The sequence below is a fragment of the Conger conger genome, chromosome 16 (assembly GCF_963514075.1).
Source record: "Conger conger chromosome 16, fConCon1.1, whole genome shotgun sequence".
NCBI lineage: Eukaryota > Metazoa > Chordata > Actinopteri > Anguilliformes > Congridae > Conger > Conger conger.
Window position 1 is genome coordinate 18,439,384 of NC_083775.1, and position 72,089 is coordinate 18,511,472.

Genomic DNA, 72,089 nt, shown 5'->3' on the forward strand with positions numbered 1-72,089 from the left:
TCCTGAGATTCCTTTAAAGTGTGGAGCAGCCTGGTACTGATTCTGCATTGGACAATCACAGCAGGTTTGCAAAGGTAATAAAAGTAAACATTCCCTTTTACAGGAAGGAAAGACGTTGACACATGAATGTGTTTAACGTAGGCCTATTTATACTTTTCTGATAGTTACTTTATAAAGGACAGTGGTTAGCTCTCATTATATAATCCCCCACATACTTTGTAACATGGCACATATTTACAACAAAAAAGCAAGAATATTGATGAATATTTTAATATATTTATGGATAATTGTAAGTATCACACTATACAATATAATTAATCACTTTATAAGTACACAATTTAAACATTGCTATTGTTATGAATTTGAGAAATGTGCATTGCCTTGTGACAATGACCGGGTGAGCTGTTGGGCAATCACCTGAAAAGAGCTGTGCTGACCAGTGGCCGGGGAGAGGTTGGGTGGGTTGTTTCGGCTTTAAGTTAATCTCAAATGTTGGATGATTTTCAGTGCTCTTGTACATTGTATTCTTGTGTAACATACTAGTTGCATAGATTATTGCTCAGGTGGCAGTGTCTCCTTTTCTGTGAAAAGAGGTTACAATGGCATACTGCTGGGCTGGCTGGCCTTACTTCATTCATCTTATATTACAAATATTTTTTTAATAGCTTTTAGTTACATATTTCAAATATAGTGGAAACATTACACATTCAATTCCAAATCAAAGCATTAAAATGTTTTATCAAGTCTTTGTTATTCCTTTACAGGAAGCAAATAAAAGGAATATTAATCTGTTCAAAACAATGGCAATGAAGAAAGATTTAACTTCACTTTAAATTACTGAACTAATATTTAGTTGCATAACCATTGTTGCATAACCATAACTGCTGCCCAGGATGAACAAACTAAATTCCACAGTTCCTGTGAATTTTTGGGTTTTTCTTTAGAAACTGCATTTTCAATGTCACCCCACAAGTTTTCAATGGGGTTCAGGTCGGGGGGATTGAGCTGGCCACTCCATTACCTCAATCCTTTTTGTCTGGAACCAAGATGTTGCTCGCTGACTTGTGCATTGTCTTGTTGAAACACCCATTTCAGGGGCATTTCCTCTTCGGCATATGGCAACATAATCTCTTCAAGTATTTTGATGTATTCAAACTGATCCATGACCCCTGGTATATGATAAATAGGCCCAACACTGTAGTATGAAAAACATCCCCATACCATGATTTTTGTGCCACCATGCTTCAGTGTCTTCACAGTGTACTGTGTCTTGAATTCAGTACCCGGGGATCGTCTGATGTACTGTCGACGGCCACCTGAAAACAACAATTTTGCTCTCATCAGTCCAAAGAATGTTATGCCATTTCTCTTTGAGCCAATCGATGTGTTCCTTGACAAATTTTAATCAATTCAGCACATGCCATTTTTTCAGCAATGGTGCTTTACAGGGGCTTTTTGCTGATAGCTTAGCTTCGATCAAATGTCTTCTGACAGTAACAGCACTTACAGGTAATTGTTGATCATCTTTGATCTTCCTGACCCCTGCCATGTCCACAACCCTGAATCCAGCCGAAACGTGCTCATCTGCCGTGTCTACAGAGACACTGCAGGTACCATGCAGGTCACTGCACGCTAGTAACCCTCCAGAGTCACAGACCGAATGTTTCATTTACATTTACATTTTGTGTTATTAAAACCTTGCCTAGACACTTATACAAGTTTTAGGTGTAAGCAGGTAAAAGGCAACTGCTATTTTTCTCCAGTTCATTTGTCAATGGGGGATTTTTTAATTTAAAGTGTTTGAATAATAATAATAATAATAATAATAATCCTTATTGGCCACAATTGTGGAAATTTGGCTTCACAGGTTGGTTAAAACACATCATAATACATAAATAAAATAAATAAATCACAATACATACAATAGTAAATAGCACAACATGCACAGTACAGACGAAAAATAACAGACGTGGTTCTGGTGTAAAAGATGTTTATGAATTTAAACATTACAAAGTTATTGAATTTGGTATGAAAGTTTTGATAAATATTCTTGGTTACCGCAGCGGCTCAATGGCGTCTTCCCCGAGGGCAGTTTTGTAAATTCTTTTATAAGGGGATGAACAGTATCAGGCACAATTTGTCTGGCTTTTTGTTTCACCTTCTTCTTGTATATACATCCCAATTGTTTCTGCTCTTTCCCAATAATTTTACTGGCCATGCCCATCCACATGCCCCAATCCACTTTCAACAAGACTTCTGTAAACAGTGTCTAAAATGTTGTTGCTTGTATCGTAAGAATACAATTTCCTGATTAGATACAAGCACTGCATTGCTTCTTTTAAAATGTATTCTGTATTGGCTGTAAAACTTAAAAGTGCAATCAAAAAAGGTTCCTAAATATTTAAACTCCTTTACTGCTTCAACAGGCTTATCGCTAATCAAAACAGGTTGGAAATAGTGACAGGCATTATGCAGACTTATAACCAGACAATAACCAACTCCTTCATCTTACTTTTGTTAATAAAAAGGGCACTGTCTTCACACCACTTGATAAGCTCACCAATATGGTGGAAATATGTAGACTGATTATCTGTGTTCTCTGTCTGCATAAGACCATATACAGGAGCACCCCAAGGCTGTGTGCTCTCACCTGTGTTGTGTTCTCTGTACACTAATGAAATGCAAGTTATGAATTCAACCTGCCAGCTGTATAAATATGCTGATGACATGGTGCTAGACTATATAACTCCTGTGGCAGATAAAAAGGCCTGAAAGACACGGTCATCATTTCATAATCCGGGGTGCAGATCTGTTCATGAACGTGCATCTGCGTGGCCCATTTATTTTCCAGAAATACACACAGTCCTCCGCCGATCGATTTATTTGACAGGTGCTCGTCTCTGTCTGCCCTAATGATTGTATATCCGTCAAAAGAGACTATTGCTTCCGGCTTTAGCCATGTCTCCGTTGGGCAGATTAGATTACACAATTTGAAGTCTGTTCGTGGGTCAGTCTCGCTTTGAACTCGTCAATTTTACTGTTGAGAGATCGCACATTTGATAGTGATGGTAGGGAGAGGAAATCTGGAGCCGCGTCTTCTCAATCTCTCGCGCACACCTCCGCTTGAACCTCTTTTCTTTATTTTAGTTCTCGGCGCTTTCCTCCGCCAATATCTCTGTACAGTCCATGGGAATGTGATCTTCAAAACTCCCGACTTGAGTTTGGAGCGTCAACATCTGATCACTAGTGTAGGTAAAACGCCACACGCCGAAAGCCGTAGCAGCAGAGCGATGTAAATCGCAATCGAAAGTTCCATATTAAGAAACTGGTTACTCTGTTATTCTCATGAGGTTAAACACATCAACGCAATAGACAAAATAAAAATAAAGCCTAAAAACATACAAACTACCAACGTGAAGCACTGGGACAGCACAGTCGCACCGCGGCCCGGAAATGAAACAAAAAACATTAATAATGTCATCATTATCAATAATGTAGAGCTAAATAGGATGCTTGTGATCTATCCCTGCTGCCAGTAGGGGTAGCTGTATGAGTGAAACACGGTTTAGGAGTTTCTGTTGCTCTCTGTGACTCTTTGGCTTCGGCTCCAGTGTGTGGTGTAGCTTCACTAAATTTGATCAGATGACGTGGAGCACTCGTTCTGGAAAAAGTTGCTATTGATGCAAAGCTCCCCCCGGAGCAATACATTTACTCTCTCACATACCTAATCCTACAGCACATACATACAGTGGTGTGAAAAAGTGTTTGCCCCCTTCCTGGTTTCTTATTTTTTTGCATCTTTGTCACACTTAAATGTTTCAGATCATCAAACAAATTTAAATATTAGTCAAAGACAACACAAGTAAACACAAAATGCAGTTTTTAAATGAAGGTTTTTATTATTAAGGGAGAAAATACTCTATGGTCTGACGAGACAAAGGTTGAACTTTTTGGAAGGTGTGTGTCCCATTACATCTGGTGTAAAAGTAACACCGCATTTCAGAAAAAGAACATCATACCAACAGTAAAATATGGTGGTGGTAGTGTGATGGTCTGGGGCTGGTTTGCTGCTTCAGGACCTGGAAGACTTGGTGTGATAAATGGAAGCATGAATTCTGCTGTCTACCAAAAAATCCTGAAGGAGAATGTCCGGCCATCTGTTCGTGACCTCAAGCTGAAACGAACTTGGGTTCTGCAGCAGGACAATGATCAAAAACACACCAGCAAGTCCACCTCTGAATGGCTGAAGAAAAACAAAATGAAGACTTTGGAGTGGCCTAGGCAAAATCCTGACCTGAATCCTATTGAGATGCTGTGGCATGACCTTAAAGGCGGTTCATGCTCGAAAACCCTCCAATGTGGCTGAATTACAACAATTCTGCAAAGATGAGTGGGCCAAAATTCCTCCACAGCGCTGTAAGAGACTCATTGCAAGTTATCGCAAACACTTGATTGCAGTTGTTGCTGCTAAGGGAGGCCCAACCAGTTATTAGGTTTAGGGGGCAATCACTTTTTCACACAGGGCCATGTAGATTTGGATTTTTTTTCTCCCTTAATAATAAAAACCTTCATTAAAAAAAACACTGGAAGAACCAGCCTGTGCTGTCAGACTGCCTGACAGGTGTGTTATTTTGTTTCCTATCCGCATTCTGACAACCTCCCATTGGAACCAAAAGGCAACCCATGACATTGTTAAAGCATTTAAACAGACGTCATGGAAAACTATCAATATTCACAGAATATAATTTCAAGCAGTTCATTTCTTTTTCAGCTGGAAGGACCTGGACTACAAGTCAACAGGTACTGTAATTATATGATTAAAACTGTGAATTAACAGGAAGAATATGGTGTATCAGCTAAAATAAAGTAATGTAATTGCATTAACTACAAGAGATAAACAAAGCAGCAACAAGATGGTTTGTTTCAGTGAATTGGTCTACACATTCACATACATATGCTATACATATTTGTTCATGATTATAATTTGTTCATGAAAAGTTCCTGAAGAACCATTGAGGGAAAATGCTACTACAATAAAAATGTTAGTTTGTAAACGATAAAGATTTGGCAATGATAGTCGGCTCTTGCACTGTAAAAGCAGTATATAGGTTTTCAGCACGGCTTCATCTTCTGTTTTTCTGGCTGTTTTTTTAGAGTGGTTTTATTGGCCATTGCGCTGGTTATTATTGGCCATTGAGCTGCTATTATCATACAGACCTGGCAACCCTGCAACATGGACATCACAGAGCAAGAACAATCTGGACTGATGTAGTACTTTGTCTTTCACTCAAACCCATGTAATGACATGAAATGCTTATCTGACTAGGACTATGTCCTGTGTACATGGGAATAGACTAGACCTCACTGCCGCAATCCCACAGAATGTTTACACTTTGACTTAAAGGGTAAGCATTACAGAGCTAAAACTATGAGGAAATTGTTTCAGGCGGGCAGCTATTTATGTCTATCACACTGATAAATTATTGGCCGAATACATATACTGAAACTCTCAGTCTAAATTATTATGTGGCGTCTAAAACCAAGAAGAAAGTAAATCTCAATCAACTCTCACTTGTAGCATAATGTAGAATGGGTACAAATGTTTTTTTGATGTTATAATATGGTAGTGTGAATGTCTACTTTCCAAGTACTTACCTGTTTGACTTACCATAGCAGAGAGAAAACATAACAAAGACATTGAAGATTGAACTTCAAGGGATAGTTCAGTTTCATTTTTCAGTATTTTTTCTCAATTCATAGAAAACCACTGATGCTTCGAATGCCCATTGTGAAGCTGACATGCTGTCAGAAGCTTTGCTAAACATATAGAATATAATAAATCACTCAAACTGTCTGTGTGAATGAGACACATGGAATAATGTGAAAATACCTACTGAGGAAAGTGAATTATCTATGTAAGAACTGAATCAAAAAGAGGGAGAAAATTATGTGTCACACTTTTTGTGTGTGAAAATTGACAAATGATGGGTAAATGTACAAAATAAAAACCAAAATCAAAATACCATTAAAATCATTTTATTTGCAAGATGAAACTGGAGAATGACAAGGGGACCAACATGGCAGCTGCTGACGTGACCTCTCATCATGGTGAGTTTCTTCTGTGTAGAACATTTCATTGATTTAAATAATTTTTTGAATGATTATTTAAATGATTATACATTTTTTCAAAACTTGGAAGAGGCCATACTTTCCGAAAATGATGATATTAATTATTCAAACCGCTGATGTGTTTGTAAACTTTAATTATTTATCTCTGGCAGGAAAGGAACACCGTCTCTCAGAGAGGATTGTGCTGCTGGGGGGGAGACTGAGTGGGAAGAGTTCAGCAGGAAACACCATCCTGGGCAGAGAGGAGTTTGAGTCTGAAATAAGAACTGCACAGTGTGTGAAGAGACAGGGTGAAGTAGCTGGGAGACAAGTCACTGTGGTCGACACACCAGGCTGGTCGACTTATTCTGTGAAGGACACTGCAGAGCTGGATGAACAAGAGATTGTGCACAGTGTGTCTCTGTGCCACCCTGGACCCTATGCTCTCTTCCTGGTCATTGATGTGAGCTTAGCATTCAGTGATACCGAGAGGAGATCAGCGGTGGAACACCTGGAGCTTCTCAGTGAGAGAGTCTGGAGACACACTATAGTGCTGTTCACCAGTGGAGACTGGCTGGGAGACACAACCATTGAGCAGCACATTGAGACTGAAGGGAGGGTCATCCAAGAGCTCATAGAGAAATGTGGGAACAGGTATCATGTTCTCAACAATAAGAACAGGACTGATGGGACTCAGGTCACAGAGCTGCTGGAGAAGATAGAGGAGATGGTGGCCAGGAACATGTTATTCGGACAGAAAGGCGATGAGCAAAATGCCTTTGAGGAGGAGTGGAGGAGAAGAGTGGCAGAGCTGATAGAGCAGATATTGAAGGTTGTGGTTGAGCCAGAGACAGAAGGATCCACACTGCCATTATGGAAGATGAGAGACGGCTTTCATTTTCTTCCACCTTCTTGTGCGTTTTATTCTTCTTTTGACTGAGATTCTCAGCACTTACATTTCAGCTTCAAGTCCATGAATGACAGAGCTCTATGCACATTTAAAAACATATTACAACCTTATAAACAGTTCATAATGCAGTAGACAGGTTAATACGTAGCTTTTGGCCATTAGAGCTGACCTATTGTACCTTTAAACATGAATGAGAAACATTCATCACAGGCAGTGATTCACATAATGACCATCAATCATGTGAATCTGAGTGTAACAGAGCTTGTTGGTGGTGTTTTGTTACAGTGAACAGAGGGACTCCAGCCCCCTCCAATAACGAGGTGTCACAGTGGCTGAAAAGGAGCAAACTAGAGAGTTCAGCATCATCTGGATACGGAACAATGAGTTCTGGAGTGAGTGAAGTGGAGAAGGCTAACAGGGTGACACTGGAACAGGACAGTGTAGGTGACTCTCCAGACTAAACACTGCTCTACTCTGCCCCCATCTAGTAGCTGTTGTAAATGTTTAATCTGTTATTTTCCAAAATTCTAATACTGTAGGTTTTTATTCCAGCACAAACAAAGCTCACCTCATACAACAGCAAGAGATGTCGTTCATGTCAGGGTTTTCCTACTCATTTTCTTGGCAGTGCCGTTTTTCGGGCTCACGCATGCAGATTGCTGGCTTGGTTAATTGGTATCCAGGTACAGTCTAATTACTAACCAATTATTTGTTATTGGTCGGCTTGCTCAACCCTATTTCAGACTCATTGAGTGGCATAGGAGAGGGGAAGGGAGGGGGACACAAGTGATGGGGAGAGACACCAAACATAACAAGACATACGTTCAAGACAGTACAAAGACAACTACAACACTAAAGACTTGGCTGTAACAAGAGAAGAGGTTAGCATCAAGATGAACCAAATATTCACTAAAGTGGTATGTGTGTATACGCGCATGTAAGTGGGTGTGAGCAGGTTTGTCACTTCCTGTGGAACGTTGGTGGACGTGAGGGGCGCGACAGGGCCCCGCCATCCAGTGGCCCCCAAGCATCGGGCCCCCCGCGCACACCCCGGCCGGGTCCCGGGGCCCCCGCCCCCAGGCGGCCACAGGCAGGCAGGCAGGCAGACGGAAACGCAACCCCCCGGGGCGTGGGGCCCAGGGGCGGGCCGGGGCAGCCGGGCCCCCAGGGCCCAGCCCACCCCAACCACAACAACCCGTGCCGGCCCCCGGGGGGCCCCCCCCACACGCGCCGCGGCAGCGCCCACCCGAGCCCCGGCGCCCACCGCGGCGCCCGGACGGCGAACCCCCAGGCCCCGCAGAGACGGGCGGGGCGGGGAGTGGGGGGGCGAGGGGGGGGGGGCCCGGGGAGCGCGGGGACGCCCACAGCCGGCACCCACCAGCCCCCCCCACCGGCCCCCACCGCTCCTCCCCCAGTGTGGGCGCTAGGTGTGAGCGTGTAGTGTGTATGTGTGATTGTGTGAGTTGTGGGCTGTGTGGATGTCTATGGAGCATTAAAAAAAACAAATTGGGAGGACAGTCATGGTGCAGGGGCCTAAACGCTGGCCAACTATCCCTGTCCACCTCCCAAGGCCCTAGTGTGATATGTGGTGTGGGTGGAGTGTGTCTCTGACTGACGTGCAATTAAAATTGGGGGGAGTGACCAGGGCAGGGGGCTCCCACCGTGGTTGGGCGACAGAGAGCTAGTCTGCCCCATCCCTCCCCCCGGAGCCCTAGTGACATATGGTGACTAGTGTGTGTTGTTACATTTTTTATTTTATTTATTTATTTATTTTTATTTTTTTTTTTTGGGGGGGGGGGGGCGGCGCAACAAGGCAGGGTCCGGCAAACAGGACGAAGCCGCCCCGAACCTATCCCCCCTCCGGGCACGCGGCCCCCCGGGGACAAGCGCCCCAGGCTCCAGCCGGAGAGCCCACAAGGAGCCCACGTCCGGAGGCCAGGGAGGGGTACCCCGCCGAGCCCCCCACCCTATGTGATGTAATTAATTATTGGGGCCCAGGTGTCTTCAAATTGCGTTAAATTCAGATTTTCTTTGGACTTCCAGTTCAAGAGAATAGTTTTCTTTGCGATAGTAAGGATTGTGAGGAGCCGGTGGGATTGTTTTGTGTCCATGTTAAGGTTAGTGAGGTTACCAAGTAGGCAAAGGGAGGAGGAGGCTGGGATGGGGTGTTCTAGGTGCAGAGATAGGTCTTCACAGACCCTTCGCCAAAATGCGTTAACAGGTGTGCAGTGCCAAGTGGCATGTAAATAGTTATCTGGCAGTTTGTTTCTGCAGTGTGAGCATATGTTAGTATCACTGATACCCATCTGAAACAGTCTTTGTCCTGTATAGTGTGTTCTGTGAAGAATTTTGTATTGGATTAGCTGTAGGTTTGAGTTTTGGGTCATTCCAAAGGTGTTTTTGCTAATTTGCGACCAAAAGTGAGGGTCCGGGTTAATAAGTAAATCTTTTTCCCATTTATGGGTTGGGAGTGAATGGGATGAATCATACTCAGATAATCTTATATAGATTTTGGAGAGTATTTTTTGTGGTGGGAGTTTTAGAAGGTTTATTATATTTGGCGGGACTCCGAGATCCAAATGTTTAGTTTTGAACCTGGTTTGAATTATAGATTTCAGCTGGAGGTATTCTAAATATTTGTTTTTGTCAATACCATGGGTATCTATTATTTGGGTAAATGGTATGAAGTGGCGCCTCACAGCAAGGAGGTCCTGGGTTCGAATCCCCGTCGGCCGGGGCCTCTCTGTGCGGAGTTTGCATGTTCTCCCCGTGTCTGCGTGGGTTTCCTCCGGGTACTCCGGTTTCCTCCCACAGTCCAAAGACATGCAGGTTAGGCTGATTGGAGAGTCTAAATTGCCCGTAGGTATGAGTGTGTGAGTGAATGGTGTGTGTGCCCTGCGATGGACTGGCGACCTGTCCAGGGTGTATTCCTGCCTTTCGCCCAATGTATGCTGGGATAGGCTCCAGCCCCCCTGCGACCCTGTTCAGGATAAGCGGGTTCAGATAATGGATGGATGGATGGTATGAAGTGGTTACCTTGAAAAATGTGCTCCAGATGTCTAATTCCCTTATCATACCAAGTTGTAAAGTTAATTTTGATTTTATTTTGTAGTATGTCAGGGTTGTTCCAGATGGGTGTGAGTCTGCATGGGACCAATGAGGACCTGTTTAATTTAAGAAGTTCCCACCATGCTGTCAGCGAAGAGCTAATGCTGATACTCTTGAAGCAGCAGTGATGTTTGATGATGGGACTGATGAATGGTAAATCCTGTATTAGGATGTCATTACATAGTGATTGTTCAATATCCAACCAGCCACAATTTGCATCATCCATTGTACGATATATTTTAGTCTATTGGCCAAAAAATAATTATAGAAATTGGGAAGCTCAAGTCCACCCCTATTTTTGGCCTTCTGTAATGTTTTTATGCTTATCCGCGGTGGTTTAGATTTCCATAAGAATTTAGTCATTGCGGAGTCTAATGATTTGAACCATGCCCTAGGAGGTTTATTGGGGATCATTGAGAAAATATAGTTGATTTTTGGTAGAATTGTCATTTTGATTGTAGCTACCCTTCCCATGAGTGATATGGGCAGAGAGCTCCAGCGAGTGAGGTCATCTTCTATTGTTTTGAGTAGGGGAGCGTAATTTAAGCGTATTAAATCAGATAGTTTGTCTGAGGTATTTGATGTTCCCGGATTTTAGTGGGATGGCTGCGCTTAAATGGAAGTCGTGAGCAATAGGAAGGGCTATTGATTTGTTCCAATTTATAGAGTAGTCTGAGATAGATGAGAATTTGTCTATGAGTGATAATGTTGCAGGTAGAGAACATCTACATCTACAGCCAATCCTACGCATGGTGTCTTATGAATGGCTTCATCCAGCTGGGCTAGCACATCCTGGGCTAATATTTCATTTTTCTTTGTGGCTGATGATGCTGACAGAGGTATTTACTTTATCTTGTCACAAAGCTCTTCTTTTTGTTTAGCCTCAAGTAATGTTTCAGCTACTGCACGCATGCACTCCTTGACAACACCTACATCTGTAAAGGGCTTTTTGTGTTGACCTAAAATCCAAGCAACTTTGAGGGAACATTCATGAGCACGTTGTTGGGCAGTGAATGAATGTGTTAAAATCCTGGTGGATTGATCGTATTGGGCTCTGAGACTGCAAATTTTCTGGGACCTCAGTTCAGAATGGGGTGGGTATGATTGTTCAAAAGCTTTGTGCTTTGTCTCATAGTGGCGTTTCACATTGCCACTTTTAATAAGTGCCACGGTCTCTGAACATATGAGACACACTGGTTTTGTGCTCCCGACAGGAAGAATGAACATGTATGCATCGGTCCATTCCGTCTTGAAAGCTCTGTTTTCGCTGTCTACTTTTCTCTTCTTAGAAAGTGCCATAGTTATTTTACATCTCCTGACTCCCACTCACTTGCCTGTCTGTCTTCTCTCCCTGTATCTGTCACGTTTCAGGTCTGTCTCGCCATGTTTTATGTTTATTTATGTTTATTTATGTTGTCTTAGTCACGTAGTGTCTTATCATGTATTATGTTGTCTAGGTTCGTCATGTTGTTTAGTTATGTTTCGTTACGATTTATTTTCTTGTCATGTTTAGTTATGTCTCGTTACGATTTATTTTCTTGTCATGTCTAGTTATGTTTTCGTACGATTATATTACCTGGTTATGTTGAGTGATTATCGTCTTAGTTTCTCTTTGTGTTATGTTTTGATGCATGTTTATTGTTACGTTAACTGGTCGTTGTTATGCATACACTTTTACATGTTTTTCCGCAAACATTGCGTTCCGCCTTTTTTTTTTTTCTCTCTCTCTCTCTCTCTCTCTCTCTCTCTCTCTCTTTCTCTCTCTTTCTGTCATTCACTCCCTAAGTGTTTCCATTTGTCTATTTACTAAAACTACTAACGCTAGATCAGGATTGGGTAGAGACTAACAAACTAATCATGTGTTCATGTTACCTTACGTTTCTCGTGCATGTCATTTACTAATTTACTAATGCTAGGGCAGGATAGGTTTATTACTAACGATTACTAATCTCCTTGTTAAACTTGTCATCCATCGCACCTGTTTTCCATTTCCTTGCTACGCTCTAACTAATTGTCTGCACCTGTCTACACCCGCATTTATAGCCCAGTCGCGCTACTGTTCACTGCGAAATTGTCTGCCTCTGTTTTCCACGCAACTCTTGAGCATTTACTGTTTTGATTACACGTTACGAGCCAAGCCTGTTTACCGACCATAGTTTATTGATTTCTGTTTTGTGACCATCGTTTGTTTTTTTGACTACGTCCTCGCCTACCTTTTTTGTACTTTTGCCCCGCTGATTGTTTCATGGTTTCGACTCCCGCTTCGCCCACGACTACGCCTCTGCCTGCCGTCCGCCTGTTCATCTGCTCCGCTGACAGCTCTCCTGCTACCGGACCTCCCTGCACGTCTACCGACTACGAGATTGCCTCTTCCCTCGGCACCGTGCTTTTTGTTTGTTTTATATTTGTTTGGCTGGATCTTCGTGTATGGACTTTGCTTATGTTTACTACGCTCCTGGGACTCGTCCCGAATAAAGCCCTAACGGGACTTTATTTAACTATTGTTTCTGAGTCGTGCATTTTGGGTCCAACCCCCACGCACCCGTCTCAGTATCGTTAATCCACTCGCCTCGCCTTTTTCTTCTATCTGCATTCAGAGTCACTCGCAATGTTGATCGCTTTGAATGCACAGATTTGATTGGCTGAGTAGTATCACGTGGGTGGGTTGACTCGCACGCGATTGGTTTGGTCAACTAGTCCAGTGCCGTAAACTAAAATCTCGAAAGCTGTGCCGCTTAAAATATAAAAAAAATAAAAATCATTTAATAATTTGGTGACTATTCGTCCGGGTCCTTATGGGATGGCGTCTGGCTCCGGACTCGGACCGCGATCCGCCGGTTAGTGACCCCAGCACTAGACTATATATGGATGAATGTTTTTTTTTTTTTTTTTAAAAAGCACTGAACCCTAATAACCCTTTTTGTCTACCCAACCAGCTGACTTTTTTCAAAATGACTGACAGTGACTTTTGCACTTATGTTGCATTTATGCTATGTGGGATCTCTCTGCATGACGAGACAATGCCTGCAAGAAATTGGTGCTTTTGATGATCTGGACTGTCACATACACCCGCATTTCTGTAAAATGAACCAATCACACAACTCACTTTCTCATACTCTTCCAATCATATGTACACACCACCTTGGAGCGCCTTTCTTTCACCAACATTCAGAACTTCCCCTCACTGCTCATTGCCTGTGCTGCTACTGTATCCTATGCTTGCTACTGCACAAATTAGACTCACCGTCCACCTCCCCTGCTACCACCAGTTTAGATCTGCTTCTAGGTATTAGGATGGTTTTTGGTATTTCTCCTGTTTAGTACAGCAGATGTGTTGTGCACCCTGTTCAATAGGGTAGTGCACACTGCTGCATTCACTGTAGTATCAGATCCATTCAGCGCCAAACCTAAAAAAATATTTACTTCCATTTCTTTTCTTTTCTTGAAATGATGTGATGGTTGTGGTGCATTTTTTCCGGATATTCTGATAAAATTTCTCTAAATTACAACCCATATAAGAATAACTATTATATCATGCTATATTTTACATGTTCTTCAGCACTGGACTACACCAGGAGAAGCAGAGCTCTACAATAGTGAGGAAACTGGCTGTGTAAGGTTGGGAGTTCATATCTCAGGTGAGGTCCTGCAATTATACCCATGAGCAAGGGGCTCAGCTCAGATTGCTTCAGTATATACACAGCTGTATGGACAGAGAGCTTGTAAAAATATGAGCTGTATAAGGGGGCATGCTATTTAATAAATGATAATACTGCATTGTAATAAACTGCCCCACTCACTTTACCAACCTGGCCACACCCACACCTGAAACCCAGAACAGAACCCAGAATAGACTGTCATTAGGACAGGCGTAATCCTTGTGTAAAGGTTACTTGACACATAAAGAATTCTCAATGGTTTACGTTAAGTAACTCTAACAAAACAAAAATTGGTGTTCTCGATCTCACACACACACACACACACACACACACACACACACGATAAACAAAACCCCATCTTTCCCACCCTCCCTCCTTCCCTCCATCTACAGGTCTATTGGTCATGAGTGCAGCTGCAGTCTATACAGTGCAGAGTTCAGACTGGGTCCAGGAGATGGAGGGGTTTGGTTTCTCCTACATACTGGCCTGGGTGGCATTCCCCCTGGCCCTGCTAAGCGCATTGGTCTACATGATCTTGAGAAAGGTTGAATGAGACCAGTATACTGCCAGTGCAATCAAACAACCTTTCATTTAGAAGTGCACACTTTTTGTGTGCGAAACTATTTCTGCACAAAAATGAGTAAATAAATGAAATGAAAACTGATGATGATTTGATAGAAATGGCATTACAATAATGATATTTAATAGATAGAATGTTTGAATGAGACCAGCATACTACCAGAACAATCTTACAGCCTTTCACATGGAGGTGTATATAGGGCCCACCATATTAAAAAATGCTTGCATTCATAGTCACAGGTACATTTTACCTTTATAGTTTATAATTTAGCAGATGCCTTTAATCCGAAGGGACTTACAAGTGCATAAGTTCCTTGGTATAGCTACAGTATGGTGGAGTCTCTTCTGTTCTACAGTAAGCACTGCGGTTTTAAGAAAGTATAACACTGTGGCCTTTTCTCTGTTTGTTCACACACTTCTCACACACCTCTCAGCACCTGCAGCCAATAGGAAAATTGTTACAGGCACTAACTTTTCCCAATAGGAAATTATTAACTAACCTTGCACTCATTTGGAGCTACACAGATTCAAGGTTCACTTTCACTCAACCTGGAAGGACCTCTTCACTACCAATACAGAACACTCACACCAAACTCAGGGAGTTGTGGCAGTCAGGTAAACATATATTATTAACTTTTAACAATGCAGTCAGACATAATCTTTATCACATTGATAAACTGTATATATAAATATTCATGCCTAGTCTAAAGCTCTCAATGTTTTCAGTTGAAGCTCTGTCAGAAATACTGCATCATGTCTCAATCCAAGAAGAAAGTAAAACTTAATCAACTCTCCACTTGTTGTATTGTGTAGACGGTATAAAAGTGAACACATTTTAACATAATCTTTTAGAGGAACATGAATGATGGGTTTGTCATATTCATGGAATGGTTATAATGCATCGGGTATAAAGGTCATGTGATATTTTCAAGAAATAACATAATAATTGTCTCAAATTAATGGGAAATGGTCATATCATAATATTGTCTTAATTATTATTATTTATTTTGTTGGGGCAGCAATATGCTTCTGTAGGCTACATAGTTTTGGAGCTGTGTTAGTTATTGAATTTGATGACAAATTGAATTCTGTTAAAAAACTGGAGACTTTGTGCTGTTCTGTGTGAGAATCTACAACAGCACCGTTTTTATCAAGGGTCTACAAATGTTCTGAGCCTATACTGTAGTTTATTCCATTAAATGTTGGCTTTCAAGATTTAGATGGCTGTAAGAGTTGTTTGACTTACCTAGGCAGGGAGAAAAGCCATAAAGATGGAAAAATGGACAGTTCAGTTTCATTTTGAAGTGCACTGTCTTCTTAAAAGAACAAACAACCTGATGCCTTGAATGGCTGTTCTAAAAGTTGTCTGTCAATTGAAAACATGCAATAAAACTTAAATAATGAACCAAGAAGGTGGACTATCCCTGTTAGAGGGAGAGGGAGAAAAGCCTGATTTTATAATGTGGCACATATTTTGTGTGTGAAAGTATTTCAGCACCAAATAAACTGAAGTCTGTTAAACAAACTAAATTAAAACTGATAATAATGCTATTTAACAGACAAAACTGGACAAAGACAGAGGGATCAACATGGCAGCTGTTGGGGCGTCCGCAAAATTTCTATGCAAAATCTTTTTTTTTTAGTTTAAAAAAAAAAAATCTATATGGGAAATTGCTGGACTTTCCTTTTTTATATTGCAGGGCATGGAGGCTCTCCCTATGAAATAGATAGAATGCTCTTACAGGAGGTGGAAGAAAAGAGGAGGGCAGTAGCAGAACAAGTGAAACAGAGAAAGATGAAGGTTCAGAAAGAGAGAAGGACCCTTCAAGCACTTTTTCAGGGTTAGTTTTGTTAATTGAGTGAAATCATTTTTAGATTAATTACAGAGGGAAGTTGAGATTATTCATGAAGAGTTCAGCAGGAAACACCATCCTGGGCAGAGAGGAGTTTGAGTCTGGAATAAGAACTGCACAGTGTGTGAAGAGACAGGGTGAAGTAGCTGGGAGACAGGTCACTGTGGTGGACACACCAGGCTGGTGGACGACTTATACTTTGAAGGACACTGCAGAGCTGGATAAACAGGAGATTGTGCGCAGTGTGTCTCTGTGTCCCCCAGGACCCTGTTCTCTCTTCCTTGTCATTGATGCGAGATCTTCCTTCAGAGAGGAACACGGGAGATCAGCAGTGGAACACCTGGAGCTTCTCAGTGAGAGAGTCTGGAGACACACTATAGTGCTGTTTACCTGGGGAGACTGGCTGGGAGACACAGATGGTAGCCAGGAACAGGGGCCTTTCCTTCATCATTGGGAAGAGTGACAAGAAAGGAAATTATATGAGAAAGGAAATGATTGAACAGAAGAGCTTTGAGGAGGAGTGGAACAAGAGAGGAGGAGCTGTTAGAGAGAGTGTCTCAGAGAAAGAGGGATCCACACTGCCATTCATGAAGTGGAGAAACAGCTTTCAAATGTTTCCTCCTTCTCGTGAGTATTAATTTACATTTACATTTACATTTTTGTCATTTAGCAGACGCTTTTAATCCAAAGTGATTTACAAGTGCATAGGTCCTTCCACAAGTTAAAGCATCACATCCATAGCTAGTAAAATACACATGAAGTGTTGTTCTAAATATACAGTGGGAGCAATAATTATTTGATCCCTTGCTGATTTTGTAGGTTTGCCCACTTACAAAGAATGGAACTGTGTAGAATTTTAATCATAGGTACATTTTAACATTGAGAGACAGAATATCACAAAATAATCCACAATAACAACATCATATACATTTTATAAATTTAATATCATATTTTCACATGAAATAAGTATTTGATCCATAGAACAATAGGACTTAATACTGTGGCAAGCACAGAGGTAGTTTTTCACCAGGTTTGCACAGATCTTGGGAGGGATTTTGGTCCACTCCTCTTTCAGATCCTCTCCAAATCCTTAAGGTTCCGAGGCTGTTGCTTGGCAACTCGAAGCTTCAGCTCTCTCCACAGATTTTAGATGGGATTTAGTTCTGGAGACTGGCTAGGCCACTCCAGGACCTTAATATGCTTCTTTTTGAGCCACTCCTTTGTTGCCTTGGCCGTATGTTTTGGGTCATTGTCATGTTGGAAGACCTATCCACGACCCATTTTCAGTGCTCTCACTGAGGGAAGGAGGTTGTCGGCAAAAATTTCCTGGTATATGGCCCCATTCATCCTCCCCTCGATATGGTTAAGTCGTCCTGTCCCCTTAGCTGAGAAACACCCCCAAAGCATAAGGTTTCCACCTCCATGCTTCATGGTGGGGATGGTGTTCTTGGGGTTGTACTCAGCATTTCTCTTCCTCCAAACACGGCGAGTCGAGTTGATGCCAAATAGCTCTATTTTGGTCTCATCTGACCACATCACCTTCTCCCAAGCCTCCTCTGGATCATCCAGGTGTTCTTTGGCAAACTTCAGACGGGCCTGTACTTGTGCCTTCTTCAGCAGAGGAACCTTGCGCGCGCAGCAGGATTTTAATCCTTCACGGTGTAGTGTGTTATTGATGGTTCTCTTCGTGACTGTGGTCCCAACTGCCTTCAGGTCATTAACAAGCTCCTCCTGTGTAGTACTGGGCTGATCCCTGACCTTTCTCATGATCATTGATTTCCCACAAGGCGAGATCTTGAGTGGAGCCCCAGACCTAGGGAGATTGGCGGTGACTTTGTGTTTCTTCCATTTTCTAATAATTGCTCCAACAGTTGTTAACTTCTCACCAAGCTGCTTGCTTATTTTCTTGTAGCCCATCCCAGCCTTGTGCAGGTCTACAATTTTGTCCCTGATGTCCTTAGACAGCTCCTTTGTCTTGGCCATGGTGGAAACTTTGGAATCTGATTGATTGTGTGGACAGATGTCTTTTATACAGCTACATAATGATGTAACGAGTAAGTGTTTTGGGTAATGAGTTGAGATTAGGAGTGCTTCTTAATGGAAAACTAACTGGTCTGTGGGAGCCAGAATTATTGCTGATTGGTAGGGGATCAAATACTTATTTCATGCAAAAATCCGGTAATAAATTTATAAAATTCATATATGTTGTTATTGTGGATTATTTTGTGATATTCTGTCTCTCAATGTTAAAATGTACCTATGATTAAAATTCGACACAGTTCCATTCTTTGTAAGTGGGCAAACCTACAAAATCAGCAAGGGATCAAATAATTATCGCTCCCACTGTGTAGTCATCATAAGTGCAATTTCTCTTTTTTTCTTTTTTTGGGGGGGTTAGACAAGAGCGATAGGGATGTCAGAAAGGGGGGAGGGGGAAATCAGGAGGGAGGACTAAGGTATAGTTTGAAAAGGTGTGTTTTTAGTCTGCGCCGAAATAGGGGGAGGGATTCTGCTGTCCTGACAGTGGTAGGCAAATCATTCCACCACTGAGGCACCAGAGCGGAAAACAGGCGTGAACGTGCAGCTCGACCGCCAGGTGCTCGTAGAGAGAGAACCATAAGGCAACCAGAGCTGGCAGACCGGAGTGGTCGAGCTGGGGATTAGGGAGAGATTAAAGATTGTATATCAGGTGATTGTATTAGCAGCCTGAAATGCCAACACTAGGGCCTTGAATCGGATGCGTGTGGCAATAGGAAGCCAGTGGAGGCCAATGAGGAGCGGGGTGACATTAGCCGACCTGGGCTGACTGGTGATCAGGCACCTGGGCTGACTGGTGATCAGTCATCTTCTGACAGACAGAATTTCTCAGCTATCTGATTAGTTTCATGTCTATTAAAAAACACCTCTCTGCACATTGTAAAGTCTTTACACCCTTTTAAATAGCAACTAATGCAGTATACAAGTTAATACTGTGATTTTATATGCAGTTTGTCTTTGCATACATCTCCCACATTTACTGTGCAGTCCGTAAGTAATTGCACAGTGACACTTTCTTTGTTGTTTTCTCTGTGTACTCCAATTTGAGAGTTTTTACGTCCATATTTGGTGAACCGTGTAGGAATTACAGTACAGCCCTTGTTATACATAGTCCCCCTCAATGTTAGAGGAACAAATGTATTTGGACAGTTGGCTGCTCAGAAGTAAAAAAAAAAAAAAAAAAAAAAAAAAGGAACAGTTCATGATCCTATTTCAGTTTGTGTTAATTTATCCAATTACTTTTGGTCCTACACAGTTCACCCAATGTGGGTGCAAAAACCCTCAAAGCTGCAAGTCTCTGTACTTTAGCCACATAGATATTGCTTTATTTCAACTGTTTGCAGGAGTACAGAGCAAAAACCAATATATGTGTGTTTATATATATGTGTCACTGTCCAGACTGCGCTGTATGAACACCAGACTAAAGTACTTCTTTAAAAACATAGGATTTAATGACCAGCTGGACAAACATATGAACATCAAACAGATTTTTAATTTGGATCACAGTTTTTCATGTGTGAAAATTAAGTTCATATGAGAAACTGATCCAGATACTAGAGAATGAGAGAACAACGATTCACAAAATGATCTGAAATCATGATGTGAATCTAAATACATTGAAAATGTATGATCCTGAAAATAGTAAACATGTCACTAAAAATAATAAGCATGTAACAGAATATAATGCAAATTCATTTAAGAGTAATGGTGCTTGTTGGTGGCATTGTGTTACAGTGAGTGGAGGGACTCGAGCCCCCTCTGAAGCAGGCAGCTCTGTGTGGGGTTATCAATCTGCTCATCAACTTTCCAGTAAGAAGGTGTCCCAGTGGCTGAAAAGGAGCAAACCAGAGAGTTCAGCATCATCTGGATATGTAACAATCAGTTCTGGTCTGAGTGAAGCAGAGTTGTCTGACACAGAGACTCTGGTATAGGACAGTGGCAGTGACACTACAGACTAAACATTTATTTTAGTCTATGTGGTAGGTTGTGTAACTACTTTATGTTTTTCTCTCAAAACCCTTCCAGCTTCAAGAGTCCCGCATGGCACTCAAGCATAACTCCCATAAAATCCCAAGAGTGGCAAATGGCACTCTCAACCTTATACCTTTTCAACCAATCAAAATGACTGCCATAGTATTGTTTTGAGCCCCTATTATAAGTAACAATTAACTGAAAAGTTCTCGATAAGCATTCAGTATACACAGGAACACAACCCCTATTATTAATTTTTTGGAAATTAAGGAAGGAAAAGGGTTCACAATAAAAACTTCAACAATTTACTCAGATGAGTTAAACTGAGTCATTAAACTGGCAGCGATGCTGAAATGGACTTTCTTTCGTGTGGAGCAGCCTGGAACTGATTCTGCTTCGACTGTCACAGCAGGTCTGCGAAGGTGATAAAGGTAAAGGTAAAACTGTATAAACACTGCTGTAATTTCTACATGGGGAACTAAAATGTATAAACATTATTCAAATCTGTCAATGTCCACTTAAATCATGTGATTCTTTATTACAAATCTCAAATTCTGGAGTACAGAGGCAAATAAATACATTAAGTATCTTTGTCTCAAACATTATGGAGGTCACGCACTCACCCAGACACAGACAGACAGGCTGGCAACCCTCTGACTGCCAGATGACTGCTCTTACTGCCTGAGCCATGTCACCCCCTGATAGATTTGATAGAAATGCCTCGAGTTTCTTCTTTCTGTGCAGAACCTTTTAAACATTTAAACAAAAAGGTTGACTGAGACCAGCGTGCTGCCAGAACAATCCTGCAGCCTTTCACGTTGAGGTGTATATAGGGTCCACCATATGATAAAACTGAAAGATTTTTTAAATTTAATTGTTTTGCAGGTGCAGGACACACCCATGTTCTGAGCCATTACTCTCACTTGCTCTGAGTTCACTCTCACTCAACCTGAAATGCTGGTTATACGAAAGCTGCTCTTCACGACAACTACAGAACACTCTCACCAAACTCAGGGAGTTGTTCTTCCCTGCTTGTTTGTAGGTTCCTGTCTGGCTTCAAGGTATGTTGCAGTTTGCTCTGTTACTTGCAGCCATGTAATGTTCCATGTAAGCCTGATTGTAATTGTTATTGTAGGTGGAGGAGCTTGAGGCTCTGCACGCGCATAGCCTATTGAGGTATTTATTTTAATCTGTTAATCATTTAGCTTCCGAGGTAATATGGTTAAAATGTGCTGCAATATTGCGTTTACAAGAACGCCACATTGCATGTGCACTAACAAATGTTTTTCTGCCATTATAGGACATTGCTAGCTGCTGTTTTGCCGACATTAGAAATTTGCGTATCGGGTAGGCTCATTAAAGAGCTAAGGAACGTGGATAGCACCAGTTCTATTCATACGCCGGTAACTGTGTTGTATCCGCCTTTTCCCTGGGATTCCATATTAATTTCTACTTTTAATACTCTGACTATTGACAAACCAATTGTTGATCGAGTTGGGGCTTTGGGGCGGCTTACTGCTTACGTTGCAGTGCGTGGTTTGGAATGTGGTTTGGCGTGAAGTCTCTCTCTCTCTCTCTCTCTCATATTCAGGGCATGGTTACAATAGATAGATAGGGTATAAATGTCATGTGATATTTTCAAGAAATAACATAATAATTGTCTGAAATTAATGGGAAATTGTCACATTATCTTAATGTGACATTATCTTCTTCTTTTGACCTTACCCTCACTCTTTCCCCTCCCACCCACAAAGCAGGCAATCTTCTTGACCTCATCTTCACAAGGAGCTGCACAATAACCAACCTCTCTGTAACACCACTCCATATATCTGACCACTCCTTCATCTCTTTTTCTCTTCCACTCTCCTCTAACACCCATCCATCTCTCCCACCATCCACTATCACCTGTCGGCGGAACCTACGCCACCTGTCTTCCTCCACCCTCTCATCTACAATCCTCTCCTCCCTACCATCCGTGGAGTCTTTCTCTCGACTGTCTCCCGATGATGCTGCTACAACTCTCATGTCCTCCCTCTCATCTTCCTTTGACTCTCTGTGCCCCCTCACCACCAAATTAGCTTGGGCCTCCCCCCCAGTCCTTGGCTTTCTGATGCTCTACGAGCTGTCTGAACCGAACTGCGGGCAGCGGAGAGAAAATGGAAAAGGTCCTGTCTCCCCAGTGATATAGCTTCCTTCCATGCCCTCTTATCATCTTTCCATTCCTCTGTTTCTCGAGCTAAATCTTCCTTCTTTCATTATCGTGGCCGCCTCTCATCCCCGCAAACTGTTTTCAACTCTCTTGTGGCCCCCCCTCCCCCCCACCCCCCTCATCACTCACACCTGATGACTTTGTCTCCTTCTTTGAAAAGAAGGTCGACGCCATTCGCAATTCCTTCTCCCAACCCTCTCCCCCCACTGACCCTCCTTCCTTCCCCAACTCCCTAGCCTCCTTTTCTCCCCTCTCTGACTCTGACACATTGAAACTCCTTACATCCCACCGCCCGACCACCTGTCCTCTTGACCCCATCCCCTCTCCCCTCCTACAATCTATATCCAATGACATTCTCCCTTTTCTCTCCTCTCTAATCAACACCTCCCTCTCTTCCGGCACCATGCCCTCTTCCCTGAAGAGGGCCAGAGTCACTCCCCTGCTCAAAAAACCTACTCTTGACTCCTCTGCCCTGAACAACTACCGGCCTGTCTCTCTTCTTTCCTTTCTCATTAAAACTCTGGAACGGGCGCTCTGCTCCCAACCGTCCACTTATCTTCTCCAGAACAATCTCCATGACTTGAAGTCTGGCTTCAAGAGTGGCCACTCCACTGAGACCGCCTTGCTCGCAGTCACTGAGGCACTCCACTCTGCTAAAGCCAAATCCCTCTCCTTTGTTCTCATTTTCCTCGACCTGTCGGCCGCCTTCGATACAGTCAACCATGAGATTCTGCTCTCATCGCTGTCTGGGATGGGTGTCACAGGGTCTGCACTCGCTTGGTTTTCCTCCTACCTCTCTGGTCGCTCATACCAGGTGACCAGTCTCTGACCCTCACCCCCTACAAACTGGAGTCCCGCAGGGCTCAGTTCTTGGGCCTCTCCTCTTCTCGCTATACACCATGTCTCTTGGTTCTGTTATCTCTTCCCATTGCTTTTCTTATCATTCTTACGCTGATGACACCCAACTCTTTATTTCCTTCCCCCCCGACACCCAAGTCACCACACAGATCTCTGCCTGCTTGGCTGATATCTCTGCGTGGATGACTTCCCACCACCTGAAGCTCAACCTTGCCAAAACTGAGCTTCTCTACATCCCTGCTAAGTCCTCTCCGTCAATCAACCTCTCACTGACTGTTGAGGACTTTGTAGTTTCCTCCTCCCGTACGGCAAAGAATCTTGCGGTGACTCTTGATAACTGCCTCACCCTGGCTCCACAAGTATCCTCCACTGCCAGAACCTGCAGGTTCTTTCTGTATAATATACGCCGTATCCGTCATCTCCTGATGGGAAAAGACTCGTCATTCCCTAGGCACACTAGCCGGTCTCACAGCGTGTGCCATCAAACCCCTCCAGCTGGTCCAGAATGCTGCAGCCCGCCTGATCACCAGTCAGCCCAGGTCGGCTCATGTCACCCCGCTTCTCATTGGCCTCCACTGGCTTCTTATTGCTGCACGCATTTGATTCAAGGCCCTAGTGTTGGCATTTCAGGCTGCTAAGGGGACTGCCCCACCTTACATACAATCCTTGATCACTCCCTACTCCCCAGCTAGACCACACCGGTCTGCCAGCTCTGGTTGCCTTATGGTTCCCTCTCTAGGTGCACCTGGCGGTCGAGCCGCACGTTCACACCTGTTTTCCGTTCTGGTTCCTCAGTGGTGGAATGACTTGCCTACCACTGTCAGGACAGCAGAATCCCTCCCCCTATTTCGACGCAGACTCAAAACACACCTTTTCAAACTCTACCTTAGTCGTCCCTCCTGATTTCCCCTGGCCCCCCCCCTTTCTGATATCCCTCTCCTCCTTGTCTACCCTAAAAAAAAAATAATAATAATAAATGGCACTTATGATGACGACTATATGTTTAGAACAGCATTCCATGTGTATTTTCCTTGTTATGGATGTGATGCTTTGACTTGTGGTAGAACCTATGCACTTGTAAGTCACTTTGGATGAAAAGCGTCTGACAAAAATGAAAAAATGTAAATGTAAGTGTACTTTCTTCTTTAAATAAAAAAAAAACACTGCCTCTGAAAGCTGTTCTAAAGACTGTCTCTGCCAATGGACAACATTCAATAAAACTGAAATAATGAATGAAGAAAGTGAACTATCCCTGTTCGAGGGAGAGGGAGAGAAGCCTGATGTTATAACGTGGCACACATTTTGTGTGTGAAAATATTTCAGTGCCAAATTGACTGAAGACTGTTAAACAAACTAAATGAAAACTGATAATCCATTGATAAAAATGTTGTAAAAATACTGGTGCTATTTTAACAGACAAAACTGGGCAAAGACAGAGGGATCAACATGGCAGCTGGTGGGGTGACCGCTCATCATGGTGGGTTTTTTCATTCTGTGCAAAGAATATTTTTTTAAGCAAATAAAGATATTTTTTTAAATAAAAATAAATATTGGTAAATTACTTGAATGCTACACTGAACAGAGACCTATACAATTTGATATTGCCAGAATGCCATTTTGTAAACTGATTTGTTTCTCTCTGTCAGGAGAGGTAGACCGTCTCTCAGAGCTGAGGATTGTGCTGCTGGGAGGGAGATGGAGTGGGAAGAGTTCAGCAGGAAACACCATCCTGGGCAGAGAGGAGTTTAAGTCTGGAATAAGAACTGCACAGTGTGTGAAGAGACAGGGTGAAGTAGCTGGGAGACAGGTCACTGTGGTCGACACACCAGGCTGGTCGACTTATTCTGTGAAGGACACTGCAGAGCTGGATAAACAGGAGATTGTGCGCAGTGTGTCTCTGTGTCCCCCAGGACCCTGTGCTCTCTTCCTGGTCATTAATGTGAGCTCAGCATTCAGAGAGAAACACAGGATATCAGTGGTGGAACACCTGGAGCTTCTCAGTGAGAGAGTCTGGAGACACACTATAGTGCTGTTCACCTGGGGAGACTGGCTGGGAAACAAAACCATTGAACAGCACATTGAGACTGAAGGGAGGGTCCTCCAAGAGCTCATAGAGAAATGTGGGAACAGGTATCATGTTCTCAACAATGAGAACAGGGCTGATGGGACTCAGGTCACAGAGCTGCTGGAGAAGATAGAGGAGATGATGGCAGAGAATGGAGGCTCTTACTATGAAATGGATAGAATTCTTTTACAGGAGGTGGAAGAGAAGAGGAGGGCAGTGGAAGATGCAGTGAAACAGTGGATGATGAAGGTTCAGAAAAAGAGAAAGACCCTCCGAGCACTTTTTCAGGGTTAGTTTTTTTTCATTGAGTGAAATCATTTTTAGATGAATTACAGTGGCAAGTTGAGATTATTCCTGATCATGTTCAATCAATTATCATTCAAATGCAGTTTTTCATTTTTCTCCCAGTTGGCAATGCCAATTTCATTCATAATCCAGTCCCATCACTGGGACCCTTTTTGTAGATTACACAGACTGGAGAGAAACACACATCCTCTTTGAAGTGTGTGCTGCTAGCTGCCATCTTCTTTCCCCTGTACAGTGGTTGAGTAGAAGGAGTTCATTTTATGTGGGCGTTTAGGGTGCAGATGCTCAGTTGACCAGAGATGGTTGTGAGTGCTTGATGAAACACGGAAACTCCTGCTGACTGAACTCTCCCTGCTGCTGCCTGTTACACACTGCCCTGTGGAGCTGCCAGCCACAGCCTGTGCTGCACACTCAGGGTTTGATTACAGACTGTGGGGAGCATCCACACACTGAACAGTGTCTTATCAGGCTGAGCCAGTCAGCAGCCCTGTAACACACAGGCAATAAAATACATGAGAATATTTGTCTTGGAGTTAAAATTGTGATTATTCAAAATTCTTAATATTTTCATCTAAATATTAAATTATTATTTTCGCATTTCACACTGAATAATGTGTTGAACTGGAAAAGTTGATGTGAGCAAAAGTCTCATCCAGAATTTTTCTTAAATTTACTCACATCCCACTTGTCTTATATCCTGTGTGATGAAAGTATTTTTTTTATTAGTACTCACCATTCCAAACTTATAGAGAGCCGCTCCTCTCAGAGCTGAATGTCTGTTAACGCTGATGATGAGGAGTAAATTGTTTTCTTTCTCTCTGACAGGAAAGGAACACCGTCTCTCAGAGCTGAGGATTGTGCTGCTGGGGGGGAGATGGAGTGGGAAGAGTTCAGCAGGAAACACCATCCTGGGCAGAGAGGAGTTTGAGTCTGGAATAAGAACTGTACAGTGTGTGGAGAGACAGGGTGAAGTAGCTGGGAGACAGGTCACTGTGGTCGACACACCAGGCTGGTGGCATTATGATGTGAAGGACACTGCAGAGCTGGATAAACAGGAGATTGTGCGCAGTGTGTCTCTGTGTCCCCCGGGACCCTGTGCTCTCTTCCTGGTCATTAATGTGAGCTCAGCATTCAGAGATACAGAGAGGAGATCAGTGGTGGAACACCTGGAGCTTCTCAGTGAGAGAGTCTGGAGACACACTTTAGTGCTGTTCACCAGGGGAGACTGGCTGGGAGACACAACCATTGAGCAGCACATTGAGACTGAAGGGAGGGTCCTCCAAGAGCTCACAGAGAAATGTGGGAACAGGTATCATGTTCTCAACAATGAGAACAGGGCTGATGGGACTCAGGTCACAGAGCTGCTGGAGAAGATAGAGGAGATGATGGCAGAGCATGGAGGCTCTCACTATGAAATAGATAGAATGCTCTTACAGGAGGTGGAAGAGAAGAGGAGGGCAGTGGAAGAACGAATGAAACTGAGGACGATGAAGCTTCAGAAACAGAGAAAGACCCTCAGAGCACTTTTTAAGGGTTAGTATTTGCCATTGATTGAAATCATTTTTAGATGAATTACACTAGAAAATTAAAATGAATCATGATTATGTTTTATCAGTTTATCTTCAAATGCATTATATCAATGAAAAGTATTTATCCAGAGACAAAAGCATTGCAGAGTCAGTGTTTGATAGCAGATGGTAGGTGCATCTGCACACTGGATCAGCATCTTAGCAGGATGAACCACTCAGCAGTGCCATAACAAAGGTCATTACATTTTAAGTCATCTTCTTGGTGACATAAAAATAATTGTATTAATATTTGAAATTCTGAAAATATTTTCAGCAAAATATTAAAATACTTGTTATCCAAAATTACTGGTTGCAATAATATATGGAAAATAATGAGACTTTATGTTGGGATGAACTGAAATGTCATGTGCAACTCTGCCCCCACCAAAATAAACACATCCCACCTGTCTTATATTGTGACTGATGAATGTCGTTTCATTTTTAATACTCACGACTCACGACTTACAGCGGGCAGCTCATCTCAGAGTTTAATGTCTGTTAACACTCCTGATGAAGAGTAAATTGTTATTTTTCTCTCTGACAGGAGAGGAACACCATCTCTCAGAGCTGAGGATTGTGCTGCTGGGGGGGCGATGGAGTGGGAAGAGTTCAGCAGGAAACACCATCCTGGGCAGAGAGGAGTTTGAGTCTGGAGTAAGAACTGCACACTGTGTGGAGAGACAGGGTGAAGTAGCTGGGAGACAGGTCACTGTGGTCGACACACCAGGCTGGTGGATTGATAATTCTGTGAAGGACACTGCAGAGCTGGATAAACAGGAGATTTTGCGCAGTGTGTCTCTGTGTCCCCCGGGACCCTGTGCTCTCTTCCTGGTCATTGATGTGAGCTCAGCATTCAGAGAGGAACACAGGAGATCAGTGGTGGAACACCTGGAGCTTCTCAGTGAGGGAGTCTGGAGACACACTTTAGTGCTGTTCACCAGTGGAGACTGGCTGAGAGACACAATCATTGAGCAGCACATTGAGACTGAAGGGAGGGTCCTCCAAGAGCTCATAGAGAAATGTGGGAACAGGTATCATGTTCTCAACAATAAGAACAGGGCTGATGGGACTCAGGTCACAGAGCTGCTGGAGAAGATAGAGGAGATGGTAGCCAGGAACAGAGGTCTTTCCTTTATTGGGAAGAGTGACGAGAAAGAAAATTATATGAGAAAGGAAATTAATGAACAGAAGAGCTTTGAGGAGGAATGGAGCAGAAGAGAGGAGGAGCTGTTTGTGAGACTGTCTCAGATTGTGGTTGACCCAGAGAAAGAGGGATCCACACTGCCCTTCATGAAGCGGAGAAACAGCTGTGGAATGCTTCCTCCTTTTAGTGAGTATTAATCTTCTGACAGACAGAATTTCTCAGTTATCTGATTAATTTCAAGTCTATTAAAAAACACCTCTCTGCACATTGTAGTCTTTACACCCTCTTAAATAGCAATTAATGCAGGGTACAAGTTAATACTGTGATTTTATATGCAGTTTGTTTTTGTTTACATCTCCCATATTTAGTGTGCAGTCTAAGTAATTTCACAGTGACATTTTCTTTATTGTTTTCTCTCTGTACTCTGAAATAAAACAGAAAAGACTTGCAACTTTAATTTGAAAGTTTTTACATCCATATTTGGTGAACTGTGTAGGAATTACAGTACAGCCCTTGTTATACATATCCCCCCAAGTTAGGGGAACAAATGTATTTGGACAATTGGCTGCTCAGAAGTTTCTTGGACACCTGTGTGGTTTCATCATTAGCTCATGCATAACAGACCCAGAGGACAAATGCAATGAAGATCAACCTATACTAGAGTGATGAAAAGAGAAGTTTTGAAAAAAAGAGAACCGTTCATGATCCTATTTCAGTTTGTGTTAATTTGTCCAATTACTTTTCGTCCCCTAAAATTGTGGAGACTACGTATAAAAAGGGCTGTAATTCCTACACAGTTCACCCAATGTGGTTGCAAAAACCCTCAAAGCTGAAAGTCTCTGTACTTTGTACCACATAGATATTGTTTTATTTCAACTGTTTGCAGGAGTACAGAGCGAAAACCCCCCAAAATTTGCAGGCTGCGCTGTATGAACACGAAACTAAAGTACTACTTTAAAAACATAGGATTTAATGACCATCTGGACAAACATATGAACATCAAACAGATTTCTAATTTGGATCAGTTTTTCATGAGTGAAAATGAAGTTCATTTAAGAAACTGATCCATGCACCAGAGAATGACAGAACAATGATTCGCATAATGATCTGAAATCATTATGTGAATCAAAATACATTGAAAATGTATGATCCTGAAAATAGTAAACATGTCACTCAAAATAATAAACATGGAACAGAATATAATGCAAATTCATTTAAGAGTAACAGTGCTTGTTTGCGGTGTTGTGTTACAGTGAGTGGAGGGACTCCAGCCCCCTCAGAAGCAGGCAGCTCTGTGTGGGATTATCAATCTGCTCATCAACTTTCCAGTGAGAAGGTGTCACAGTGGCTGAAAAGGAGCAAACCAGAGAGTTCAGCATCATCTGGATACGGAACAATGAGTTCTGGAGTGAGTGAAGCAGAGATGTCTGGCAAAGAGACACAGGTATAGGACAGTGCAAGTGACGCTCCGGACTAAACACTTATTTACCCTGCCCCCATGTGGTAGGTTGTGTAACTACTTAATGTTTTTCTCTCAAAACCTGCCAAATTGTATATCTGTCAGCCCTTAATATTTTAACATTTATTTTTATTGTTAGAAATTCACATTTTCATACTTTTGACTACAGAGATTTGTTTTTGATCAGTTGAAACTGAAAGGCCTATTTACAGTCATTTGCTAATTTGTAATCCATTTTGAAAAAATGTAAAATGTTCTATGATTATGTCAGTTCTATCCGAGCGATGCTGATGGCGATGGGTATGTGAAAATACAATTGAAAACTGTATCTCTAGTTAGAATTTGAAAGCTGTGTCATGTGATGGTATATGGAGATGTAGCATCTTTGTATATTTGTGTGTCTGGTTAAAAGTATAACAGCGCTGGGTTGCAGGTTTGAACCTCGGCTATGCTTACTTCCTGATATTTCCTTCTCTTGCTTTAAGGGGGGAATCCCCAAAATACGAGGTTGAAATATGGAGACCACGTGGGGTTCAGCTCCAAATTCTTAAAAGGGAAGGGATTATATTGCCTAGCATCCTGGTTTTTCCTTCCTCCTGCCAAGGTCATAGAATGCATGCTTTGAAACGGAAGTGGCAATATATTCTTTTCAGTTCAGAACGTTCAGGAATAATTCATGAGCGCATGTTGAGGAATGGGAGGGGGGGATAAATACTGAGAATTTAACTTTGTGGAACACTTTCACCTTCATGGGTTGTTTTTGTTTGTTTGTGTTTTAACCCTTTCAGTCCCAAGAGTCCCGCATGGCACTCAAGCGTAACTACCGTAAAATCCCACGAGTGCCATAAAGTATACCTTATACCTTTTCAACCAATCAAAAAAGTTTTTATTGTTTAGAACCCCTCTTAAAACCCTCCTAAATTTTCTCAACTTTCTTAACTTTCTCAAACAAAGCCAAAGCCCCATGGTATTTGGGTAGAGCCACTTTATATTGGGCTTGGGACTGAAAGGGTTAAGTGAGGTTTAATAAATCCTCACTAGCGTTTCATTGGCTGGTGTGTTTTCTACCACAAAAAAACAAAATCACTTATTATTAAATTAACAAAAAATGTATGTATTATTCATGAACATTCCAAAGTCATCTGATTGGAAAAAAAAGTTAAGGTAACGTGTTAAAGTGGAATCGAACCCAGCCCTGTTCTTGCTGGATTCCTGCAGCACAGGTTCTTCCCTGTGGCTTACTTTGCACACACAGGCTACAGGATGAGAGACACTCCTCTCTGCTCTTTCCTTCAGCTGCAGTGCTCCTGGTGTGCAGGTGGTGTAATTCAAGAAACATTTATAATTTGTATATAATAGCTATAATAATAAGTGAATATTGTACATATCTATGTGCGATGTGCTTTAAGTATTATTATTCAGTAATAAATCAGTTCAGCAAGTATTAGTTTCAGTAACAATGAACTGAACAGCGCTCGATAAGCATTTATTTATTTATTTTTTTACATTCAAACACACATTCACACCGATGGCGATTCATTCACCCATTCATACACACACTCACACACCGACGGCGATTGGCCGCCACGCAAGGCGCCGACCAGCGCGTCAGGAGCAGTTGGGGGTGTCTTGCTCAGGGACACTTCGACACAGCTCGGGCGTCGATAATCATTTAGTATTCACAGGAACCTAACCCCTATGATGAAATTCCTTATAGACACTGCCCCCTGGTGGATGAAAAGGATTTAACTTTGTCAGATACTTTAGCCTTCATGGTCTTCGTCACTGAATCCAGTGAATAATTTCAGAATCATTACAGAAGCTTACTGAACTTCATGTTAAGAATGAATTGATCAAAATCTGAAATATGTCTGATTAGACAACTTAAATGTGACAGGATATTTCTGTTTATACATCGAACTTGATAAGTCCTACAGCTTTTCAGACAATATGCCAAGCAACTTATCTTACTCTGTGCATTTCATCTTGATTTGTTCAGATTTGATGATAAACTTTAGCTTTAAATACAATTATTTGTGTCGTATCTGTTCATCACATTAGAAGTTTGAAGCATGGGCTGTCGGGTGCGGTGTCTTCCTGCCTTTTTGCCTAATGGGTTCACAATAAAAACTTCAACAATTTACTCAGATGAGTGTTAAAGTGTGGAGCAGCCTGGTACTGATTCTGCATTGGACTATCACAGCAGGTCTGTGAAGGTAATAAAGGTAAACATTCCCTTTTACAGGAAGGAAAGACCTTGACACATGAATGTGTTTAACATAGGCCTATTTATACTTTTCTTATAGTTACTTTATACAGGACAGTGGTTAGCTCTCATTATATAACCCCCACAGACTTTGGAACATGGCACATATTTACAACAAAAAAGCAAGAATATTGATGAATATTTTAATCTATTTATGGATAATTGTAAGTATCACACTATACAATATAATTATTCACTTTATAAGTACACAATTTAAACATTGCTGTTGTTATGAATTTGAGAAATGTGCATTGTCTTGTGACATAACGACCAGGTGAGCTGTTGGGCATTCACCTGAAAAGAGCTGTGCTGACCAGTGGCCGGGTTGGGTGGGTTGTTTCGGCTTTAAGTTCACCTCAAATGTTGGATGATTTTCAGTGCTCTTGTATATTGTGTTCTTGTGTAACATACTAGTTGCATAGATTATTGTGTTCTCCTTTTCTGTGCAAAGAGGTTACAATGGCATACTGCTGGGCTGGCTGGCCTTACTTCATTCATATTTTTGTTTCTCATTTTGCCCACGAGCCTACAAATGGATGAATGTCTTCAAATGCATTTTGATTCACGCTAATGACCTTTTTTTATATCTTCCTGCCTTACAGTTGTGTTCAATTAAATAGCAGTGCGTTAAAAAAGTGAATAAAGTGCAAATATTTTTTAATAGCTTTTAGTTACATATTTCAAATATAGTGGAGACATTACACATTCAATTCCAAATCAAAGCATTAAACATTTTTTATCAAGTCTTTGTTATTCCTTTACAGGAAGCAAATAAAAGGAATATTAATCTGTTCAAAACAATGGCTGTGTGGACATTTTTCTCTTCAAACTCAAACACTTACTGTATAAACTGAAGAAAGATTTAACTTTACTTTAAATTACTGAACTAATATTTAGTTCCATAACCATTGTTTTTGATAACTGCTGCGCATCTGCGTTGCATCGAGTCAACCAACTTCTGGCACCTAGAAACAGGAATTTCAGCCCAGGATGAACAAACTACATTCCACAGTTCCTGTGAATTTTTGGGTTTTGCTTTAGAAACTGCATTTTCAATGTCACCCCACAAGTTTTAGGTCGGGGGCTTGAGCTGGCCACTCCATTACCTCAATCCTTTTTGTCTGGAACCATGATGTTGCTCGCTTACTTGTGTGTTTGGCGTCGGCTTATGGCAACATAATCTCTTCAAGTATTTTGATGTATTCAAACGGATCCATTACCCCTGGTATACGATAAATAGGCCCAACACTGTCGTATGAAAAACATCCCCATACCATGATTTTTGCGCCACCATGCTTCACTGTCTTCACAGTGTACTGTGTCTTGAATTCAGTACCCAGGGGTCGTCTGATGTGCTGTCGACGGCCACTAGACCCGAAAACAACTCTCATCAGTCCACAGAATGTTACGCCATTTCTCTTTGAGCCAATCGATGTGTTCCTTGGCAGAATTTTTACCAATTCTGCACATGCCGTTTTTTCAACAATGGTGCTTTACAGGGGCTTCTTGCTGATAGCTTAGATTTGATCAAAAATGTCTTCTGACTGTAACAGGACTTATAGGTAATTGTTGTTTTTTTTTTTTTTGATTATATAAAAATATTTAATATTTTTTACCCACAAAATCAGTTGACACACATGTGCATACAGTATATTGTCATAGTATCATAGCATTGCATCATAGTATCATAGGTACTTCATATGGATATTGTTCCATCACTCAGTAGCCCAACTCCGCCATGTCACATGCTTTTAGACATCAGCCAGAGATTGGACGCAAGATGATGATGTCACAAGCAAGACCGGGACCGACTGGTTGTGCATTTGATCCACACTGTGGTTCAACTACAGCCCCAGAGAAACCAACATACATTTGTATAGGGTCATAAACAAATAATCTTCATTTACAGGCATAAAAAATACAGTAATGAATTATTTACATAAATTGAAACAGAAAAATAAGGAGGCTCAACAGTAAACAAGGAGATTAAAAACAGATGCTTTTTTCTCTTTACGTGTCCTTGACATACATCATGAGTAAAGCTTCCATCAGTGCTTCATTAAAAACTCTCACACTGCTTTGCTTGCAAACACATCACGTACATTACTTGGATAAAAAAAAGACCATTTGGATGCAATACAACACACACTATACCTGTCAAATATGTACTAAAATAATACACATTTATTATACATACCGTCCAGTACACACATTAAGATTCAGAAATGTCCCTCAGAGAAGAATACAAAATGAAAACAATCAGGGTGAAAGTCCTTGATGATGTGTTGTCTTAGGGGTGCTGGAGGGGGGGGAGAGGGTGGAATTTGAATAAACATTCTGGGCCTACACTGGTGTAAGGCGGAAATTATTATCTGGCATTATCACTCAGGGCTAGTCAGCTTGCTGGCTTCCTCTGGTATTGTGGAATATGTGGCTGTAAAGTAATTTAACCCAGGAGCATGCGCCATTAACCCCCACTATCTCCGCACCCATACGGGCAGGAGCCTGTGGGGGAAGACTCAAGCCTCCAGCCGTGAAACTCGTTACGACGGGGCAACATTCTTTACGGCACAGAGAGGTTGGGAGGAAATACTTCCTGCTAGGCCCTGACCTTCTCCTGAACCTCCCTTTATTACTCTCTCCCTCTTTACTCAGTCACTAAATGATGTGTACAGCACTGGATGTTTCATGACAAAGTCAGTTTAGATAATATTCATGTTTGGTATTATTCTGATTGTTTCAGTGCGAATGGTGCAATGGTTTTATTTCTGCAACAGCAAACCCTGGACATCATAACCAACCAGGAGCCAGGGAAAAACTGTGTGGAGCTCTGCCCCAGTGAAAGCCATGTGCCTCAACCCCCCTGCGTTTCCTGGGGAGGCGTGGCTCCAAATTACAGATGGGTGACCCATTTTTAGGGTTAACATCAAAGGCCAGATTTTGGATTTAAGGACAGTAAACTGAGCAATCTGGGAGAATGCAATCAGCCTCCCGTGCACACAGTGCACGTAATTTCTATGTACAGGGTGTCTGTAGCCAGACTCCCGTATATAGCTTTTATTACCAGGTATGACTTTTAAGACTCCGTAATTTGGTTTCCTTCTAATGTTTTTATATTGTATTTGGAACTAGTATGTAATTACGTGTATGTAACCTGCCTGGTAAAATAAAATTGTTAAAACTTGATCTGTTTGGTTTTCCTTACTGACACTTAATGTTACACAGGGAATGAGTGGTTTACCCCCTTGAACTGATCTAGGGAGGATGATTATTTCCACTTACTGTATCACGGCGTATAGCACCCGTCGACCTATGTTGGTAAATCCCTCGCCTCCGCATGGTAGTTCATTCATGTCGAGCACAGCCGTAGCTATGTTGGTCTGCTTGGGTCCCTAGGCTGTAAACAGATATACCCGAGAGTAGCTATTCCTGCGACCTCTGTAATGACTACAGATAGCTAGTCAGTTCGTGAGACGTGCACATAACGCGCGATGTGACATGCGGTGGTACCAGCAGAGGATTGTTCAGCGAGTTCTTCTCAGTACAGGATTCTAATAGCGATCAAGTCAAAATTATAAATAAGACATCCACTAAATGTGGATAAAAAATCTAAATTATTATTCTAAAATGGGGTCAGATAAACGAAGGTGAATATATTGGCCCTATTGTGGAGATTCTTGGTCAGCCCGGACCTGTAAAGAGCGGAAGGCAGAGTGGTACTCCTGTCTTTGTATCATGGTTTATTTATTGGCTGATCTAGACTCTCCGCATAGCGGCCACAAATTTTTAACCCTATTAGTATTCTTTCAGCAACACCAGAAGGACGAGCATGCTGATACCTTCAGCCCTCGCTAAATTCCGTCGTTGGGTTAGCGTGGGGTTTTACACTGGTTCTGAAGGTAAACAGATGTTTCCAGGGAGCCTTGGGGATCTCCGACAGACAGTTTAGTGACCTCGCGCACGAACAGGTGACATGGAGCACCAACGCGGGCGACCTCTGGTGAAATACCTGAAGTTTTAAAAGAGAGCTCAAATGTGGAGATGGGGTAGGGGGGGAGGTTGGGGCTAATGGAGATCACAGTTGCCCTGGGCGACCGCCGGCACAGCCCCCAGAGAGTCCATGGAGAGAGAATGTTTTAATAAATGAGTTACTTTGGCTTACATAGCCTTCCTGTGCATACGTGCCTCTGTGACTGATTGTGTGTATGCATGTATTTGTGCGTGTGCTGTATGTGTGTGTGTGCGTGTGTCTGTCTGACTTACAGGTAATTGTTGATCATCTTTGATCTTTCTGGAACTGATGAATGGCTGCCATTCTGACTATTCTTCGATCCGTTTTAACAGTAGTTGCTGTATTGACTTCTTTATATGTCTTTATACGTTTTCCCCTCTCCAATCAACTTTTTAATCAAATTACCTTTTTCCTCCAAAAAATGTTTGGAAAGGCCCACTTTACTTAGCAATTCAGAAGGAAATATATTTTATAACAATGTGTGAAACATTTGCTTCCCTTCTTCCTTAATAAAGGACAATTAATGACACCTGTTTTTCACAGAAAGAATGAATTCTCTAATTTAACTCCACACTGCTATTATTTTCAACAGGCCCCTTTCAATGAATGAGTCAATTACTCAGAACAAGCAGCATGCATGTCATGACAGTTGGGTCTGTTGTTTTTCTATTACACTACAAGTAAATTATTTGCCATGCAGAAATAACACTACTACTAATAACAGTGGTTCATCAGGTTACTGATGTTGTACTGCAATTATTTGAACAAAACTCTATTCCCTCCGCTCACTTGAACAGATGGCATTGTAAGCCAGTCATAAGTAACATTTGGTCTCATGCGCTGGTCAGCTTGCTGACTTCCCCCTCCTGGAGCATACATTGTTAGCCCCCACCGTTGGCACACATGCCTGTGGGGGAGAGCTAGAGAAGAATTCTTAGAGGCGCCTTCTTGGGCCCTGGGGGCCCCCCTTTTCTCACATTCCTGACAGGTTTGAGTACAGAATACTGGAGATGGTATAAAGATGATAATCCCAGGTCAGAATATAGTAATGTTTGGTGTTATTCTGATTGGTTCAGTGCAACTGGTGTAATGGTCTAACAGTCTACCTTTGATATCATAACCATTCAGGAGCCGAGGGGAAACTGGGCAAAAGCTGTCTCTGTAGAAGCCATGTGTTTTAGCCCCCTGCCTGGTGGGCCTGGCTGTAAATTATAGATGGGTGACTCACTTTTAGGGTCAAGAATTAAGGCCTGGATTTCAGAGATAAGGAGAAGAAACCAAACAGTCTGGGGTGTCTCCTTTCCTTTCATTCACCCAAATCAAGTTTATTCAAAAGGTATATTACCATGAGAGGCACAAATACATATTTACAGCATAATGCAGTTATCATGAAAACTCCCAACTACAGCATTCATAGATATGAAGGGGGCGGCCTGTAGCATAGTGGTTAAGGTCAGGAAGGGCTGCCATTTGTGAGGGGCCTGAGAGCTGGGGTTTCAATGTTGTTTAGACTACCTGTTGGGGAGTTAAGATGTATGAGTGGTCCAAGGCCAGTTGGGTCATGGGAAAAGAATCCTCCCAAACATTGGTGACCTCCCTGTGACCCCATACCTGGTCACTTCCAAGGGGGAAGACTCCGAACAATGCCACAGTGCCCTCATTTGGGCACTGGTGTCATTACACCAGTGACTGCTCTCCTAGATTAAATCTTCAAAACTGCTATTAAGATAGTAAATAGACCCGGTAACACCTTGAAAACATTGCCCATGTGATCCTTGTATTATTGCAGTAAGTCGTATGTAATGGTAACAGGAATTGCATGTAAAATGGATAATCAGGAGGGAAGTTTCATGATAACTGCAACATAATAAAACAGAAGGGTAATCTGTTTGGTATGGATGTGATCTGGTAAAATCAAGGAATCGGATGAGATACATTTCATACCATCCATCCATCCATCCATTATCTGAACCCGCTTATCCTGAACAGGGTCGCTGGAGCCTATCCCCGCATACATTGGCCGAAAAGCAGGAAGACACCCTGGACAGGTTGCCAGTCCATCGCAGGGCACACACACCATTCACTGACACACTCACACACTCACACACTCACACCTATGGGCAATTCAGACTCTCCAATCAGCCTAACCTGCATGTCTTTGGACTGTGGGAGGAAACCGGAGTACCCGGAGGAAACCCACGCAGACATGGGGAGAACATGCAAACTCCGCACAGAGAGGCCCCGGCCGACAGGGATTCGAACCCAGGACCTCCTTGCTGTGAGGTGGCAGTGCTACCCACTGCACCATCCGTGCCGCCTTCATTTCATACCAAATGGAGTTTAATAAACCATAGTTTCAGTAACTCAAGGGAAAACCTACACGTCCTCTCTTGGTAATCATCTCATTTTCCCTACTAAACAACCCCCAAGGGTGGGGGTCTAAATTCCAGATTTGCCCACCCCTCCAGGTTGATTTATGGCACTGCTGCCTGGTTTCAAACGTATGATTTGGCATAAAAGCAAGGGAGACAGACCAATCGGGGAAGATCGTATTCGACTTCCCACACAGCATATTGTACGTGTATGTAAGTATCAGGAAGATCATATTCGACTTCCCACACAACATGTCTTGTGTATGTATGTATGTATGTGTAGCAGTGGAAGATCGTATTCGACTTTCCACATGGCATATTCTATACTCTGTGTTTGTGTGTAGTCCAAGCAGGCTAGGTATGATTATTTACTCTATCTCTATTCTTAATTTGTGTATTTTGTAATTGATTGTGATATTCTAAAGCTAATAACCTACCTGTCTGCGAATAAACTATTTTGTTTGTAACTTGCGTGATCTCCATGACTCTAATTCATCTTGTACCTTTTCAGCCTAAATTACAACTGAATACTCAGGGGGAAATGGTGGCTAAAGACCAACCGATCGGCGGCTTGGTACATCTGTGGTAGTTCGTAGCTGTGAGGCCAGCAAGTTTCTGGCAATTAAAGGGTCGGTGACCCACACGGTTTGACGCGAAGGGAACCCCTGGGCGTTACGGCGCTGGTTCCTGTCAAATTATCTCTAAGGAGCCCAGTTAATGCTACGCCGACCTGGGCTCGCAACTATCATGACTGTGTTGCATGTATTGTGTTGACTGGACCCTCAGCCTCTGAGTTCTACACCGAACTGAGATATTCAGCAATAATGTTAATCGCGAGAACATATATTGAGTAATGGTGGCGCAGGTACGAGTCGAGTGTAATCACTCCCGAGGTTCGCGTAAATTTCAAACCCAAATTTCTAAATTATATATCTTAAATGGAGTCAGATAAACGAGTGGAACGAGAGTAACCACTAAGCTTTCAATACGGCTCCGTTTACGAACGGAGAATATTTTACTGATCTGTTTCAGGCCAGTTGTAAGCGGGATATGGGGCAGGTCAATCCATATCCGACCCGTGGCAACAGACCCCGTATATTCCTAAACATAATTGTGCTCTGTCCGTATGCGGAGGATGATAATTAAAATCTTTAATTCAACAGCCAGGAAAGAACACGTCGTCCCTTCACCTCCAGCTATTCCCTCATAGGTCTAGCTGTGCAGGTTCTACAATGCCATCTCCAGTATTCCTGTGCTCAAACCCTGTAAGGGATGTGAGAGAAGGGGGGCTCCAGGAATCCTTCTCGAGCCACAGGCATGTTTGCCAAAAGGTGGAGGATAACAATGCATGCTCTGGGAGGGGGAAGTCAGCAAGCTGACACCAAATGTTACTTATGGCTTACAGATTCCCCCCTTGGCCCCGTGGGACAAACAACACAGTTCCAAGGGGTCACTGTGAAAGTCCATGTTTAATCAAATATTCAGACAGAAAGGCGATGAGCAAAATACCTTTGAGGAGAAGAGAGGCAGAGCTGATGGAGCAGATGTTGCCATTATGGAAGGTGAGAGACAGCTTTAATTTTCTTCCACCTTCCTGTGAGTTTTATTCTTCTTCTTTTGACTGAGATGCACTTACAGTTCAGCTTCAGTCACTGGAAGTCCATGAATGACAGACCTCTATGCACATTTAAAAACATTTTACAACCTTATAAACAGTTCATAATGCAGTAGACAGGTTAATACATAGCTTTTGACTGTTGTTTTGACGGATTGTACCTTTAAACATGAATGAGAAACATCCATTCATCACAGGCAGTGATGCACATAATGACCTTAAATCATGTGAATCTGAGTGTAACAGAGCTTGTTGGTGGTGTTTTGATACAGTGAGCAGAGGGACTTCAGCCCCCTCCAGTAACAAGGTGTCACAGTGGCTGAAAAGGAGCAAACCAGAGAGTTCAGCATCATCTGGATACGGAACAATGAGTTCTGGAGTGAGTGAAGTGGAGAAGGCTAACGGGGTGACACTGGAACAGGACAGTGTAGGTGACTCTCCAGACTAAACACTGATCTACTCTGCCCCCATCTAGTGGCTGTTGTAAATGTTTAATCATCTGTTATTTTCCAAAGTTTTAATACTGTAGGTTTTCATTCCAACACAAACAAAGCACACCTCATTCAACAGCAAGAGATGTCGTTCATTGCTAATTAGTAGAATTGTGCCAAACTGGGGTTGGAATGAAAAAATAAAGGACAGTTGATATCCAGGAATAGGCTTGTGTAGCCCTGATATAAATCAAGGAGTTTTGTCAGCCCCCTAGAATTTCAGCATACTTTTTTGTGGAAAAGGAAATAGGAAGAAAACATAAGAGCTTTGAGGAGGAGTGGAGCAGAAGAGAGGCAGAGCTGATAGAGCGGATGTTGAAGGTTGTGGTTGAGCCAGAGGGATCCACACTGCCTTTATGGAAGAAGAGAGACAGCTTTCATTTTCTTCCACCTTCCTGTGAGTTTTATTCTTCTTTTGACTGATTCTCAGCACTTACAGTTCAGCTTAAAGTCCATGAATGACAAACCTTTAAGCACATTTTAAAACATTTCACACCCTTATAAACAGTTAATAATGCATTAGACAGGTTAATACTTAGCTTTTATATACAGCATATTTTGCTCATCCATGAACACCAGACTAAAGTACTATTTTAAAAACAACGGATTTAATAACCGTCTGAAAAACATTTGATCATCAGTTTTTCAGACGGTTATTATTAAATTATTTTTGTGTTAAAACATTGTTACAATCCCTTTCTATCATTGGAAAATGCTCACTGTCATGTTGACTCACCCTCTACCTGTGTTTATAGTCCTTACATTTGGGTTTGAAAACATATAGTTGACGGACCAACACTGTACCAAAACATTGTGCAGTTGTTCAATAATACAAGCTCATTGGTTGAAAATTGGTTCTAATTGCAACAGCCAATGGTATGGGGGGTTGAGGGGGTCTCTTGAGAGTTAGAAATTATGTCTTGTTGCCTTGTTGCCTTTTAAACATGAATGAGAAACATCCATTCATCACAGGCAGTGATGCACATTATGACTTTAAATCATGTGAATCAAAAAGACCTAACAATATTTATGTAGTATTTGCAAAAAATAGCAAAAATATGCCACAATATAATACAATTGAATTTGAGTGTAACAGCGTTTGTTGGTGTTGTTGTGTTACAGTGAGCGGGGGAAATCCAGCCCCCTCTGAAGCAGGCAGTGGGATTATCAATCTGCTCATCAACTTTCCAGTAACAAGGTGTCTCAGTGGCTGAAAAGGAGCAAACCAGTGAGTTCAGCATCATCTGGATACGGAACAATGAGTTCTGTAGTGAGTGAAGAAGAGATATCAGTATACGAAAGTGCTGGTGACACTTCAGACGAAACACTGTTCTCCTCGGTCCCCATGTGGTAGATTGTGGAACTACTTCCATATCTTTTTTTTATAAAACCAGCCCCCCACTATTTTAACAAACAGTTCATCTTCATTGTTTTTGCTAAAAAGACTTTTCTCTTCTGCCGAGAGATTTGTGTTTGTGATCAAGTGTAGCTGAAAGGCCAAAATGTGCAAAAACAAAAACAAAATACAATGGAAAAATGTTTGTGTAGTTATAACTTATGGTGTGATGTGATGGTCTCCATTATGGAAATTATAAAACATCTCTGTATCTCTGGGTCTGGCTCAGTGGGTAATGGCACTGGGTTGCAGGTTTGAACCTCGGCTATGCCCATGTCATCAGCTCACTGACAGGGAGTCTGCTATGGAAGGACACAGTTGGTCTTGCTGGGTTCCTCTGGTTACTGCAGCACAGGTTCTTCCCTGTGGCTCACTTTGCACACACAGGCTACAGGATGAGAGACACTCCTCTCTGCTCTTTCCTTCAGCTGCAGTGCTCCTGGTGTGCAGGTGGTGTAATTCAAGAAACATTTAGAAAATACTTTGTATATAATATCTTACTCACCATTTTACCTTGTATGCAAAAGTTGAGTGGCCATCTCTGTATGTATGCAGGTATACCCACTGGTTGAGTTTAATCTACAAAACTCTCCTTGGACTGGTTCCCACTTACTTGTGTACGTACCTCTCTAGATGCCAAGGCTAATATAGCTTGCGTTCTCAAGAGACTTAGCAGTTGTTTGTTCCCTGTGTTCGTACTGATCTGGGCAAAATAGCTTTTAAATATGCCCCAGACAGGAATATTTAAAACTAAATTAGAATTGATTTGTTATGGTGAATTTGTTTCTGTTCTAAAAAACATAGACTATAGCAATATTGGAAACGGTCTTTGTGTCTCAACCTTATTTGTTCATTTTATTTTTAAATGAGACTTTACCTGTGTAAATAAAGGTCAATAAATATATAAATAAAATCTTATTTGTCCATTTTACTTATAGTACAGTCACAAGCACTTTATTAGGTATTTATTAGACTTATTTTTTATACTTCTACTGCTGTAGCCTATTCACTTAGAGTTATGATGTGTTGTGTTCCGAGATGCTCTCCTGCATACCACTGTTGTAACGTATTTGCATGAGTGTATATCTGGTTGGTATCCAGGTGCAGTCTAATTACTAAACCAATTATCTGTTATTGGTAGGCGGGCTCTACTCTATTTAAGACACATTGTCCCCCTGCTTTGTGCTTGAGTGTTACATTGTGTTTCAGACACCGAGCCAGGTAGAGATAGCCTGCAAGGCTGGTTTTTCTTACTTTTTTAAAGGCCTGTTACCCTGTATTTGGGTAACCGTATCAGTTCTTCAGTATTTTCTTCCACTTATTAAGTCAGTATTGACTTGTACCAGGTTTTCAGTAGCATGTTAGTTGGTGTTTCGCCAGGGACTTTTCTGTCATTTCTCCTCTAATGGTTCCCCGAGACTATATTAGTGGTTATCACACGTTCTGTGGGTAACTTCAAGATTCCCTTTTTGGTCGCGTTTTGTCCTCAGTCCCTGCTCCCTTACAGGTGAGCTGTTGTGCATTCACCTGAATCGTTGTAAAAGTGCTGTGCTGCCAGTATCCATGGTAAAGGTAGAGTGGATTGTGCTCCCTGTTCGATAGGGTAGTACACACTGCTGCATTCACTGTAGTAGCAGATCCATCCAGCGCCAAACCTAAGAAATATTTACTTTAAAAACCAGGTCACACCTTTTTCAGATCAAATTTGTAAAAATTACAAACCATATAAGAATAACAGTATTATATTGTGCAATATTTTATCATGTTCTTCAGCACTGGACTACACCAGAGGAAGCAGAGCTCTACGATGGTTAGGAAACTGGCCATGTAAGGTTGGAAGTTCATATAATGTGGGATCCTGCAATTATACCCATTAGCAAGGGGCTAAGCTCAGATTAGTTCAGTATATATACAGCTGTATGGACAGAGAGCAGGTTAAATATGAGCTGGATAAGGGTGTATGCTATTTAATAAATAATACTGCATTATAATAAACTGCCCAACTCACTTCACCAACCTGGCCACACCCACTCCTGAGTGAGATGTTTCAACCCAGAACAGAACCCAGAACAGACTGTCATAAGGACAGGCATAATCCTTGTGTAAAGGTAACTTTATACATAAAGAATTCTCAATTGTTTATGTTAGAAAACTTTAAAAGAACAAAAATTCTAAAATATTTGGCAGTTCTCGATCCCGCACTCACCCTGACATACACACACACACACACACACATACACACACTTACTTACGCCTATTTCTGGGACATAGGTCATCAGCAAGGGTTCTCCAAGCATCCTGGGCCAACCTCTCCAGCTGTCACCAGGTGTGTCCCATCTTCTTGGCATCAGTCTCAGCGCCAGGTGCTTCGTGGTCAGCCTCTCTTTCTTCTCCCTTGGGGCATCCACCTGAGAGATTGTCTTGTGATGCTCATGGATGGTTTACAGAGTGTATAACCAATCCATCTCCAACGCCGTTGGAGAATCTCTTTCTCTGCTGGCTGTTGTTGTGTTCGTTGCCATAAGTCTTTATTGCTAATGCTGTTAGGCCAGTGAATCTGGAGGATTCGTCGCGGGCAGGTGTTTAAGAAAACTTGCAGTTTATTGGTTGTGGTGACAGTGGTCCTCCAGGTCTCAGCGCCATTGATTAGGACTGACTTCACATTGGTGTTAAAGATCCTGATCTTGGTTACGATGGAAAGGTCTCTTGAGCTCCAGATGTTTTTTAGTTGGAGAAAGGCTTGTCTGGCCTTGCCAATCCTGGCTCTCAGCATTGACTTAATGACCTTGCTCTTCCCTCTGTGGATGTTAAGCTCAAGCCGAGTAGAGTTGTCTGCGATGATGCTGGTCTTTTCCTGCATCTGCTGCTGGCTGTGGGAGAGAAGGGCCAGGTCATCCGCAAGGTCATGGTCTTCTAACTACGTCCATAATGTCCATTGTATGATCCGGTCTATTGTCAGCAGGAACAAAAATGGTGACAACAGACAGCCCTGTCTCACTCCAGTTGTTACCTGGAAGGCGTCGGTGGGTTGACCGCCGTGTATCACTCTGCAGGTCATCCCCTCATAGGCGTTCCTGATGATGTTTCTGTACTTCTCTGGCACTCCGTAGTGTCTGAGCAGTGTCCAGAGGGTCTCTCTATCCACGCTGTTGAAAGCCTTTTCATAGTCGCTGAAGTGAATGAATAGAGGTGAATTCCACTCCAATGAATGCTCCAATGTTATGCGCAGTGTTGCAATCTGGTCTGTGCATGATCTGTCCTTGCGGAAGCCCGCCTGTTGGTCTCGGAGCTGTGGGTCGACAGTGCCCTTCATCCTGTCCAGTATAATCCTGTTGGGATGGACAGTAGTGTGATCCCTCTGTAGTTTGCACATTGGCTCATATCGCCTTTCTTTGGTAGTTTGATGAGGTAGCACTCCTTCCATTCTGATGGGATGTGTTGTTCTTCCCATATCTTCGTAAACCCCATTTGAACCGCCCACGACTCAATGATGGACTACTCGCCTATATCCATAATTTATCAAAACACACCGCACAAACAGACTGAAAATTTACTCTCAGAGCATTCAGAAGACGCTTCTAAAGCTAACGAGGCTGGTCGGTAGCCTCTCTCTTCTTCCTTTAGCTCAGGACAATGAAACAAAAGCACACTCTCCATCCCTCAATTGCTTATTACACCCTAAAGGATATTATAAACTTATTTCTTTAATAATAATTCTTTAATAATTTCAGTCATCCGAATCTGGAAAACTTTGCATGAAAAAATTCTACAATCTTTTAGCTTTCAGGACAGTGCCCAAGATCACAGAATAAATCATTCAGAAAAAATGTGAATAAATAAGTAATCTGTGCTTACTTTGCAGTCACTTCAGTTATATCCAGTACATGCATCTTGAAAGGTTATTTTGACCACATGAACGTTTTCATAATCCAAAATGCTTCCGTTTGTATTCAAGCGAAATATGTTTTCTTTGATAGCCGCTATTTTCCATTGACTGAGATGCGTGTCCACGTAAAAATGAGAGCTAAATATGTGAATATGGGAGGTGCTCTGTTTACATACAGGAGCCAGTTGCTAGGCAAGACTCTTGCCTGTCTGAGCAGCTAGATTTTGGTTTAAGTTTAATTTATTCCTCTAAATAACATTGTTACAGTAATTTTCGGCAGTTCTGTTCCTGAAGTGCATTGAAATGTCTCTCATAGCTTGTGTGATGGTGCCCTCGAGTGTAACTGAAAATGTCTATTGGAACTACAGAACTGCAGTACAGAAGTACTGTTTGTCAACGTCAACTTTCTTTTTTTATATACTAGCACAACGGTACTTAATCTAAAACTGTATTCTGTATTATATAAAATGTATTATGTGTATATGTACATATATAGTAAAAATGTATGACATAAGAAATAACAGTAGGCTACTCAACTGTTTTATGCAAATAAAAGAACGGCCAAAAAATGTGGCTCCAATAAAGTTTTGAGCAGTTTGATTCAAGATGAAATTGTTTTTCCTTCATTCATGATTAACATGTTGTGACAAACAAATTGGACATCAGACAGAATGGCTCTCAGCCAAAGTTGTGCTGCACCTGAGACAGACAGGTGGACCTTGTTTACAACATTATCTAAAATATACCATTTGGATAGATTTTGGATAAGTAAAAGTGCCTCATCTTGGAAAAACACTTGCAGAATGTCACTGCTTTTAGATAGCTACACAATTTTCTTTCTAGTGGTGGATAACATATTGGGGATGAAATGTATACAATTATTTTTCCATTGCAGATTTAGATTTGGTGCAATAAATCAATGAATATTAGAACTTGTATATGTATGATCATTTTTAGGCTTTTTTTGTGTACCAAACATACCTCCTCATGTATTTCTTAGGATTCTATACTTTGCTATGTGTTGCCACACAGTGAAACAGCTTTATTTAAAAGTATTGAAAGAGGTCTGGGAAGAACAGGTTTTAAAGAGAGGATGGAGCATCTCTTCCAAAGTCTATATCAGCCTTCAGTGCCTCTGCCGGAATACCATCGGGTTCTGCAGTCTTGCCGTTCCTCAGCTTCTTGGTGGCTTTGCGGATCGCTTCCTTTGTTGGAACACTGCAGTCTATCGGCAGATCGCTGTCCACTTGCTGGATGTCCCATGGTGCTGGTCTGTTTAGCAGTTCCTCAAAATGTTCTACCCATCTTCCCTTTTGTCTTTCCTCACCGATGATTGGCTTCCTGTCTTTGTCCTTAACTGGTCTTTTTGGTTTACTGAACTTTCCTGTCATGGTGGGAGGTTATTCCCGCTGTTGCCACGAGAGGGCCAAGGATCATTGGTTCCACCTGTTCCTTGTTAGCACCAGGGGAATTACCTTCCTGAGAGTATTTAAGACCACCCACTATCTTTCAGTGCTTTTGTGTTCAACCGTACGCCCTTGACACAAAGCCGGTAAAAGCACCTGGTAGACTCTGCACTATTACGAGTCAGGTTCGGTGCTGGTGGTTTATTCGCTAAAAAAAAAAGAATTTATGAGACAAGGTAAGGAAGGCATTCAGCTGAGAGTGTTTATGTGCTGTCGCCTTCCTCAAGGGTTTTGTTTTTCTTTGGACTCGTGTGAGTCGGCGGTAGAGGAACGGTGTCCCCAGCGTTTTGTCCCGAGCTGCGTCTCGAGGTTTTTATTTTCGTGCCTGGTCTTTTTCTCACCAGGTTGTATTTTATTTTTGTTTCTTGGTCTGTGACCATTTGTGCCCATCTATTGGCACATATCCTGAGTTATTGGTTCGCCCTGTTTGTTAAGGGTTGTTTTCTGTTTCCCATAACCGTTTTTGGGCTATTTCTGTTTCCCCTTTATAAGATTTGTGTTGTTTATTTCTTTTCCGGGAGAAGTCTTCCCGTGGCTGTGTACCCCTATCTCTGTCTACTAGTCTAGAAGGGTTCTAGCATTGGTCGCCCCTGGCTCTCTGCCCCGCTCGCCACCCTAACATTTCCTTACAGCTTCTTGGTGGTGATCTACAAGTCTTTCATATTTCCAGGTCTAGCTGCTTCTTCAGCTTCTGCCACAAGAGTCTCTATATAGTTCTTCTTGTCTGCCTTGATGATGCTTCCTTGTGCTGTTTTTGTGTTTTGACTTTTTCAGCTCTTGTGTGGCTGCTGTTGATTAGTGCCTTTCTTTTCTTTCCTCTCCTCAATCTTCCTCAGTGACTCTGCTGATATCCACTCCTTGTGGTTGTGTTTCTTCGGGCCCAGTACTTCTTTGCACGTTGTACTTATTGCTTCCATCAGTCTTCCACTTCCTGTCGATGTTTTCCTCCTCTTCTTCCATCAACTCTTGCAGGACTTGTGTGAGTTTGTATTCTTCTAGCTTGACTGAGTCTCTCAGAAGTGCTGTGTGGAATGTTTGTCTCTGATTCTTCTCCCCTGTTCAGTTTTTCTTTAATTTCAGCTTCACCCGGGCAAGTAGGAGGTGGTAGTCTGAGGCAACGTTGTCTCCTCTCCTTGCGCATACATCTTGGAGGGACCTCCTGAACTTCTTCGCGATTCACACATGGTCTATCTGGTTTTTGGTGGAGAGTTCTGGTGAGACCCAAGTTGCTTTGTGTATCCTTTTGTGAGGGAAAATGCTTCCGCCAATAACCAGGTTGTTAGTGGGGCATAGGTCTGCAAATCTCCCCCGGTTGTCATTCATCTCTCCTAGACCTTGCTTTCCCATTATCTCCTCGTAGCCCCATGTTGTCACTTTCTACATTGGCGTTGAAGTCTCCCATTACGTCTCTTCCTGGGTATTTCTGAATGATGTCCTGCAGTCTGCTCTAGTATTCTTCCTTTCTCTCTTCATTGCTGTCATTTCGAGGGGCACAGCAATGAATAATATTCATGTTGATTTTAGTTCTGAAGGAAGCTGAAATGATCCTAGGACCATGTGCCTCCCATCCAATGAGTGCTCTCTGGGCAGCCTTGGACAGCATCAAGGTCACTCCCTGGGTATGGTTTGCATCGTCCTCTCCATAGCCTGAGTATAGCATCATCTCTCCTGTGGGGAGTCTCTTCTGGCCGGATCCAGTCCCTCTTGATTCGCTGATTCTGAGTATGGCAAGATTGTAGTTCCTCATCTCGGCAGCCACTTGTGTAGTCTTTCCAGTTTCATACATGGTCCTTACATTCCATGTTCCCATGGTGGTGATAGCCCTGGTTGAGAGAATGATGGTTGGCAGGGTAGCTTCCGGATGTTTCTGGCTTTCACCACACTGCGCCATACTTCATACATGAGGTCCATCTTCTCCCAGGGCTGAACATTCTTGGTTTTTCCTAGTTTGCTTTTTTGTAGCACAGAGGTTTTTTACAGGTTGGGGTTGCTAGCCCCAAGCCCAACCTTACACTATTTCTGGCTTCTGGTGTTTTTCCTCTACCCTGACCTATTGTCTTCCAGGTAATGGATTACAATCTTATACCACATGAGGCCAGACAGGTTTTGGGTTGTGTACAAGCTGTCTCGGCACATCAAGCCCAGCCAACTCCTGCTACTGTGTAACGAAAGCTGCGACCAAAGCGAGCATTTCGTACCAGCAACACGAGACAGACACACACACAAGAGAAACCAAACCCCTCCCTCCCTTATGCTCTGCTCACTCTGACTCTCCCTCTCTGTCTCATGCCAGCTGGAGGGTTGACCTCTCATTATGGAGTTTCTTCTTTCTGTGCAAAACTTTTTAAACATTTAAACAGAAAGGTTGACTGAGACCAGTGTGCTGCCAGAACAATCCTGCAGCCTTTCATGTGGAGATGTTTATAGGGCCCACCATATTAAAAAAAACTGAAAATGAATTGTTGTACAGGTGCAGCTTATTTCAATCTGATCTGAGGATGAGAATGTAAAACTATTCATAGTCACAGGTACATTTTTACCTTTGTAGTTAATCATTTAGCATAAGCTTTTAATCCAAAGGGACACGTGCATAAGTTCCTTGGTATAGCTACAGTATAGTGGAGTCTTTTCTGTTCTACAGGAAGCACTTCAGTTTTAAGAAAGTATAACACTGTTGCCTTTTCTCTGTTTGTTCAAACACTTCTCACACACCCATCAGCTCCTGCAGCCAATCGGAAAATTGTTACAGGCACTAACTTTTCCCCATTGGAAATTATTAACCAACCTTGCACTCATTTGGAGCTACACAGATTTTCCTTGGACAGGTTTCTCTCAGGTTCGAAGGTATCAACTTTCATGATAAGCATCGCAGCCTGAGCCATTACAAAGTTCACTTTCACTCGACCTGGAAGGACCTCTTCACTACCAATACAGAACACTCACACAAAACTCAGGGAGTTGTGGCAGTCAGGTAAAAATATATTATTAACTTTCAACAATGCAGTCAGACATAATCTTTATCACATTGATGAACTGTATGCATAAATAATCATGCCTAGTCTAAAGCGCTCAATGTTTTCACTTTAAGCACTATGGAAATACTGCGTCATGTCTCAATCCAAGAAGAAAGTAAAACGTAATCAACTCTCCACTTGTTGTATTGTGTAGATGGTATAAAAGGATCTTTTAAAGGAACATGAATGATGGGTTTGTCATATTCATGTAATGGTTATAATTGATAGGGTATAAATGTCATGTGATATTTTCAAGAAATAACAAAATAATTGTCTCAAATGAATGGGAAATTATCACATAATATCTGAATTTGTATTTATTTTTCTTTTGTCGGGGCAGTAATTCACTTCTGTAGGCTATGTACTTTTGGATCTGTGTTTAGGGGTTTTTGAAATTGGTGAAAAACTGAATTCTGTTAAAAAAACTGAAGATTTTATGTTGTTCTGTGTGACAGTTTTGCAGCCATTTTCTAAAACTTGAAACTCAACATTTAATGGAATAAACTACTGAAAACGCTATCATAATACTTGAAGGCCCTCAATAAAAAGGTTGATATATGTCTTTATGTTGTTCTGTGTGAGAATCCACAACTGCATAAAGACATATATCAACCTTTTTATTGAGGGTCTTCAAGTATTATGATAGCCTTTTCTGTAGTTTATTCCATTAAATGTTGAGTTTCAAGTTTTAGAAAATGGCTCTAAAAGTCAGGGAGAAAAGGCATAAACATAAGACATTGAACATTGGAAATAAAGAGTCAGATCAGTTTAGTTTTGAAGCATACTTTCTTGTTTAAATAAAAAAACACACTGATGCCTCTGAAAGCCGTTCTAAAAGCTGTCTCTGTCACTGGAAAACATTCAATAAAACTGAAATAATGAATGAAGAAAGTGAACTATCCCTGTTAGAGGGAGAGGGAGAGGGAGAGAAGCCTGATTTTGCCACACATTTTGGGTGTGAAAATATTTCAGTGCCAATTCAACTTAAGACTGTTAAACAAACTAAATTAAAACTGATAATCCATTGATAAAAAATTGTTCAAATAATGTTATTTAACAGACAAAACTGGGCAAAGAAAGAGGGATCGACATGGCAGCTGGTGGGCTGACCGCTCATCATGGTGGGTTTTTTTCTTTCTGTGCAAAGAATGTATTTTAATCACTTGAAAAAAAATATATATTGGTAAATTACTTGAATGGTACACTAAACAGAGACTTATAGAATTTGATATTGCCAGAATGCGATGAATTACAGAATTACAGAATTACAGTGAAATTTAAAACGAATAATGATTATGTTTAATCAGTTTCTATTCAAATGCGTTATATCAATGGAAAGTTTTTCTCCTGAGAGAAGTGCATTGCAGAGTCAGGGTTTGATAGCAGATGGTGGGGTGCATGCACTCACTACATCAGCATCTTAGCAGGATGAACCACTCAGTAGTGCCCTAACAAAGGCCATTACATTTTAAGTAATCTTCTTGGTGACATAAAAATTAATATTTGAAATTCATAAAATATTTTCAGGAAAATATTTAAAAATTTGTTATCCAAAATTACTGGTGGCAATAATATATTGAAATGAATGTGACTTAATGTTGGGATGAACTGAAATTTCATGTGCAACTCTGCCCCCACCAAAATAAACACATCCCACCTGTCTTATATTCTGAGTGATGAATGTCATTTCATATTAAATATTCACGACTCCAAACATACAGAGAGCAGCTAATTTCAGAACTGAATGTCTGTTATCACTCCTAATGAAGAGTAAATTGTTCTGTTTCTCTCTGACAGGAGTGGAACACCATCTCTCAGAGCTGAGGATTGTGCTGCTGGGGGGGAGACAGAGTGGGAAGAGTTCAGCAGGAAACACCATCCTGGGCAGAGAGGAGTTTGAGTCTGGAATAAGAACTGCACAGTGTGTGAAGAGACAGGGTGAAGTAGCTGGGAGACAGGTCACTGTGGTCGACACACCAGGCTGGTGGACTCATTCTGTGAAGGACACTGCAGAGCTGGATGAACAGGAGATTGTGTGCAGTGTGTCTCTGTGTCCCCCGGGACCCTGTGCTCTCTTCCTGGTCATTAAAGTGAGCTCAGCATTCACAGAGGAACGCCGGAGATCAGCAGTGGAACACCTGGAGCTTCTCAGTGAGAGAGTCTGGAGAAACACTATAGTGCTGTTCACCAGTGGAGACTTGCTGGGAGACAAAACTATTGAACAGCACATCGAGACTGAAGGGAGGGCCCTCCAAGAGCTCATAGAGAAATGTGGGAACAGGTATCATGTTCTCAACAATGAGAACAGGGCTGATGGGACTCAGGTCACGGAGCTGCTGGAGAAGATAGAGGAGATGATGGCAGGGCATGGAGGCTCTCACTATGAAATAGACAGAATGCTCTTACAGGAGGTGGAAGAGAAGAGGAGGGCAGTGGAAAATGGAGTGAAACAGAGGATGATGAAGGTTCAGAAACAGAGACAGACTCACCAAGCACTTTTTCATGGTTCGTATTTGCCATTGATTGAAATAAGTTATAGATGAATTACAGTGAAAATTAAAACGAATAATGATTATGTTTAATCAGTTTCTATTCAAATGCGTTATATGAATGGAAAGTTTTTCTCCTGAGAGAAGTGCATTGCAGAGTCAGGGTTTGATAGCAGACAGTGGGGTGCATGCACTCACTACATCAGCATCTTAGCAGGATGAACCAGTCAGCTGCGCCCTAACAAAGGCCATTACATTTTAAGCAATCTTCTTGGTGACATAAAAAAGATTTTTTTAATATTTGAAATTCAGAAAATATTTTCAGGAAAATATTAAACTATTTGTTATCCAAAATTACTGGTTGCAATAATATACTGAAATGAATGTGACTTTATGTTGGGATGAACTGAAATTTCATGTGCAGCTCTGCCCCCACCAAAATAAACACATCCCACCTGTCTTATATTCTGAGTGATGAATGTCATTTCATATTAAATATTCACGACTCCAAACATACAGAGAGCAGCTCATTTCAGAACTGAATGTTTGTTGGCACTCCTAATGAAGAGTAAATTGTTCTTTTTCTTTTTGTCAGGAGAGGAACACCGTCCCTCAGAGCTGAGGATTGTGCTGCTGGGGGGGAGACGGAGTGGGAAGAGTTCAGCAGGAAACACCATCCTGGGCAGAGAGGAGTTTGAGTCTGGAATGAGAACTGCACAGTGTGTGAAGAGTCAGGGTGAAGTAGCTGGGAGACAGGTCACTGTGGTTGACACACCAGGCTGGTGGAGGGATTATTCTGTGAAGGACACTGCAGAGCTGCATAAACAGGAGATTGTGCGCAGTGTGTCTCTGTGTCCCCCGGGACCCTGTGCTCTCTTCCTGGTCATTGATGTGAGCTCAAAATTCAGAGAGAAAGACAGGAGTTCAGTGGTTGAACACCTGGAGCTTCTCAGTGAGGGAGTCTGGAGACACACTATAGTGCTGTTCACCAGTGGAGACTGGCTGGGAGACACAACCATTGAGCTGCACATTGAGACTGAAGGGAGGGCCCTCCAAGAGCTCATAGAGAAATGTGGGAACAGGTATCATGTTCTCAACAATAAGAACAGGGCTGATGGGACTCAGGTCACGGAGCTGCTGGAGAAGATAGAGGAGATGATGGCAGGGCATGGAGGCTCTCACTATGAAATAGACAGAATGCTCTTACAGGAGGTGGAAGAGAAGAGGAGGGCAGTGGAAAATGGAGTGAAACAGAGGATGATGAAGGTTCAGAAACAGAGACAGACTCACCAAGCACTTTTTCATGGTTCGTATTTGCCATTGATTGAAATAAGTTATAGATGAATAACATCCATCCATCCATCCATCCATTATCTGAACCCGCTTATCCCGATCAGGGTCGCAGGGGGGCTGGAGCCTATCCCAGCATACATTGGGCGAAAGGCAGGAATACACCCTGGACAGGTCGCCAGTCCATCGCAGGGCACACGCACCATTCACTCACACACCATTCACTCACACACTCATGCCTACGGGCAATTTAGACTCTCCAATCGGCCTAACCTGCATGTCTTTGGACTGTGGGAGGAAACCAGAGTACCCGGAGGAAACCCACGCAGACACGGGGAGAACATGCAAACTCCGCACAGAGAGGCCCCGGCCGACGGGGATTTGAACCCAGGACCTCCTTGCTGTGAGGCGGCAGTGCTACCCACTGCACCATCCGTGCCGCCTAGATGAATTACAGTGAAATTTAAAACGAATAATGATTATGTTTAATCAGTTTCTATTCAAATGCGTTATATCAATGGAAAGTTTTTCTCCTGAGAGAAGTGCATTGCAGAGTCAGGGTTTGATAGCAGACGGTGGGGTGCATGCACTCACTACATCAGCATCTTAGCAGGATGAACCACTCAGTAGTGCCCTAACAAAGGCCATTACATTTTAAGTAATCTTCTTGGTGACATAAAAATTATTTTATTAATATTTGAAATTCATAAAATATTTTCAGGAAAATATTTAAAAATTTGTTATCCAAAATTACTGGTGGCAATAATATATTGAAATGAATGTGACTTTATGTTGGGATGAAGTGAAATTTCATGTGCAACTCTGCCCCCACCAAAATAAACACATCCCACCTGTCTTATATTCTGAGTGATGAATGTCATTTCATATTAAATATTCACGACTCCAAACATACAGAGAGCAGCTAATTTCAGAACTGAATGTCTGTTATCACTCCTAATGAAGAGTAAATTGTTCTATTTCTTTTTGTCAGGAAAGGAACACTGTCTCTCAGAGCTGAGGATTGTGCTGCTGGGGGGGAGACAGAGTGGGAAGAGTTCAGCAGGAAACACCATCCTGGGCAGAGAGGAGTTTGAGTCTGGAATGAGAACTGCACAGTGTATGAAGAGACAGGGTGAAGTAGCTGGGAGACAGGTCACTGTGGTTGACACACCAGGCTGGTGGAGGGATTATTCTGTGAAGGACACTGCACAGCTGCATAAACAGGAGATTGTGCGCAGTGTGTCTCTGTGTCCCCCGGGACCCTCTGCTCTCTTCCTGGTTATTGATGTGGGCTCAGCATTCAGAGATACACAGAGGAGATCAGCAGTGGAACACCTGGAGCTTCTCAGTGAGAGAGTCTGGAGACACACTATAGTGCTGTTCACCAGTGGAGACTTGCTGGGAGACACACCAATTGAACAACACATCGAGACTGAAGGGAAGGTCCTCCAAGAGCTCATAGAGAAATGTGGGAACAGGTACCATGTTTTCAACAATGAGAACAGGGCTGCTGGAGAAGATAGAGGAGATGGTGGCCAGGAACATGTTATTCGGACAGAAAGGGGATGAGCAAAATGCCTTTGAGGAGGAGTGGAGGAGAAGAGTGGCAGAGCTGATAGAGCAGATATTGAAGGTTGTGGTTGAGCCAGAGACAGAAGGATCCACACTGCCATTATGGAAGATGAGAGACGGCTTTCATTTTCGTCCACCTTCCTGTGAGTTTTATTCTTCTTCTTTTGACTGAGATTCTCAGCACTTACAGTTCAGCTTCAAGTCCATGAATGACAGACCTCTATGAACATTTTAAAACATTTTACACTCTTATAAACAGTTAATAATGCAGTAGACAGGTTAATACTTAGCTTTTATATACAGCATATTTTGCATACAACTCATCAATGAACACCAGACTAAAGTGCTATTTTAAAAACAACAGATTTAATGACCGTCTGAAAAACATTTGAACATCGGTTTTTCAGACGGCAATTATTAAATTATTTTTGGGTTAAAACATTGTTACAAGACCATTGTAAATCCCTTCCTATCATTGAAAATACTCACTGACATGTTTACTCACCCTCTGCCTGTGTTTATAGTCCTTAAATTTGGGTTTGAAAATATACAGTTGATGCCGCGACACTGTTCCAAAACATTGTACAGTTATACAATAATTCAAGCACAAAATTGGTTCTAATTGCCACAGCCAATGGCATGGTGTGGCTCTCTTGACTGTTAGAAATGACCTATTATAGCTTTAAACATGAATGAGAAACATCCATTCATCACGGGCAGTGATGCACATCATGACCTTAAATCATATGAATCAAAAAGATAAAAAAATATTCTTGTAGTATTTCCATAAAATATAACACAATATAATACAGATGAATTTGAGTGTAACAGCGTTTGTTGGTGTTGTTGTGTTACACTTTGTTGTACGTCGTTCTGGATAAGAGCATCTGCCAAATGCCAATAATGTAATGTAATGTTATGTTATGTTACAGTGAGCGGAGGGACTCCAGCCCCCTCTGAAGCAAGCAGCTATGTGTGGGATTATCAATCTGCTCATCAACTTTACAGTAACAAGGTGTCACAGTGGCTGAAAAGGAGCAAACCAGAGAGTTCAGCATCATCTGGATACGGAACAATGAGTTCTGGAGTGAGTGAAGTGGAGAAGGCTAACGGGGTGACACTGGAACAGGACAGTGTAGGTGACTCTCCAGACTAAACACTGCTCTACTCTGCCCCCATCTAGTAGCTGTTGTAAATGTTTAATCATGTGTTATTTTCCAAAATTCTAATCCTGTAGGTTTTCATTCCAACACAAACAAAGCACACCTCATTCAACAGCAAGAGATCTCATTCATTGCTAATTAGTAGAAACAGATGTGCCAAATTGGGGTTGGAATGAAAACATACAGGACAGTTTATATCCAGGAATAGGCTTGTGTAGCCCTGATATAAATCAAGGAATTGTACATTTGTCAGCCCCTAGAATTTCAGCATACTTTTTTTGTGGAAAAGGAAATAGGAAGAAAACAGAAGAGCTTTGAGGAGGAGTGGAGCAGAAGAGCGGCAGAGCTGATAGAGCGGATGTTGAAGGTTTTGATTGAGCCAGAGACAGAGGGATCCACACTGCCATTATGGAAGAAGAGAGACAGCTTTCATTTCTTCCACCTTCCTGTGAGTTTTATTCTTCTTTTGACTGATTCTCAGCACTTACAGTTCAGCTTCAAGTCCATGAATGACAGACCTCTATGCACATTTTTAAACATTTTACACCCTTATAAACAGTTTATAAAGTTTTTATGTACAGCATATTTTGCATACAACTCGTCATACATGAACACCAGACTAAATTACTATTTTAAAAACAACGGATTTAATAACCGTCTGAAAAACATTTGATCATCAGTTTTTCAGACAGTTATTATTAAATGATTTTTGTGTTAAAACATTGTTACAAGACCATTGTAAATCCCTTTCTATCATTGAAAATGCTCACTGACTTGTTGACTCACCCTCTACCTGTGTTTATAGTCCTTAAATTTGAGTTTGAAAACTTTGTTTGAACCTTGGCTTTGCCCATGTCATCAGCTCACTGCTGTGGAAGGACACAGTTGGTCTTGCTGGGTTCCTCTGGTTACTGCAGCACAGGTTCTTCCCTGTGGCTCACTTTGCACACACAGGCTACAGGATGTGAGACACTCCTCCCTGCTCTTTCCTTCAGCTGCAGTGCTCCTGGTGTGCAGGTGGTGTAATTCAAGAAACATTTAGAAAATACTTTGTATATAATATCTTACTCACCATTGTATCTTGTATGCAAAAGCTGAGTGGCCATCTCTGTATGTATGCAGGCATACCCACTGGTTGAGTTTAATGTACAAAACTCTCCTTGGACTGGTTCCCACTTACTTGTGTACGTATCCCTCCTGAGGCCAAGGCCAATATAGCTTGCGTTCTCAAGAGACTTTGCAGTTTTTTGTTCCCTGTGTTCATACTGAGCTGGGCAAAAAAAGCTTTTAAATATGCTGCCACATACAGGAATATTTAAAACTAAATAAGAATTGATTTGTTATGGTGAATTTGTTTCAGTTCTAAAAGACATAGAATATAGCAATATTGGAAACGGTCTTTGTGTCTCAACCTTATTTGTTCACTTGATTTTTAATCTCAATGAGACTTTACCTGTTTAAATAAAGGTCAATAAATATATGAATAAAATCTTATTTGTCCATATTGCTTATAGTACACTCACAAGCACTTTATTAGGTTTTTATTACACTTATTTTTTAGACTTCTACTGCTGTAGCCTATCCACTTAGTGTTATGATGCTTTGTGTGTTCAGAGATGCTCTCCTGCATACCACTGGTGTAACGTGTGGTTATTTGTGTTTCTGTCACCTCTCTGTCAGCTTTGATCAGTCTGGCCTTTCTCCTCTGATGTCTCTCATTAACAAGACGTTTCTGTCTACAGAACTACTGCTCACTGGATTTTTTGCTCATTCTTTGTAAACTCAAACTCTGTGTGAAAATCCCAGGCCATCAGCAGTTTGAGGTACTCAAACCACCCACCTGCCACGGGACCCACCGGACATGCAACATTAACTGAAGCTCCTGACCCGTATCTACATGATTGTATGCATTGTCCTGCTGCCACACAATTGGCTGATTAGATAATCATATGAATAAGAAGGTATAATAAAGTAAAAATGTTCCTAATAAAGTGCTCGGTGAGTGTATATCTGGTTAGTATTCAGGTGCAGTCTAATTACCAAACCAATTATCTGTTATTGGTAGGCGGGCTCTACTCTATTTAAGACACATTGTCCCCCTGCTCTGTGCTTGAGTGTTACATTGTGTTTCAGACACTGAGCCAGGTAGAGGTAGCCTGCACGGCTGGTTTTTCTCACTTATTTAAAGGCCTGTTACCCTTGTGGCACCCCGTGGGGAGAGAGAGGCAGAGAGAGCAAGAGTAGTTCATCAAAATGATCTTTAATCAGGTTCTGGTGTGCCTTCAGGGCACTTTCACAAAGTCCAAAAATAAAACTTGCTTTCTCAGCAAAAACGAAAAAAAAACACCGGCCAAAAAATTAGGTATCCCGGTCCGTCATTGGTTCTGGGTGGTCCGTTCCGCCCACGCCTTTCTGCAGGGCCTCCGAAGACCCGCGGTTCCCCCCGTGGTGTCGTTGCTCGTTTCAAGTGGCTGCTTCTCAACTCACTGGGCTTAGCCTCCGTCTCCCTCCGTACTCAGCCCCGCTCTGTGGTTGCGCCCCGTCTTTTGTACGGCCTCTCTCTCTCTCTTGGAGTCAGTCCGGCTGCGCCTGTCCAATTAGAAATGTTGATTATTTCTAGCTCGCATTCCTCACGCGTCTTTTCTCCGTGTCGCTGGCCATGGTGCTGATTCTCCCCGCCGGCTCTCTCCCCGGTGCAGCTCTGTTAAATACGAACAGGGGAAATACACGTGGTTAATAACCTTTCCTAGTGCTTGGCGCCGGCGCACGGGCCGTTCCACTCCAGTGGTGAACCGATTCCAGATCGGGCCACCACATTTCCTCCCCCTCAGCTCCACGCCCTCGGCGGGAGTGTCACCGAAGAGGCCCTCGTTCATCCAGGACAGGGCGTCTGCGTTCCCTTGGAGTCTCCCGGCTCGGTGTTCCACCTTGAATTTAAAACTTTGGAGTTCTAAAAACCACCGGGTCACCCGGGCGTTGGTGTCCTTACACCGGTACATCCATTGTAGTGGAGCATGGTCGGTTATAAGGATAAATTCCCTTCCCACGAGATAGTACCTAAGCTTCCCGACCGGCCACCTTATGGCCAGGCACTCCTTCTCCACCGTGCTATAGTTTCTCTCGTGTTTCAGCAATTTCCTGCTGATATACGTGATTGGGTGTTCCGTGGCATCCTGGATTTGGGAGAGGACAGCACCGAGTCCGGTCTCGGAGGCGTTGGTCTGTAACACAAATTTTTGTGAGAAGTTAGGGGTGGTTAGTACTGGTTCATTCCCCAGGGCGGCCCTCAGGTCTAGGAAGGCGCGGTCGGCGTCTTCGGTCCATATTACCGTGTGCCGGTGGTCCTTCTTTCTCAGCTCGTGCAGGGGGGCCGCTCTGGTGGCAAAGTCAGGTATAAACTGCCTATAGTACCCCACTAGGCCCAGGAATGTGCGCACTTGCCTTTTTGTGGTGGGTCGTGGCCAGTTGGTGATCCCATCCACCTTTTGGCTCTGGGGTCGGACGCACCCTCGTCCCACGGTGTGGCCCAGGTAGTCGGCCTCCTCCAGGCCCAGGCGACACTTAGCCGGGTTAGCGGTCAGGCCGGCTTCCCGGAGCGCCCCGAGCACTGCCTCCAGCCTCCTGAGGTGGCTCTCCCAATCAGCGCTGTGGATGACGATATCGTCGAGGTAGGCCGCAGCATACTCCCTGTGGGGCCTCAGTAGGTTGTCCATGAGCCTCTGGAAGGTGGCGGGGGCTCCATGCACTCCGAAGGGTAAGACCCGGTACTGGAACAGGCCATCCGGGGTGGGGAAGGCCGTCTCCTCCCTCGCCTGTGGGGTCAGAGGTACCTGCCAGTACCCCCAGGTGAGGTCCAGGGTGCTGAGGTAGCGAGCGGGTCCCACCCGGGGCATGGGGTAGGCGTCGTACCGGGAGATTTCATTTAACCTCTGGAAGTCGTTGCAAAACCTCCAACTGCCGTCCGGTTTTGGGACCAACACTATCGGGCTGGACCAGGCGCTTTGGGATTCCTCTATGACCCCCAGGTTTAGCATCCTCGCCACCTCCTCCCGGATGGTCTGCCTTCTCGCCTCCGGGATCCGGTAGGGCCGTAGTCGAACCCTCCTTCCTGGCTCCGTGACGATGTCGTGGTGGACCTTTGTAGTCCGGCCCGGGAGGTGGGAGAGCACATCCCGGTGTTGGCTCACCAGCTCGCGGAGGTCTTGTCGTTGCCGGTCGGTCAGCAGGTCTCCAGTGGCCACTTCCGGGGTTCCGGTGACGCCGCCTGTGGTTAAGCAGAGGGGAGCAGGGTCGTGCACGGGGACAATGCTCTTGTACATGGTGTTATTGTGTTATTATTATAGTCGCATACATTATTGCTCAATGTCCAGGTTCCAGAGGTTCCAGTAGCCTACTGCAGGGCAGGCTGGGCTTACTTCATTCAATGTTTTGTTTCTTCTTTTACCCACTAGACTACATATGGATAAATGTCTTGTTTTGGATTTTCTTTTAGCACTGAACCCTAATAACCCTTTTCATATCTACGCAACTGGCTGACTTATTTCAAAATGACTGACAGTGACTTTTACACTTATGTTGCATTTATGCTATATGGGATCAATCTCTCTGCATGACGAGACAATGCCTGCAAGAAATTGGTGCTTTTGATGATCTGCACTATCACATACACCCACATTTCCATGAAAAGAACCAATCACACAACTCACTTTCTCATACTCTTCCAATCGTATGTACACACCACCTTGGAGCACCTTTCTTTAACCAACATTCAGAACTTCCCCTCGCTGCTCATTGCCTGCGCTGCTTCTGTATCCTTTGCTTGCTACTGCACAAAATAAACTCTCCACCTCCCCAGCTACCACCAGTTTAGATCTGCTTCTAGGTATTAGGATAGTTTCCGGTATACCTCCTGTTTAGTACAGCAGATGTGTTGTGCTCCCTGGTGCATTCACTGTAGTAGCAGATCCATTCACCGCCAAACCTAAAAAATATTTACTTGAATGTTTTTTTTTCCCTTGAGATACACAGATGATGTGAGGGTTGTGGTGCATTATTTCAGGATATTCTGTTAAAATTTCTCAAAATGACAAACCATATAAGAATAACTATTATATTATGCAATATTTTATCATGTTCTTCAGCACTGGACTACACCAGGGGAAGCAGATCTCTACAATGGTGAGGAAACTGGCCATGTAAGGTTGGGAGTTCATATCTCAGGTGAGGTCCTGCAATTATACCCATGAGCAAGGGGCTCAGCTTAGATTGCTTCAGTATATATACAGCTGTATGGACAAAGAGCATGTAAAAATATCATGGGGTATGCTATTTAATAAATGATGATACTGCATTATAATAAACTCCCCGCCCCCTTTAGCCACCTGGCCACACCCATTCCTGAGTGAGATGCTTATACCAAAACCAGAACCCAGAACAGACTGTCATTAGGACAGGCATGATCCTTGTGTGAAGGTGACTTGATACAGAAAGAAGTCTTGATGGTTAACTGTAACCGAACAAAGATTGGTGTTCTATAAAACATATAGAAGTTCTCGGACCCGGACGTACACAGACAGGAGAAACCAAACCCCCCCACTTTGCCCTGCTCTCTCTGTCTCTCTCCCTCCCTTCCTCCATCTACAGGTCTATTGGTCATGAGTGCAGCTGCAGTCTACTCAGTGCAGGGATCAGACTGGGTCCAGGAGAGGGAGAGATTTTGTTTCTCCTACGTACTGGCCTGGATGGCATTCCCCCTGGCCCTGCTAAGCGGATCATCTTGAGAAAGTTTGACTGAGACCAGCATATTGCCAGTGCAATCAAACAGCCTTTGATTTAGAGGTGCATACTTTGTGTGTGTGAAAATATTTCCGCACAAAATCAACACAAGAAAGGTAAATAAATGAAATGAAAACAATCCTGCAGGCTTTCACGTGGAGGTGGACATAGGGCCCACCATATGATTAAAAAAACGGAAAGATTTTTTAAATTGAATTGTTTTGCAGGTGCAGCTTACTTCAATCAGAGGATGAGGATGTAACAATGTTCATAGTCACAGGTACATTTTACCTTTGCAGTTTAGTCATTTAGGAGGTGCTTTTGATCCAAAGGGATTTACAAGTGCAAGTTCCTTGGTATAGCTACAGTACAGTCTCTTCTGTTCTACAGGAAGCACTGCGGTTTTAAGAAAGTATAACTTTAACTTTTCTCACTTTGTTCACACACTTCAGACACACCCATCAGCACCTGCAGCCAATAGGAAAAATGTTTCAGGCACTAACATTCTCTCAGGTTTGAAGATATCAACTTTTCCGATAAACATCGCAGGACACACCCATGTTCTGAGCCGTTACGAAGTTCACTTTCACTTGACCTGAAATGCAGGTTATAGGAATGCTGCTCTTCACTACAACTACAAAACCCTCTCACCAAGTTCTGGCAGTCAGGTAAAAATATATTATTAACTTTCAGCAATGCATTCAGACATAATCTTTATCACATTGATAAACTGTAAACATAAATATTCACGCCTAGTCTAAAGCTCTCAATGTTTTCAGTTGAAGCTCTGTCGGAAATACTGCGTCATGTCTCAATCCAATAAGAAAGTAAAATGTAATCAACTCTCCACTTGTTGTATTGTGTAGACGGTATAAAAGTGAACACATTTTAACATGATCTTTTAAAGGAACATGAATGATGGGTTTGTCATTCATGGAATGGTTATAATAGATAGGGTATAAATGTCATGTGATATTTTCAAGAAATAACATAATAATTGTCTCAAATTAATTGGAAATTGTTATGGTCCTGTGTTCTGTTGTCGTGAACCACGGACCCCTTGCCGAGCTCAGACCTCACGTTCCCACGAGCAGTACCTCACAATGAGGTGTCTCGGGGACGAACTCAAGTACTCCGAACGTCCTGGAGCCCTGGTAAGTTCTACTGAACTTCCAGCCCAGTCTCGAAGTGAAGGATGTGATGCAAATCTGGTATGCGATGTCCTGTATTCAATGTATTCCTCTAAAGAATCTTTATCACATATGATTATAGTAAGATATACTTTATTATAATCAATCAAAAGAATAGAGTTATACAGATTACAGTGTACATATCATCTTTTGCAGTTTGCTGATCACATGCAAGTTACATATACCCCTTTAGCTCTTTCTAATTTACCTTTCCACCATGATGTTTAAAAATCAAGGTACACCCCTCAAATAGCCATCCTCTTTGGCCTTAGCCTTATCCTATAGCTCCCCCTTCTGGACGTTTAAAAGAAACTATTCCTAGAATATTATATTTATCTAACTATGATAACTTCTCTACATTTTTCTACCTTATATAGTACCTTAATGAGAAATTAAAGACATTAAAATAAAAGGAAACTTATAATGTGTTACTTTTCCTACTTCTACAAGTAATATAGATTATAATTTCCACTCCAGCTTGGTTATAGTTGTTCTGCGTGGCTCTTTCTTCAACAGCTCGTAGATATCTTCTGAAGCCAAATTCTAAGATCCTATTCTAAGGTCTAAAAGCTTATTCCTTATATATATTTTCTGCATACAAAAGCTGTCCCCAATATTTCAAGCGGGAAGACATTTATCTCTTATGTAACTTGTTTTTTAATGACCATATTCATTATTTCTGTTTTTCCAATTGTCATTTTCTCATACCTCAAAAGAAATTTCCCCAATACTTTATCTCATGTGCCCCTCCGGTTTGGGAATTTCCACCATCTTAATATACGTGTGGAAAAACACTAGCTTTTTTGTATTTTTTTAAGGAACCTATTCATCACTGGTGTCTGTTTCAATTTCATAGTCTCTCCTTGACTTCCTCCACACCTTGATTTCATGCAAGCCAGAAGTTAATGCCTGCCACCATCTCAATACCCTCTTCAGGCGCCCCTTTTTGTGGCGCCTTAAGGCAGGGGTATCCAATCTTATCCAGAAAGGGCCGGTGTGTGTGCAGGTTGTTGTTTTAGCACAGTACTAAGACAGCTGATTCTATTCATCAAGGTCTTGATTAAAGACCACGATTAGTTCATTAGTATAATCAGGTGTGTTACTGCTGGGTTAAAACAAAAACCTGCACCCACGCCGGCCCTTTTAGGATAAGATTGGGCACCTCTGCCTTAAGGGATCTACAAAGGACATCCAGCCAATAGCTGAGTGTAAATCATCCCCCAACTTCTTCTACAGTCAGTCCTTTGAATCTATCTGATAAATTATTTGTGCTATAATCAGGAAGGCCCTTGAAGCCTCTTAATATTCTTTCGGTATTGACATCCCTTCCATTTTCCTTTTCTCTCCTACATTTTTCCATCTTCTCATATTCTTTGATCTCCCAATTATCTTAATTGTTTTTCTCATCCTGTTGCTTTAACCAGGCCTTGTGCTCCTCCCCTGTAGGAGCAAGCCCACACGTGTCAACCAAGTATGTTATAACATCTATCGTCTCCCTGAATGCAAAACTCCCTGGGTCACCAATTTCCCGTTCAGCGTGTTCAGCATCTTCCATGGTCATGCTAGAACACATTCTACGCATGGCCTCAGTCAGGCCTTTAGCCTTGCTCTCTAAAACCCTGAATCTAAGTCCTCTGACTTCAGACTCCTCAGTATCCATATACGGTTCTACATTTATCTTGTACCACATATTTTTCTTCTTACGGGCGTTCTTACTACCACCTCGATGGCGTGTGCGAGGGGTTAACAATGCATTCCTTCTTAACCCATCCCACGTCAATCTCTCATCAGAGGGGCCTAGGGCCGGGTCCTCGACACTGTGTGTTAGTTTATCATTGTTTATTATCTTTAGTCTTGTAATTTATTATTTTTCATATTCATGTTTGGTGTTCTGTTTATATTCATTAGTCTTTGCACTCGTCTTCCCCTGTGATGTCTGAGTCAGTGAAGTATTCGCACCTGTCTCTCCTTATCTCGGCATCTCCTGATTCTCAGCAAATTGTCTACTCTCTAGACCGGAGCCGTTTGTATTTCATGTGTGTCTTTGTGAATCCAGTCCGCGTTTTCGTTTCCCCCTCGTTATTGTCCTATTACCCTTTCATGTGTCTCACCTGATGTTCATTTGTTAGACCGCCCTCACTCCCATGCCCCACCTAGTTTGTCTCATTCCCCTGTGTATTTATACCTGTCCTTTTCAGTTGCACGCTGCTAGTTCGTCTTGTCCTGTCTTTTGAGTCCCAAGCCCTGTATACCTTCCCCCAGTTCTAGCCTCCTTGTTCCCGAGTCCTTGCCCTTGTTCCAGAGTCCTTGCCCTTGTTTTTTCAGTATTTATTGACCCCTGCCTGCTTCCCTGGACTCTTCTTTGCTCGTTGGATATTTGTACCTCTGCCTTTTTGGACTGACCCCCTGATTTTTGACCCTGGCCTGTTTTTTGACTCCGCTCTGTCTGCCCATTTTTATATTAAACCTGCAATTTTTCTGCACCACTGTCTGTTTTTGGTTCCTCTGTTCCCCCCGGCATAACAGAAATTGTCACATAATATTATCTTAATTTGTATTTATTTTTATTTTGTAGGGGCAGCAATTCGCTTCTGTAGGCTATGTACTTTTGGAGCTGTGTTTAAAGGTTTTTGAAGATTTTATGCTGTTCTGTGTGAGAATCCACAACTGCTTTAAGACATATATCAGCCTTTTTATTGAGGGTCTTCAAGTGTTATGATAGCCTTTTCTGTAGTTTATTCCATTAAATGAAATGTTGAGTTTCAAGTATTAGAAAATGGCTGTAAAACTTGTTTGACTTGCCTACTCAGGGAGAAAAGGCATAAACAAAAGACATTGAACATTGTAAATAAAGAGATCAGCTTAGTTTTGAAGCGTACTTTAAATAAAAAAACACACTGATGCCTCTGAAAGGCATTCTAAAAGCTCTCTGTCAATGGAAAACATTCAATAAAACTGAAATAATGAACGAAGAAAGTGAACTATCCCTGTCCGAGGGAGAGGGAGAAAAGCCTGATGTTATAATGTGGCACACATTTTGTGTGTGAAAATATTTCAGTGCCAAATCAACTGAAGACTGTTAAACAAACTAAATGAAAACTGATAATCCATTGATAAAAATGTTGCTATTTAACAGACAAAACTGGGCAAAGACAGAGGGATCAACATGGCAGCTGGTGGGGTGACCGCTCATCATGGTGGGTTTTTTATTTCTGTGCAACGAATGTTTTTTAAGCAAATGAAAATATTTTTTATAAAAATAAATATTAGTAAAGTACTTGAATGCTACACTGAACAGAGACCTATTCAATTTGATATTGCCAGAATGCCATTTTGTAAACTGGTTCGTTTCTCTCTGTCAGGAGAGGTAGACCGTCTCTCAGAGCTGAGGATTGTGCTGCTGGGGGGGAGACTGAGTGGGAAGAGTTCAGCAGGAAACATCATCCTGGGCAGAGAGGAGTTTGAGTCTGGAATAAGAACTGCACAGTGTGTGAGGAGACAGGGTGAAGTAGCTGGGAGACTGGTCACTGTGGTCGACACACCAGGCTGGTGGAAGACGTATACGTTGAAGGACACTGCAGAGCTGGATAAACAGGAGATTGTGCTCAGTGTGTCTCTCTGTCCCCCTGGACCCTGTGCTCTCTTCCTGGTCATTGATGTGAGCTCAGCATTCACAGATCAATGCAGGAGATCAGTGATGGAACACCTGGAGCTTCTCAGTGAGAGAGTCTGGAGACAAACGATAGTGCTGTTCACCTGGGGAGACTGTCTGGGAGACAAAACCATTGAGCAGCACATTGAGACTGAAGGGATGGTCCTCCAAGATCTCATAGAGAAATGTGGGAACAGGTATCATGTTCTCAACAATAAGAACAGGGCTGATGGGACTCAGGTCACAGAGCTGCTGGAGAAGATAGAGGAGATGATGGCAGGGCATGGAGGCTCTCACTATGAAATAGACAGAATGCTCTTACAGGAAGTGGAAGTGAAGAGGAGGGCAGTGGAAGAAGGAGTGAAGCAGGGGATGATGAAGATTCACAAACAGAGAAAGACTCTCCAAGCACTTTTTCATGGTTAGTTTAAAAAAGAAATTTCATTCAAATCATTTTTAGATTAATTACAGTGGAAAATTATTATTATTCCTGATTATGTTCAATCAATTTTCAATCAAATCCACTTCATCAATGGCAAGTGTTTCTCAAGAGAAACTTGCATTTCTGTCCTTATTTTCTCCAGCCTTAGATTGTGCTGCACACTCAGCCGTGTGCGGTTGCAGAGAGAGACCATGTTGTAGATTACAAAGTGTGGAATATATCTATTTTTTAATTTGTAGATGAATTAGAATAAATCAGAAATGGAATTCTCTTTTTCTGAATTATTTTTGCTGCAAACCTTTTCATTTTTCTCCCAGTTGGCAATGCCAGTTTCATTCATAGTCCAGTCCCATCACTGGAACCCTTTTTGTAGATTACACTGACTGGAGAGAAACACACATCCTCTTTGAAGTGTGTGCTGCTAGCTGCCATCTTCTTTCCCCTGTACAGTGGTTGAGTAGAAGGAGCTCATTTCATGAGTGTGTTTAGGATGCCAACGCTCAGTTGACCAGAGATGGTTGTGAGTGCTTGATGAGACACAGAAACTCCTGCTGACTGAACTCTCCCTGCTGCTGCCTGTTGCACACTGCCCTGTGGAGCTGCCAGCCACAGCCTGTGCTGCACAGTCAGGGTTTGATAACAGACTGTGGGGAGCATCCACACACTGGAACAGTGTTTTAACAGGATGAGCCAGTCAGCAGCCCTGTAACACACTGGCAAGAAAATACATGAGAATATTCCTCTTGTCTTTAAAATGATTGTGTGATTATTCAAAATTCTTTATATTTTCATCTCAATATTAAATTACTGGAACTGGAAATTTCTTTAAGTTCATATGAGCAAAAGTCTCATCCAGAATTTTTCTTATATTTACTCACATCCCACTTGTCTTATACCCTGTGTGATAAAAGTATTTTTTTTATTAATACTCACAATTCCAAACTTATAGAGAGCTGCTCCTCTCAGAGCTGAATGTCTGGTAATGCTGATGATGACGAGTAAATTGTTTTCTTTCTCACTGACAGGAGAGGAACACCGTCTCTCAGAGCTGAGGATTGTGCTGCTGGGGGGGAGATGGAGTGGGAAGAGTTCAGCAGGAAACACCATCCTGGGCAGAGAGGAGTTTGAGTCTGAAATAAGAACTGCACAGTGTGTGAAGAGACAGGGTGAAGTAGCTGGGAGACTGGTCACTGTGGTTGACACACCAGGCTGGTGGAAGACTTATACTTTGAAGGACACTGCAGAGCTGGATAAACAGGAGATTGTGCGCAGTGTGTCTCTCTGTCCCCCTGGACCCTGTGCTCTCTTCCTGGTCATTGATGTGAGATCTTCATTCAGAGATACAGAGAGGAGATCAGTGGTGGAACACCTGGAGCTTCTCAGTGAGAGAGTCTGGAGACACACTATAGTGCTGTTTACCTGGGGAGACTGGCTGGGAGACAAACCCATTGAGCAGCACATTGAGACTGAAGGGAGGGCCCTCCAAGAGCTCATAGAGAAGTGTGAGAACAGGTATCATGTTCTCAACAATGAGAACAGAGCTGATGGGACTCAGGTCACAGAGCTGCTGGAGAAGATAGAGGAAATGATGGCAGGGCATGGAGGCTCTCACTATGAAATAGATAGAATGTTATTACAGGAGGTGGAAGAGAAGAGTAGGGCAGTGGAAGAACAAGTGAAACAGAGGATGATGAAGGTTCACAAGCAGAGAAAGACTCTCCGAGCACTTTTTCATGGTTAGTTTTTTCATTCACATTATTTTCAGATGAATTACAGTGGAAAATTATTATTATCCCTGATTATGTTCAATCCCTTTTCAATCAAGTGCACTTGATCAATGGCAAGTGTTTCTCAAGAGAAACTTGCATTTCTGTCCTTATTTTTGTCCGGACTTAGATTGTGCTGCAAACTGAGCTGTGTGCGGTTGCATAGAGAGACCATGTTGTAGATTACAAAGTGTGGAATATTATTGTTAGTTTCTAGATGAATTAGAATCAATCAGAAATGGGATTCTCTTTTTTTGAATTATTTTTGCTGTGAACTTTTTCATTTTTCTCCCAATTCGCAATGCCAGTTTCATTCATAATCCAGTCCCATCACTGGAACTGTCACGTTTCAGGTCTGTCTCGCCATGTTTTATGTTTATTCATGTTGTCTTAGTCACGTAGTGTCTTCATGTATTATGTTATTCTAGGTTCGTCATGTTGTTTAGTTATGTTTCATTACGATTTACTTTCTTGTCATGTTTAGTTATGTCTCGTTACGATTTATTTTCTTGTCATGTCTAGTTATGTTTTCGTACGATTATATTCCTGGTTATGTTTAGTGGTTATCGTCTTAGTTTCGCGTTGTGTCATGTTTTGATTTATGTTTATTGTTACGTTAACTGGTCGTTGTTATGCATACACTTTTACATGTTTTTCCGCAAACCTTGCGTTCCGCCTTTTCTCTCTCTCGTTCTGTCCTTCACTCCCCTAATGTTTCTATTTGTCTATTTACTAAAACTACTAACGCTAGATCAGGATTGGGTAGAAACTAACAAGACTAATCATGTGTTCATGTTACCTTACGTTTCTCGTGCATGTCATTTACTAATTTACTAATGCTAGGGCAGGATAGGTTTATTACTAACGATTACTAATCTCCTTGTTAAACTTGTCATCCATCGCACCTGTTTTCCATTTCCTTGCTACGCTCTAACTAATTGTCTACACCTGTCTACACCTGCATTTATAGCCCAGTCGCGCAACTGTTCACTGCGAAATTGTCTGCCTCTGTTTACCACGCAACTCTTGAGCATTATTTACTGTTTGATTACACGTTACGATCCACGCCTGTTTACCGACCATCGTTTATTGATTTCTGTTTTGTGACTTTCGTTTGTTTCTTGACTACGTCCCCGCCTACCGTTTTTGTACTTTTGCCCCGCTGATTGTTTCATGGTTTCGACTCCCGCTTCGCCCACGACTACGCCTCTGCCTGCCGTCCGCCTGTTCATCTGCCCCGCTGACAGCTCTCCTGCTACCGGACCTCCCTGCACGCCTACCGACTACGAGATTGCCTCTTCCCTCGGCACCGTGCTTTTTGTTTGTTTTGTATTTGTTTGGCTGGATCTACGTGTATGGACATTGCTTGTGTTGACTACTCTCCTGGGATTCGTCCCGAATAAAGCCCTGAGGGGTCTTTATATTACTATTGTTTCTGAGTCGTGCATTTTGGGTCCAACCCCCACGCACCCGTCTCAGGAACCCTTTTTGTAGATTACACTGACTGGAGAGAAACACACATCCTCTTTGAAGTGTGTGCTGCTAGCTGCCATCTTCTTTCCCCTGTACAGTGGTTAAGTGGAAGGAGTTCATTTCATGAGTGTGTTTAGGGTGCAGATGCTCACTTGACCAGAGATGGTTGCGAGTGCTTGATGAGACACAGAAACTCCTGCTGACTGAACTCTCCCTGCTGCTGCCTGTTACACACTGCCCTGTGGAGCTGCCAGCCACAGCCTGTGCTGCACACTCAGGGTTTGATAACAGACTGTGGGGAGCATCCACACACTGGAGCAGTGTTTTAGCAGGATGAGCCAGTCAGCAGCCCTGTAACACACTGGCAATTCAATAAATAATAATATTCCTCTTGGCTTTAAAATGATTGTGTGATTATTTAAAATTCTTAACATTTTATCACAAAAGCAAAGAAGGTTTTTGCCTCATTTTACACTTAAAAATGTGTTGAACTGGAAAATTCTTTAAATTGATATTAGCAAAAGTCTCATCCAGAATTTTTCTTAGATTAATCACATCCCACTTGTCTTATATCCTGTGTGATAAAAGTCATTTTTTTAATGAATACTCACAATTCCAAACTTATAGAGAGCTGCTCCTCTCAGAGCTGAATATCTGTTAACGGTGATGATGAGGAGTAAATTGTTTTATTTCTCTCTGACAGGAGAGGAACACCGTCTCTCAGAGCTGAGGATTGTGCTGCTGGGGAAGAGATGGAGTGGGAAGAGTTCAGCAGGAAACATCATCCTGGGCAGAGAGGAGTTTGAGTCTGAAATAAGAACGGCACAGTGTGTGAGGAGACAGGGTGAAGTAGCTGGGAGACAGGTCACTGTGGTCGACACACCAGGCTGGTGGACTTATTCTGTGAAGGACACTGCAGAGCTGG

The 72,089-nt window shown here is 42.4% G+C and overlaps 1 protein-coding gene and 1 pseudogene across 1 annotated transcript; both read left to right on the forward strand.

The window, feature by feature from the left end:
* The first annotated feature begins 6,047 nt into the window (after positions 1-6,047).
* LOC133114086 (uncharacterized) lies at positions 6,048-55,700 on the forward strand. Its single transcript, XM_061223280.1, has 10 exons — positions 6,048-6,108; positions 6,282-6,940; positions 7,974-8,445; positions 24,939-25,646; positions 26,489-27,196; positions 27,779-28,485; positions 47,860-47,869; positions 52,153-52,857; positions 53,437-54,147; positions 55,144-55,700. The coding sequence occupies exons 1-10, from the start codon at positions 6,048-6,050 to the stop codon at positions 55,698-55,700; spliced, it is 5,298 nt and encodes a 1,765-aa protein (XP_061079264.1).
* An 11,297-nt stretch (positions 55,701-66,997) lies between these two features.
* Positions 66,998-72,089, forward strand: part of LOC133114087 (GTPase IMAP family member 8-like) — a 7,374-nt pseudogene continuing 2,282 nt past the window's right edge.

Bases quoted from the DNA above. Each gene is read 5' to 3' on its own strand.
- LOC133114086 (XM_061223280.1), top strand. From the start codon at position 6,048: ATGAAACTGGAGAATGACAAGGGGACCAACATGGCAGCTGCTGACGTG. The intron at 8,446-24,938 runs GTGTGAGCGTGT...TCTCTCTGTCAG, and splicing joins TCCCCCAGTGTGGGCGCTAG to GAGAGGTAGACCGTCTCTCA. The intron at 54,148-55,143 runs GTTCGTATTTGC...ACTGTCTCTCAG, and splicing joins TCACCAAGCACTTTTTCATG to AGCTGAGGATTGTGCTGCTG.